The sequence below is a fragment of the Carica papaya genome, chromosome 2 (genome assembly GCF_054855325.1).
Source record: "Carica papaya isolate Zhongbai chromosome 2, ASM5485532v1, whole genome shotgun sequence".
NCBI classification, from domain to species: domain Eukaryota; kingdom Viridiplantae; phylum Streptophyta; class Magnoliopsida; order Brassicales; family Caricaceae; genus Carica; species Carica papaya.
This window is the reverse complement of record NC_142310.1, coordinates 9,353,291-9,425,379: the sequence shown is the minus strand read 5'-3', so window position 1 is coordinate 9,425,379 and position 72,089 is coordinate 9,353,291. Positions and strand designations below refer to the sequence as shown.

At 37.0% G+C, this 72,089-nt stretch overlaps 5 protein-coding genes across 12 annotated transcripts in view; 2 read left to right on the top strand and 3 right to left on the bottom strand.

Annotated features, from left to right (window-relative positions):
* Positions 1-12,280: 12,280 nt before the first annotated feature.
* Positions 12,281-22,499, bottom strand: LOC110823972 (Prefoldin chaperone subunit family protein). 3 transcript variants are annotated; one of them, XM_088213225.1, is made up of 7 exons: positions 22,278-22,489; positions 18,290-18,424; positions 17,887-17,916; positions 17,401-17,502; positions 17,094-17,201; positions 13,007-13,061; positions 12,281-12,815 (listed from the first exon to the last, which is right to left on the bottom strand). In XM_088213225.1, the coding sequence occupies exons 2-7, from the start codon at positions 18,379-18,381 to the stop codon at positions 12,747-12,749; spliced, it is 456 nt and encodes a 151-aa protein (XP_088069351.1). In that variant the 5' UTR covers positions 18,382-18,424; positions 22,278-22,489; the 3' UTR covers positions 12,281-12,746. The 3 variants fall into 3 exon arrangements, with proteins under 3 accessions (XP_088069351.1, XP_088069350.1, XP_088069349.1); XM_088213224.1 differs by lacking the exons at positions 12,281-12,815; positions 13,007-13,061 and adding an exon at positions 14,522-14,937 and having other exon boundaries at positions 18,290-18,383; positions 22,278-22,499; XM_088213223.1 differs by lacking the exons at positions 12,281-12,815; positions 13,007-13,061 and adding an exon at positions 14,522-14,937 and having other exon boundaries at positions 22,278-22,495.
* A 7,866-nt stretch (positions 22,500-30,365) lies between these two features.
* Positions 30,366-32,465, bottom strand: LOC110824267 (uncharacterized). The gene has a single exon (XM_022054846.2). It carries the CDS (start codon positions 31,985-31,987, stop codon positions 30,926-30,928), a length of 1,062 nt encoding a protein of 353 aa, XP_021910538.1. The 5' UTR covers positions 31,988-32,465; the 3' UTR covers positions 30,366-30,925.
* A 674-nt stretch (positions 32,466-33,139) lies between these two features.
* Positions 33,140-35,665, top strand: LOC110824251 (uncharacterized). 2 transcript variants are annotated; one of them, XM_022054828.2, is made up of 2 exons: positions 33,140-34,212; positions 35,055-35,665. In XM_022054828.2, exons 1-2 carry the CDS (start codon positions 33,246-33,248, stop codon positions 35,192-35,194), a joined length of 1,107 nt encoding a protein of 368 aa, XP_021910520.1. In that variant the 5' UTR covers positions 33,140-33,245; the 3' UTR covers positions 35,195-35,665. The 2 variants fall into 2 exon arrangements, with proteins under 2 accessions (XP_021910520.1, XP_021910521.1); XM_022054829.2 differs by having other exon boundaries at positions 34,832-35,197.
* A 310-nt stretch (positions 35,666-35,975) lies between these two features.
* Positions 35,976-44,392, bottom strand: LOC110824001 (DHHC-type zinc finger family protein). Its single transcript, XM_022054508.2, has 9 exons — positions 43,777-44,392; positions 43,553-43,666; positions 41,911-42,315; positions 41,439-41,507; positions 41,276-41,347; positions 40,483-40,611; positions 37,966-38,046; positions 37,502-37,690; positions 35,976-37,234 (listed from the first exon to the last, which is right to left on the bottom strand). The coding sequence occupies exons 1-9, from the start codon at positions 43,816-43,818 to the stop codon at positions 36,446-36,448; spliced, it is 1,890 nt and encodes a 629-aa protein (XP_021910200.1). The 5' UTR covers positions 43,819-44,392; the 3' UTR covers positions 35,976-36,445.
* A 27,086-nt stretch (positions 44,393-71,478) lies between these two features.
* The window catches only part of LOC110823924 (beta-hexosaminidase (DUF1336)), a 5,196-nt gene continuing 4,585 nt past the window's right edge, over positions 71,479-72,089 (top strand). For 4 of the 5 annotated variants that reach the window (XM_022054425.2, XM_022054424.2, XM_088213221.1 and 1 more), the window contains exon 1: positions 71,479-71,678. The gene's annotated coding sequence lies outside the window, so the exon portion shown is untranslated. The remainder of the gene's footprint in view (positions 71,679-72,089) is intronic. The other variant, XM_088213222.1, reaches the window with a different exon arrangement.

The following is a 72,089-nucleotide window of genomic DNA, read 5'->3' as shown; positions in this document are numbered from 1 at the left end:
GTAGATAGCAAGTATGACCCTCTGTTCAGGAATTATCCCAAAAGTCGTGAAGGCTTTCTCTGTCTCAGCTAACTAGTACTCGGCCTCTTCAAAGGAAGATCTCCCTATAAAAATAGATAGGTTTAGTCTTTTATACCTCTCAATGTAGCATAGGTCCATCATAGGAGGAACTGGGTTCCATGGAAGAGGGACTAGATTGTGCTGAAGATGGACTGGATGGCCCGATGGTGGCACTAGATGATACGGCGAAGGTACCAGATTGTACTGTGATGGTGCCAAGTGATGTGGTTGGGGCACCGAGCTATACTGTAGTGATGCCGGATGGTACTGTGGCTGGGGCACCGGATCATACTGTGGTGGTGCGGGATGGTGCGGTGGAGGAGTAAGGTCGTACTAGGGCAGCTCAGAATCCTATCGCTACAGGGGTGGCTCAACCTGTGGCAGTGGAGAAGAGTCAGGTAGCTCTCTTCTTTCCTTCCGAGCCTGCTGGGCAGCAATGAGTCTTTCTATCATTTCAAATAGCTGGTCAACATTCTCTCGAAGTGAACCCTCATGGGCTACTCAGTTTAGTGGGAGTCTTCCTCTCCTCATCTATCTGTACCTGCATTTCACAAGAAACAGTTGCGTGATAATTCATGGTTTTTGGTGTTTCCTAAGGATTTTGTGCAAGGAATAATTTCAAGAAACACAGCTCTGATACCAACTATAACGGACAACCGAGTACGTACTGAGCTCGAACACATATAGTTGATGTCTGATCTCAGAACGGTGACCCCATTTGAACCTTCTCGTCTTTCTGCCTTCATCCATCATGCTCTCAGGGGAATACTGACCCAACTCTAAGAACTTTCGAGCAAATTCCGATACAGTCATGTCACCCTAGGCTAGATGTGCAAACTCTATTTCCTTCAAATGTCGTACATGCTCTGGAAGGTACTCTGCATTGAAGGCCGTTAAAAATTATTTCCAAGTGAATGGAATGGGCAGGGTGGCCTATTTGAGTTGTCACCAGCGTCCTGTCTCTCCCACCAGCTTATAGATGGCAAGTATGACCCTCTGTTTAGGAATCATCCCAAGAGTCGTGAAGGTTTTCTCTGTCTCAGCTAACTAGTACTCAGCCTCTTTAAAGGAAGATCCCCCTATAAAAATAGATGAGTTTAGTCTTTTATACCTCTCAATGTAGCCTGGGTCCATCATAGGAGGAACTGGGTCCCGTGGAAGAGGGCTAGACTGTGCTGATGATGGACTGGATGGCCTGGTGGTGGCACTGGATGATACGAAGAAGGTACCAGATTATACTGTGGTGGTGCCGAGTGATGTGGTTGGGGCACCGGGCTATACTGTGGTGGTGCCGGGTGGTACTGTGGCTGGGGCACCGGATCATATTGTGGTGGTGCGGGATGGTACAGTGGAGGAGCAGGGTCGTACTAGGGCAGCTCAGGATCTTTTCATTGCAGGGGTGGCTCAACCTGTGGCAGCGGGGAAGGGTCAAGTAGCTCCCTCCTTTCCTCCCGGTCCTGCTGGGCAGCAATGAGTCTCTTTGTCATTTCAAATAGCTGGTCAACATCCTCTCAAAGTGAACCCTCCTGGGCTGCTCAGTTTAGTGGGAGTCTTCCTCTCCTCATCTATTTGTACCTGCATTTCACAAGAAACAATTGCATGATAATTCATGATTTTTGGTGTTTCCTAATAATTTTGTGTAAGGAATATTTCCGAGAAACGCAGCTCTGATACCAACTGTAACGGACCGTGTACTAGAAAGAAAATAAATTATGAATTAAATGCAGAAGTGAAATAAATAGTTTAAGGTTTACATTCCTTACACAATAATTCAGATTACCCAATAGGATTACGGGAATAATCTTTTCAAAAGAAATAATAAAAAATCAAGGAAATAAATGAAAAATAAATGACTGGGCATCCTACTCGTAACCCTCTTGTGGATCGGACTCTGGATCTTGGTCCTCTTGATCTAAAATGGTTAATAAAAGAATGAGTTACACTAGCCAAGTAAGAATATCACGCTACTCACCGACACAGAAATGAAGGTTGGTAAAAATTATAAAAATAACTAATAGAGCTCTTAATTCAAATAAATTCATTTATCATGAATAAAAACTATTTATCGCATGCTTACTGTAGTGAGATTGCCAAAACTAACCTATATAGTCAAGAACATAAACAATACCATAAATCTCATATGCAATCATTTGAAACAACAACCTTTCTCTTTTATCAGCCTAATAGTATCCATAGGAGTCCATAGGTATAACCGTACTATACGTGAACTTTTATTCAACATTTTTAAATAACGAGCCGTCTCCATACCCCATCCAGTATGAGCGCTAAAAGATACCATCCCTCAATACCCCGTCCGGTATGAGGGTGAAACGAGTCGTCCCCATACTCCGTCCGGTATGAGTGCCAAATTACCAATACTCGATACCCCATCCAGTATGAGGCAACATTCACGATAGGGTTCCCTATGTACCCGATCTATCCACCATCTCTCAAGATATCCAATAAGGCTGTCGTTCATCCATCCACTTAATCAAATAATTTCTGTTTATCTTTAATTTTCAGTTATCCAATTTAACCGTAATCATATAAAACTAGTAATCCATGCATCAAGGAAACACAATTGCATCATCATACTAACTTCAGTGTATTATCATACATTCAAAAACTATAAAATCAGGCAATTACTTAAACATAGCAATAGTAATAAGTAACCGATTCCGGCTCCATTAATAACCTGTAATTAATTATGAATATTTTTTAAATTACACAAAATACCGTATTATTATTAATTAAACTTCAATTCTATAATAAGGAATAAGGTGAGAGATTCTTATCCGAATTGGTATCCGAACGCTAACTTTTTGACTGCGCCTACTAGCAATCTCTGGGTTACCTGAATTTTTCTTCGAGAATTAAAACATTTCAAGTACCTAAAAATACCCCAAAAAATTCAAAATCAGTGTTAGAAACCCTTTTTCACCAATTCTGGAATTCCAGCACGACGGCTCCACCATGCTCTGACGACGGCAACGTCACCCGGGGCAAGAGTTTATCTCGGGTTAGCTATTTTTGACTATTTTCGGTCGATTTTGGCCAGTTTTGTACCAATTCCTGTGAGAAAATACGTTAAGGAGACTCGGTTGGTAAAACAAATCAAAAAATCGAAAATTACTTGCGGCAGGGTTCCCTAGTGCGGCGGCTCCATCGGCTCATCTTTGCAGTTGGGTGTTTTACTTCAGTCAACCTGTATAGAAAGGAATGGTGATTACAATAGTAAAAAAATTACATGAAATAAGAATCAGGAAGGGCCTCATCGGAGGTGATTTTTGCCTTTTCCTACGGCGACGCTGCCAGGCTTTGCCCGCGGTTTTCAACTCATCTACTTCTTCTTTTGCTCTGATTTGGCCATGGGGGTGTTCAAAATTTAATTTCGAGCAATTAAAATTGTTTTTACCTCTTTTGGCAATCGGAATTGGCTCCAACGCGACGGCAGACGGCGATCGGATCTCCTCCCGGCGACTAGCTCTTCTTCTCTAGTGGGAGGGTCTGGCGGTTAGGGTTAGGGTTTGGTGTGAAGAGGGTTATTTATATCTGTCTCCTTTTAATCTAGGTCATCCATCGCATTTGATTTGGACTATCCGATCGTATTAAATAGGGAGTGAATCTGGACCATTCATCACGATTTGATCTAGACCGTCTGATCCTGTTTAAGGAAAAAACGGATCTGGACCGTCCGTACGCGTGAGAACAAATAAGGATCGTCCGATCGTGGGCATGCGGATCGCCAGCGTGGCCTCCTATGTGGCACCACGACTGCGTGCCTTGCCACGCAACGCGCTCCGATTCGTCGGCCCTGCTGACGTGGCATCCTACATGGCACAATTTTCTTAAATTATATTTTGACTATCGGTTTCTGATTTTTCTTTCAAAAACACCCCCAGAACCTAAATTTTCAACCTTTTTTTCCCAAAATTATTTTCAATTTCATCCTCCAATTAATTTTTTTTCATTTTTACATTAAAATAAAATTCAAAAACTAAAAAATTATATTTATATATAAATTTTATTACATTAAAATTAATTAATTAAGGGTATTACAGGCAGAGTCAATGCTGGAGCATGGCAACGCTGCTATGTCGGAACTCCAAAATTGGCCGGAATGAGTTTCAGACACCAATTTTAGATTTTTAGAATATTTTTAGTTATGTGACAAATGTTTTGGATTTTGCATAAAAATTTCAGAAAATCTAGTACCCGTTAGAAGGCGTAGTAGGCAGTGCGATGTCTCAAAATACCGATCCGGGTAAGAATCCCTCACTCTATTCTCTGTTATGGTAAATTTAGGTTTAATGATGTATAATTTCATATTTTTATAAAGAAATTAGAAAATTCTAAAAATAATTATAGGTTACTATTGGAGTCGAAATCGGTTAGTTCACATTGGTTCTAATTCTCTATTTATTTTTATGTACTGCCTAAATTGCTTACCATTATATTTTGCATGCTTACATTGATAGTTTTTATAGTCTTCTTGATTATCTGGGTTAATTGGTTCCTTCCTACATGATTTATCTAGTTATCTGATTACTCGGTTATTGGTTGTGATAAGTTTAATCGCTTGCTTAAATGACATTTTATTGATTTGTGAATATAAAATGAGATATTGGTATTGCATGGTTGATTGTTATGTTGATGGAAATCTGTATGTGAAAGATTTACTAGGTAACCGAGAAAGGGTGGACGAGTCCGGTACATAGAGAACTCTATCGTGAACGTTACCTTAGTCGGACGGGGCTGGGAAGTCCCTTATCAGTAAGGTTTTGGAGATATGGTTCACCCTCATATCGGACAGGGTATCGAGGTGGTGGAATGTTTGGCGCCCATTATCGAATGGAGTATGGGGACAACCGGTTAATTGTTTAATTGGATATTAGGTTCACAGGTAGGGTGACATCCCTATAGACCCCTATGGGTACCAGTAAGTGGGTAAAAATAAAAAGTGATCGTCTCTTGTTATTTTATATGTGAAAATAAAAAGTGTATGAATATAAGTTTTCATAGGTTATTTTTGGAAAAACTCGTTACATGAATACGGAATAAATGACTTTCTTTATATTAAATAAATTTACATTAAATTAAGGGCTCCATTAGTTATTTTTCTGATTTTTACCAATCTTCAGTTTTTCGTATATGTAATTAGTGTAATATTTTTATTGGACTAGTGTAGCTCACTTTTTCATTAACTATTTTAGATCAAGAGGACTAGGATCTAGATCCCAATCAACAAGAGAGTTGTGAGTACTTCACTACCCAGACTCCCCGTTCAAGTGCTAATGAAGGTCGTCTTAGGATATTTATTTATTCGTTTTTTCTTTAATTACCGTTTGTCTTTTAAAATAGACATTCACGTAGACATATTGGGTATTCTAAATTATTGTGCAAGGAATATAAACTCTGACTCTATTAATTGCTTCTGCATTTAATTTATGAATTTTATTTCCAATTAAGTTCTGGGCCTTTACAATTTCAATCCACCAAATAAAAGAAAAAAGAGAAGAAATGAAGAATAGGGAGGAGAGGGAGAGACAAGAGGAGAAAAAGAGAGAGAAAGTATTGGGACGATTGGCACGACGGAGGGAAGAAAAAGGTTGAGTGGGGACATTGCAGGTGGCCTAACCACCGTGAGACTACGCCTCTCCGTATATTCTTCTTCCGAACATCCAAACGTAAGTTTTTTTTCTTCCTTTTTTGTGATTCTCTTCCTTACTAATTTAGAATGACATGCATGATGTTTAAAATAATTACATTTTAGGTTTGTTTGATTTTAAATGAAAAACTTAAACTTTAATAGAGAGATGCTAAGAGTAGTTTGGTGTAGTGAGAGGGTGATAAAAATTAAGTTATTGTAACTACCCCGAAATTTTAAAGGGAAATGTATATATAAGAAAAATTCTGAGTGCGGAAGTGGAATAAAAATTTTGATTAAGATCCCTTACACAATAATCCAAACGTACTAAACGTATGAAAAAATAAACTAAATAAAGTAAATACTAGAGATGAATGTTATAAATAAAATTATGAAATCTTTAGACATCTACTTGCCGTCTTCCTGCGGGACGAGCTCGGGAACTAAGTCTTCCTGATCTGAAATGGTTAAGGAATGAGCTATACTAGCCCAGTAAAGACATCACACTATCTCACTGTCACAGAAGTAAAGGTTGGTAGAAAACAAAAATGACCAATGGAGCATAATTTATAACAAACTCATTTATCAATAATAAAAACATTTACTGACCACTTACCTCGGTGAGATTCATGAAAATAACTTATGAGAAACAATAACATCATAAACACCATAAGATCATGCACACTCTGTAACATAACACATATTATGCTTTTGTATTTCAATCATCAGGCAACAAATTTCCTCTTTTATCAGCCTACCAGTATCCATGGGGATCCATAGGGGGTCCCCGCTACACGTGAACTATTCACATTAATAACTTAATTCCAAGATCGTCCCCATACCCCGTCCGGTGTGGGCGCCAAAACACATAAAGTCTCCATACCCCGTCCGATATGAGAAACTACGTTCCTGGTAGGGTTCCCTATGGATCTGGTCCGTCCACCATCTCCTAGGATATCTAGTTAGGCTATCGACATTATCCATTTATCAATTCACATACATTTTTTTATTTTTTTTAATCTTAATTATCCAATCAAATATAAATACGTAAACCAATAATGGACACCAAATAAGGCAACACAACATCGGGTTCACAATAATTCAAACCATAATAAATGAAACTGTGATTCATGCATACAAAACCATAGAATAAACAAATTAGACACCATACTGCATTCAAAACTGTAAAATAAATCAAACAACACCTGACCGAAAAATACATCAGATTCGGGCTCCATTAGCAGTCTTAATTAATTATACATATCAATTAATTCATAAAATACTGTTTTATCATTTATTAAGCTTTAATGCCGTGATAGGAAATAGAGTGAGGGATCCTTACTTGTTTCGAAGTCTGAAATTCGGTTCTCACTGTGCCTAAAGACAATCCCTAGATTCCCCGAATTTTTCTTCAGAAACTGAAACACACTTCCAGTACCTGCACATGTCCCCAAAAAACCCCAAATCAGACCCAGGGCCTTTTCGGCCAATTTCGGAATTCCAGCACGGCAGCTCCACCGTGCTCCGGCGATGGCGCTGCCGCCTGCGATGGCGATCCGACTCGGGTTGGCCGTTTCTAGCCGTTTTCAGCCGAATTTGGCCAAACTCGCATTGGTTCCTGTGATAAAACACCCCTAGGGCCCTCGGCGGGCCAAAAAATTACAGAAAACTGAGACTTACCGGCGGCGGGGCTCTCGGGTGTGGCGGCTCCTCCGGCGCGAGTTGCGATTTGGTGTTTTGCTCCGGTCAACCTGTAGAGAAAAGGACGGTGGTCACGATGGTATAAAAATTATATCGAACAAGAACCAGGAAGGGCCTCATCGGAGGCAAAAACTGAGGAAACCCGCGGCAGCGCCGCTGGGCTTCGGCGGTATTTTCCTGCAATTGGCCGGTGGTTTGGCTCTGATTTGGCCACAAGTGGATTCAGCATCGAAAACCGAGACAAGGGGAGAAATTTTACCTCGTTTGGCAGCCGGAAAGTGCTCCAATGCATTGGCATGTGGCGACGGCCGGTTCCTCCGGTGGCTGGGTCGTCTTCTCCGATGAGGACTCTGGCGGCTAGGGTTTGGGGTTGGGTGTGAGTGAGGTTATTTATAACCTTCTCCTTTTATTCTGAGCTGTCCATCATGATTTAATATGGATCGTCCGATCACGATTAAATTGAGAATGAATCTGGACCGTCCATCGCGATGCGATCTGGGCCGTCCGTGCGTGATTCAATCTGGGCCATCCACACGCGTGAGATCTGGGCCGTCTGCACACGCTCTTGATCTGGGTCGTCCGTGCGCGCGGGAACAGATCTAGGCCGTCCGATCGCGCGCACAGATTGCCCATGTGGCTCTGTCCTGCGTGGCTCCCTGCGTCAGCATCCCTGCCACGCGGCGTGTCTTGGTTGGCCGGGGCTGCTGACGTGGTGTTATTTTTCTAAATTACGTTTTGACCCCCGGTTTTCGATTTTCTTTTCAAAAATACCCCCATAATCTAAATTTTCACCCCTTTTTCCCAAAATCAATTTCAATTAAATCTAAAAAATAATTTTACCCTATTTTATTATTATTTTTATTTTTATTTCTATTAAATTAAATTAAATTAAATTAAAACCTTATAAATTAATTATTAAAATAAAATAAAATTAAACAAAATTCTAATAAAAATAAAAAAAAAAGTTTTGGGTGATACAATTATATCCATATATATGTATATATATTTATCTAGGATATATATATATATATGATATATATATATATATGTACATAGATAAAACGAAGAAAAGTTAAATTGAATTATTGTTTTAGTAATTAGAATAGTTATAGAAACGAGATAGGCATGCAATCTAATTGCATGAAACTCTTGGGTTCATCGCTGACCCAAGAAGACTTAATTGTTGTGTAGGTTTTTATTAATATTTGGATAGTATTTAGAACTCAAATCAGAATCTTTTACCTCCAAAGTCTGTAAGTATATCTAGTAGCTATCCTGAAGCCATATTCGCATGTTTTCAAAAATATTTTCAAACAAAAACCTAATTAAGTTTTGAATAACGTTTATAAAATTAAGGAATCGACAATAATCAAGTAAGTGGAAGAAATTAGAAAATAGTAATACTAAATATTTTAATTTGTCATTTGCTTGTTGCTTAATTGTTGAATGAAGATTGCATGTTTTAAATATTGTATAATGGTTGATGGTATGATGAGTTAAATAATCTAAACAGAATATTAATAATAGTGCATATTTACCAATAAGATCATGAACACATAAAATAACTCTCATAAATAAAATAAGATCAACAAAAAAATACACATTCTTAAATAAAATTAGAAATTCTAAGTAAAACTAATAAAAATAAAAACTAAAAATAATAAAAGTATTAAAACGTAAATAATAAACAAAATAATAATTAAATAAATTGTAATAAAAGTGTATGACTAAGGGGAGTTAGTGAATAGTTCCATAATGATGGAAAAGAGACAAATTGTGATAATTAGAATAGTGTGAGATATAGAGTAAGGTTAACTTAGAAATTGTACAAAGTCTGTAGGGAATATAATTAATCTATTAGGAAAAATAAAAATATCAATCTTAACTAGAATGGAAAGAAAAAAAAAACAAAATAAAAACTTGGAAGGAATAGAAATTTAGAGTTAACCCATTTAAAATTGGTATGGATGAAATTTAGTAATGTGGTGAACCCTATCTTTAGTTGGATGGAAACCCTTCTAGACGTGGTTGGCGTGTATGTTGTATTCTAGGTCACCTGGAAATGGACTGTTGCGACCATTGTGTGTGTTTTGGCTGTGTGCATTTTTTTGTGATAGTGGCAATCCTTATCCCATAATGGTACCAATTGGATCCTGGATTCACCGTACATTCTCAAAAAAAAAACTCTAAAACTTTAATAACTTTAAATTGATGATTGTGTTGGAGCAAATCGAAAATCAGGAATACTCTTTGAGGGGTTACGGATGTCTCAATTTGACCAGAAACTTATAGAAAATTATGGTATGTGAATTTGTGAGATAACTATGGATTAACAGGAAACTAGTGGATAAGTATGATTTTGAAACCATTATGTGACATGATAATAGTGTTCGATATATGTGATTACCATTAGGGAATTAAGAAATGAAAAAAATTAAGGATAATGAGAAAATAATGAGAAAGAAGAATTTTGAGAGATAACTAGTAAAAGAGAATAGTGATAAGAAAAGACTAGATAGAAGGAAGCTATGATAAATAATGAGAGATGAGATAAGAAATGGAATATCTTTGCATTTCATGGTTTTCAAACATAAAGGGAAAGAAAAGTTTTACATTTTTTATTGACTGTATGTTGGTATGTTACATGCCTAGGGTGTACTCTATTCGATATACTTGTTGAGCTTGTTGTTTTCCTCACTCTTTTCAAATTCTAATTATTTTCATATCAGACCGAGGAAGATAGTTTACAGAGCCAAAAAAGAAATTTTATGATTTAGTTTTTATCTGGTGAGTTTTAGTTCAGTTATGAACTCTACAGAATTTTATAACCTCACGATATAAATTATGTTACATGTTATATAAGAGATAAATAGCTTCTGTTGTGCTTTTATTTTTAAATTTTATGTTGTATTTTTTGGTTCAGTTGTGTTTGGCGGCGTGGTTTCTTGTTGGAGAACTGCGGGTCATCACAATAATTGGTGTGGATTGTTTCAATGAAGAAGGCAAGGCACTTGGGTCACTGTAATTTGTGATAAAGGAAAAACTCTAGAATGTTTTAGAGCAAAAGAGAGATGCCATATACTTTTTGTAATGAAATCGATTTTTAACATCAATCCGAGTGTGTTCTATAACCATTTAGGTTATTTACATGGTTATGTAATCATGTTGAATAAAGATCCCACGAAAAGGTCATTGTATATTAAAATTTTTGTTTTCTGCTGTATATGCATGAAGATTTTTGTCAACTTTCTAAGCAATTAGAAGATTGGTGCACATATCAAAGTGAGCTTTTACATTAAGTTGTTAATTTATTAGATCTTTCCCAAGAATCTTCTTTTTATGTTTGTTTTTTCTTGAAGCCTCCATTTTCTTGAATTTCTTTACTCATTTGAAATAATTTATATCCCATGACTGCTCATTAGATAACAAAAAAGCTTACTTAACATCTTTCTAAATACATAATTCTTTTAATTTGGTCAAATGTTGTACTTTCCTACCATCTCAAGGAACTAATTTTATGTAGTTAGCATATTTTTTTCCTCTAACTTCACCATCATGTCTGCAACATGGACTTCTACCTCTTTATGGATCTTGTCATGGAACAAGGTCATCATCATTTTTACTATGTTAACCTTGTGCTCTTCAACCCAAAAGACATTTTATAGCAAAAGGTTACCACTCCATAGTGAATATTAACTTAAATTTGTCGATTTTGACACTATAATCTATTTTTATCATGAAAATAATCCATAAAAGAATACGCTACACAAAATATGAAATTGTTAACTAATATGTTACATAAAATAGCAAAGAGTCACCTTTTAAATTGTTTAATTCCTTGTCGTCCATAAATGTATGTACCTGTCTATCATTGAGATTTAACTTAATTAGTGTATAACTCTATAAATATATTAATTAATATTTTAATTACATTAAATCAAACATTACATTTTAATTGATGTTTAAACCAGTGAACTTCAATAATTTTATTTGTTTGTAATTAAATGCATGATGTTAAAAGGAAATAATTTTAAACAAAGTTGATGTAAAATAGGATAACAAAAAAAAAAAAAAAAAAAAAAAAAGACTGCGTGTAGTGAATTTGCACAAACAAAATCCACGTGTGCTGAAAATAGAAACAGGCAAACCACAATTTTTTTTTTGTGTTTGTGTTTAGTGGTAGAAAGTAAAATAATTTTGAAAGTGGAAGGGTAAATTTTTTCGACGTTGTCTTTTACTATTTATAACAGAGGAAAAAGTAAAATAGAGATTAAAAATAGGTAAAACTTTCGTTACGTAAAGGGAGGAGGCATGCAGATGGATGTCATAGATTCGCAAGCTAACGACGTGGCCCTACCTGTCAATGCTTTTTAGTAATAGAAGGAAAAACCAGTCTAAATAAATAAAATCACAATTTGAACCCAAAAAACAAAAAAAAACAAAAAAAAAATTAAAATAACTAAAGAAGGAATATAATTTGACTTTAGTACCATCTAAGAACCATTTATTCGCAGTTTATAACCCATCTTATTTTTTGTCACAATCTAGTAACTTAAATATATGTTCAATTCATTATATTTCTAAACAACTTAAAATTTTTTCATAAACAATTCATCTCATTGTATTCATAGTTATAACTAAAGATGGGATTTATTTTGTTTTAAGTAATATAAATAATAATAACAAATATTAATGTCTACAATCAATTTTCTATGTGCAAATTCAAGTAGAATTTTTTTCAAATTATACTTAAGTAATTCATGAAATTGTTTTATTTTCTAAAACATTTAAGAAAAATATCCCTTTTAAAAAAAAAAATTAGAAGCTCGAAAGTTAAACTATAAGGAAAATAAAATTAAATTACAACATTCGAAAACTGAAAACTTACCTTTAATATATATATATATATATATATGAATAGTGTTTGCACAAGTATCAAGGAAATGCAAGTAGGTTGAGGGGATTCCTTTTGTCGGCGATGGAATTGATATTCCCAACTCGTTTTCAATCGATACGGCCCGTTTAAGTACGACAAGCAGCCCATCAAGAAACAAGACGACTTGTGTTGTATTGTGGGTCCCCTCAATCCAATCCAATTCCCCATCTCATCCCACCCTCATAAATAAACCATCAGATTCTTGTTTGTACTGTCACATTCTCAGGCTGCTAGACGTGACTACACCCCACCACCGTTTGCAGCTTCAAGAAGGATTAAGACTAATTATAGTAAATTAAAACCCTACTTTCGTTATTTTTGTTCCCAAAAATAAATATATAGATATTTTAGACCCGCTAGTTATATAAATAACTGTGTGCACATGCTTCAAATGATCAAACTTCAAAATATGCGTTCTGGCAGAGGTTTCTCTGCTGGAAGCTCAAGCAACTCTCGGATTCCTTCGCAAACCTGCATGCAACCAATCAAGCGATAGTTTTCAGATAACAAAGATCTTATCAAAACTTCAATTTGACAAAAAATAAAAAATAAAGATCTTCAGGTTGCAAATATATATTTGTTATAACTAACACTTAAACATTCATTTGCCCAGTTCTTTTTTTCTTTTTCATTGTGGTAATTAAGATTTGAGACATACGTACCAGCTTGATCTGGGCTTTGATTGATGCAATAAGACGAGTATACTCCTCTATTTGCCTGCACGTTTTGTAACCCATTAATTCTTTAATTTCTATGTCACCTCCAAGAGGAGGAAACAGAAATGCAGGAACAATTAGATGCCTGGTACACCACTAAACCCACGTTATCTAAAGACTAAAATCTGTTCTTGACCACTTTTTAACAAAAGAAAAAAAGCTGGATCAATTCACCCATGCGCACTAACGCATGATTAGGATAACCATCTAGGACTAGGTACTCCTTTTTCTGCTCCACAAGCTGTTACATCTGCTTTAAAGAAAGGTATATACGATCCGTTCACATGACAGATACAGCAGCATGGCACTCAGGGACAGAAGACGAGGATGGCGTTCATAATAATGGACTATGCAGAAGTTTGGATTAGGCATGTGTTTTAGGCAGAGGATGATCAGGGAAAAATCTGATCCTAGAATTGTGGGAGACTAGAGATTTCTTGGGAGAGAGAAGTGGAATTTAAAGATTCACTCGTTGAAGTTCAGATTTGCAGATTTACTCAGGACAAGCACAAGCTATAATCATGTCTGAATTTTAATGGATGTTTTCTTGAATCAATTAACCATTCTCTGATCTATGATCAGAGAGTCTTCCTTTAGGTTAACCAGTGGTTTCAAAATATCTCATTACATTTAGTTTCATGACCTTCGCACTGTCATGAGAGGTTCTAGGAAAATTGTTCTCAAAGCCAGAACCTTCATAGTTTCTGTCTGAGGGAGAAAACTTATACATAGAGCATCTCCAAATCTGTTAGAGGGTTCAGGATTCAACTTTTCATGGGAGAGATTCATGTAGGTGGTTTAAGGAAATTCTCAAGCACTATGGCAGCAAGAAGGCAAATTACTTTTAAGAATCTAATAATTATATATAATAATGTAAGTTACAAATATATGTAATAAATTTAGATTTTTATTATTTTTTTTACAAAAAATAACTGCTTATTTTTCGCAATCAACATGTTATCCAATAGTGTGGTTGTTTATTTTTTAAATAAGAATTTATCCACTTCAAGTGATTTAAAGCTCTGGCTTAAATAAACACATTTCTTTCAGCAATCCCAAACACCCTCTTGATATTCAGCTTTTATATAAGCACAACTTCTCCTGAAAATAATAACTTCCCTCATTGAAAATAACTACTCCAAAATTTTAGAAATTACCTTCACACTTATTATTAGGTCCCAGTCAGAACCACAAATTAAGAACATTTTCCTAAGGAAAAAAACCACACTTGGTGTACTGATTTTCCCATCCCTTTTCTGCAATCGCTTACACACTTAAATAGGGAAATCTAGGATAACTGCTTGGAACTGCTCTGGTTGTGGAAGAACTGATCTGGTTGTGGGACTTTGTGGAATAACTGCTCTGGTTGTGGGAAAATGATTTAACTGTCAACCTGTCCCCACATCTTCCGGTCTTATCACTTATCATCATAACAAATCATATCATTTAGACAAAGCTGTATAACTAAATAAACCAACAGCCATGTCCCTTTTTTTTTTAAATACCAACAGCCATGTGATATAACCAATCCAGCAGCCATATGTTAACATTCACAAGATTCATGTGGCGTATAACACAGACCTCCCCTCCAACAATCAAGTTGCATAGAAACACCTACACATCACAGGATCCCAAAATAACACAACCTAATGATTACCCTAAGGGAATGCCTAGATAGGTAACAGCCCAAGAGAACACACCACACCACAATCAATTCAGCAAGCCTTCTAATAGCATTATCCTCAACATCAGTTCTCACAAAGCCACTCTTTGCAAGGTTGATGTGCAGACTAGAAATACTTTCGACAACCTTAAGCACGGACTTCATTGAATACCCAATCATCATCCCAGAGAAAGAGAATAACATCATCTGCAAACTGCAAATGAAAAATCTCAACACTCTCCCATCCCAAGAAATAAGCTAGTAATCACACATAACACTAAACAAATATGAGGCGATGAAACCGCCAAATACAAACACCTACAATCACATACCACATAGAACAGACCTACAGATGCGCAGACTTACCTTTGTCTAACCTTATTCTTTTTTTGTCTTCTTGTTTTGTCTAACCTTATTCCTTTTTCATCTTCTTGTTTGACATACCTTGCCAATGCACCATCTCAGCAGCTACTGGTCTTGAATTTATTTGGAATTATGACATCACTCCTTGCCTCCAAATTGTGCTCTTTTTCAACTGTAAACCGTGGAAGATCTAGCCAACACGTGAGAAACCAGTTCCACGGAGGCATTTTGGAGAAACCTTCCCAGTGTATGAAAACCTCACTTTGGCCATACCTAGTAGGAAGGTCCAATACTGCCAATGGAATGGAACAAAGGAGACCACTTTGAATTAAGGGCAAAGCAGGCTGGACCTTTGCCACTGAAATCCTTCAAGAGGAGACATCAAAAAATGGATTCAACTTGGATTCTAAAAGCAAGGCCAAGTCATAAGCCACATATCCTACCTTCTTTAAAACTATAAGAAGGCCATGCAACTTGGGAGCAGGTTTTGAAGTGCATTTTATGTCCCAAGCAGGGCCCTGCAACTTCAGCAAAACCAAATCCCTGATCTCAACTAACTTCACAATGAGTTGAGTCATAATGGGATCCTGTAAGAGCTTAGGCATGTAATAAAAAATCTCTTAAATGATGGATATTATGACTAATTGTCTACTTAAAAGATTTGAAGATAAAAACCTAAACATCATACTTATAGTTTCTTGAACATAATATCTAAAAAGTCTTAAACATCAAATTTGAAGATTCATCACACATCCAGAAAATTGAGAAAATGCTCAAAGCATTTTATTGAGTAACTGAACTAAAGTGTCTCAAAAGTGAGGTTAAGAAAGATATTTTTAGTGTTTGCTAAATAACTTTGCGTAAATAGCATTGACTACGAAATATTAATCCTAACAAAGATAGAAAAACTAAGTATTAAACGAATGAAATTCTAAAGTTACTAGCATTGTAATAATAGACTCCCCAAATCAATAGTTTATAGTTGAAAGAATTATAGTTTCTAATCTATTAAGCCAATCTAGACTTAACCCACTTTGAATCATCCTCCCCTAGTTGGATAGAACTCCAACTCTTTCATCAGTTAGGTTCCTAGCTTGTGCCCCAAACTAGTAGGTATGTGAGAGCACTTCTAGCAATGGCATTTTGGGAGCATTTTCTAGCATAAGGAGGTATTTAGTTCCTTTGTTTTGGAAGCTGAGACCTTTTTTCTTCTTAATCTAATAACATTTCCTTTTTCACTAAAAAAAATTGTGAAAGGTTAGTTATCGTGGCATTGCCTGTGCATGTATCCTTTGGAGTCAATGAAGTATCTGAATGAACTCTCCCTGGTTCTAGAGAACTTAACCCTAAGAGACCATAGGATATCTCGAGCAAGTTAACCACTTTTTAATAATGATTTGTAAAGGTAGGAAACCAGGCAAGCATTAACCTGCTTGATTCAGGATTTCAGCCTCACCTGACCCGTAGTTAGATAACACATACATCACGCTAACTAGAATACAACTACTAACTGGTATCCAGTCAAAATAACAATCTTACCACAGCATGCAAAGTATCTAAAAATCAAAATCAACTAACAGATAATGTCAAGATGGTTAAATATCATGTGTTTATCTTACATTCTCTGGCCAACTAACAAACACAAAGAAAGGATAATAATCTGGACATGCATAATCACACTCTCAAGGTCAGTAGTCACAAACCCCAGGAATAAATGATAGATGTTGGCTTTTTTCCACTTCTCAAGATCTTTGCATATAGCAACTAGTAGACCATATCCTGGTGCAAATTTTTTAACGAGGAAGGTGTTTAATTTCATGGACAAATACCTCAGACCTTTCCTTAACCTCAGCCCAATGAAGTAGAAGAGCTCCGTATCTTAAGTTACTTATAAACAGTGTCAAATTTCCTTCATTGTTGGAGCTAACTTATGTTTATTCTATAACTACAAATTTATCTTTTTACTCGGAGATTGATAGAAGACACAATCGAAGACACGATAAATACCTGGCTAACTTTTCCTCCCTTTGTGATATGTAATTTAGTGCCTCTGACCAGGTGAACTCCACATGAAACCCTAGACCAATATCCACAAATATGCATTGTGTATCTGGACTGTAGTGATAAGAACACCCATAGAGAAAGAAAAAAAAAACAGAGAAAGAAAAGTAGCAAGGTAAGAAAATTGTGAACAAGCCAATAACATGCAGTATCATTAAATAGAAATATTGAACATTTAAACTGACCATAACATTAATTTAACCTGTATTAGCCATAAAAGAGCAAGAAACAAGGTCATGTGTCACACACTTACACATCGGCTTGCAGGTACACCTCTGAGCCAATGTTGACCAATGTCCTCAGACTAGTGACACTATTTTTCTCCAGATTTTCTATGTTCCTTCGAAGATCCAAGCTATCATTTGAAAAAGAATCAAGGCACACACAAAAAGGATCATAACAGATCTGCAAATTTTAATTAGAGGAAGCTCGGTAAAGCTGAACAACTCTGCCCCTTGGTGGGTTAAGAAAAGTTCAAAAGTATTAGCCTCCATGCTTCTTCTGGCAGTGTCTGCAATATCTTCAGCTGTATGGAATTAGTTTTACAACAGAAGGGAAAGAACAAATGAAAAAGACAACAAAAATAAAATATTGAAAATACTTATTTTTTTCTGAAATATAAACTATGGTATAAAAGCATCAAGGGGGTGCAACACAGACACTGATAAATTAGCAATCATATTAAGGGCCCATAACCATAATAGACATACAGACATATGAATCCAAAGAAAAAGGATACAAAGTTTTTTGCTGTTCAAATACTTTGTCCCTGCAAAATGAGAAAATAAAACTAATGAACATGCATACATCACCGCTTAAAAGATAAGTGCTTCTTATTTTTCTAAGCCTCATTAAACAATTGAAATCTTTATTCTCCATATCAGCATTACCCTGAAATAGCTGTACCAAAATACAACTATCTTCAAAGTAGTCTAGAATTTGAGAGCCATATTAAACATATCAAAACTTTTCAAACAATTAACAGAAACAAAAGTAAGCAAAATAGTGAATTTAGGCAACATGCACCAGATATATGCATGAAGTCCAAGATAGAATCAATTCTATGAGATTTGTAATGGCATTATGTACTTTTTTTTCGGAAATTCAAAATCTAAACTACAAACGAAAGTCATCTCAAATACCTTTCAGCAATAGCCCGAACAAGGTCTGGTTTCAAGCGGTGATCAACGAATTCCTCAAATTTGTGCACTTTCTCCAGGCGAAAATTTTCCATTGCTGTCCAGGTTACAAGATTAAAAGCTTTGAATCTTCGCCACCTATCATTGTTATTGCATAACAAAACATTTAACAGAAGCAAGATTCAGAAGCAGGATCCAATTCAACATGTTCTTAGCACACAATTGGCAAGTTTACCCATATGATTGTAACATTTAACCCTATAAGAAGCAAGAATTAGGTTAATTTCTTAAACAATAGCTTAAGCACACAAGCTTTAATTTGGACGTTTCATCAAACAGTTGGTCTCATAGACCCATCCATGGGATCTGGTCAAGGGCCTAACACCAAGAAGTCCTTAAGAAAGTTGACCGCTTGCTTCCCTGATTGTTAGCCTCGCCAGCCAATGTTGAGGATTGATGAAGAGAACCTCCAATTTTTGGAGTTAAACTATGACTTCAGTCTTAACGATTCATAAGTTAAGTTCAATTGATGATAAATACATTTATAGAAAAGCTCCTAAAACTAGATCCTTACTCAACTATCAGAATTCATAAATCAGGTAAAATCCAAATCCAAACCCTAAATTAGAGATAAATGTAGTTGCAACCTAATATAAAGTCCAAATCCATCACATAAAATTGGTCCTAATAAGAACCTTAATTTTTGCTAGGTGATCCCAAAAAGTCTGAGAAGGACAACCTAGCATCCTTCCTATGTAGTGAGTCCCTCATACAGATTCTTCCAGAAAACCTACCTTTGTTTGATCTTTCTCCCTCTAAAATGGTGCTTCCTCACAAGCACCAATGTTGGATAATATGCCAAGATTTCATCAACAACTTCCTGGGACTGCATCTGCCTATGAGAGGCCCTCCCAATGTATTAGCAATATGCGAGAATCAGCCTTGGTTCTCTGCTCCATAATAGCTTTTGTTGTCCTTCATCTCCTCTCCCAACTGAGTTTCTTTATAAAAGTTGGCTTGCTTGTCCCAGCAACAGGATGTGTGTTTGACCCACTTTCTAGTCTCTTCTTCTCCCTGCGCCGTCCATAGAGGCAAGGCCTGCTTTGAGCATACAGAGACGCACAAGGCTCCTAGTGGTTCTCATATTCGGAGTTCCACCTCCACTACTATGTAGTCCTGCAAACAAATACTAAGTACCTCTAACTCTTGGATTGGTGTGAATGTAGATGAGTGTTGACGTGCAGGTGGAAAGTTCTTGAAACACATTTGATAATATGTTATTGATCTCTCCTTTTATAACTTGAGTAATTCGCCCAACCTATTACTAACAGGGTGTGCCAAATGTAAGATACAGTGAATTTGAAATGTTCTTAAGTCAATTTTGGCCAGTTGTGCTCTAGATTGAGGAAATATAGATGGGAATTATCCCCCAGTTGAAAAGCAGCCAGCCCTACATTCTTCCTTTGCAATGCACTGGCACTGAAAGAAGTGCTTTGATCAGTTGAGCCATCCTAACAGATCCATCATGCCATCAAAATGAGGGAAATGAAGCTTGGTGAATCAGGGAATGGTTCTTCCCCTGTTGGTGATGTCACTATTTCCTGCAAGCCTTGTCCTGTCACCTAGCACAGCTTACTTCAAGTGTATCTGCAGCTTCGGTGATGGTCAAGGACAACTCGCTCAATAGGTTCTCAATCTACACCATCAGTTCCCTTGAAATCTCCATTTTAATTTTAGGCCTTTTTAATTTTATTTAGCCAAATCTCCATTTACATGTTTGGGGTGAAAAGTTTTTTATTAACTTGAATAGGTGTTTCTTTTCCTAATTCATGGAACTGCTATTTCATTCCATTTAAAACTGTTAACATATTACAACTACACTTTAAATATATTTGTAACAAAAAGTAATTCAAAAAATTAATTAGGAAGCATAGTAACATAAATATAAAGTATTTGAAAAGAAATCAAATAAAGTTCATTCTATGCAAAGTGGATTAATAAGATATAAAATCCATAAAATAATTGAAAATATTTTGAAATTCAAATCCACAACACCTCACCTATTTATTTAATAGCAACATGGCATACAAGTAGACCAGCCAGTATTTGGTAACACCTAAAAACCATGTCTACCAGAGAGATACAATAAGGTAAGAGGGCCTTTGTAAGGTAATCTTTGATATACTTTCTATCCTCAATTAAGGAAACAATCCCCACCGCCACCCCATTAGTTGGTTGCAATAAACTGGTCTCCAACCCCATTCTCCAAAAGTTTTAAACATTGAAGAGTTTTATTATTTAAAAAATTAAAAAGAAAATAAATATTCAATTGAATGTAAATGTGGAAAATCTGTCGTTAAACATTTAAATACTAACACCCCAATTTAAATACAGAAATACTTTCCTATCCTAGTTTGTTTTAATATTGAAATTGGGCTATTAACCCTCCTGTACCCATTATCTGGTATTTAAAAGTTGATTAACTACCCTATCCTAACCTGGTAGTGCAGTACTAACTAATCTAAGAAATTGCCTTAATACCCTTGGCTAATCTCACCATTTTCACCATAACATAAAATTCATGACTACACCACCAGAAAACTATCAAATTAATCGCTGCCGGCTATCATTAACATGGAAATTGTGGACGCTTAAAAGTTTTGAGAAGAATTCTTGAGTCACAAAATACACATTGTTCAGAGATATTCAGAAAATACTATAAGATAAAAAAGTGTGAGGCACCCATCCTTTTTTTGAAATTGAGTAGGAAAAGGGCCCAAAGGTCACATTAGTTAGACCATGGCAATACATAAGTTTCTAAGTATTAAACATGTATGAATTTAGCAAATATAAACTCAAAGCAATTGAGTTGTAATAACAGAATCTAAATGCAGTAAGTTTTTCCATCATTTCCATTAAAATGTTAACAACATTTAAAACTATTTGAAGGCCATGGAGAATATTGAAGTTTGATTTTCAAGGATTTGTAAGCAATCATCTGCTTGAAACAGTTACAAGGAGAAAAAAAAAAGAACTATAGGCTTATTGATAACCAGACTAACCAATATCCAAAGATTATTTAGTCTGTAAGGTAGTAACCTCTAGCTGAGAATATCTAGCTGTGGACGTGAAATCCTATGATGATATTGAACCCAAAATTAAACCAAGTGCAATACAAATATGAATACCATTTTTTTTTTAAATAGTTATTCAGAAAGCTGAATCACACAAGTATAAAAAAGAATATACTTCAAAATTGGTTCTCTTTACTCCCTGTTGATAATCCAGAAACTTTATTACATTTTTGATATCACTATCAGTCATTATACACGCCAATTATACCTAAGATTCAAACTATTCAAGACTCACTTACAGGACTTTAGCCACACCTTTAGCAAACAAATAAATATAACCAACACCTCAAACAAGTTTATCCTCTCAATTTTTGTAGGAGAAGAGAACATGCAAAGAGCGTCTCAAGATCATCTTATTTCAACACAAAACACCCTTAGCAAACTAAGAGAAGATGTTCTTCAAGACATTTCACCAAACACATAGTGTTCAATCTCTGTAATCACAGTATGTCTACAATGCCTCATTTCAATCAAGAACTCCATGAAATAAAAGTAACCAATCACAGAAGAAAGCAGGAAGAAAATCACAGTAGGTATAGGGAAAAAAACCGTTATCATCAGCCAAACCATAAGAATCAACAATATATAATTGGAATTAAAGAGAAAAGATTCAGTAACACGGCATTAAAGAATATAATGGTCCGCCGTCGAGTAGGACAGCAGGATACCTTTTCAAGCCAGGTCACAAAAGAAATATAACGTGAGAAAACTTAGTCAAATAGAAACTCTAGGCAAGTGAATAAACAAATTGAAGAAGATAGCCTAATCAAGCAAACCAAAATATCTAATTCCATAACACTACAAACTCATTGCATTCGAAGAACATAAAAATTTTTGCAAAAGAAAATCTTACTTACACGAGTTATCATAGAAATCGGGGCTACGGTGTTTGAGTTATGGATGTTATGCTGCCACTGGTTCTCCAGGTTGAAGAATCGCAACCAGATAGATAGAGGAAGCTCGAAGAGAGCCACTGCTTGAGGCTACGGAGGCCAAGAGTCAGACGACAACATTTCACCCGCTTGAAGAGAATAGAAAGGGTGTACGGCTCTTTGCTTTTCTTTTCTGGGTTAAAATTTAAACGTGCTATAAATTTTTTATAATAAAATAAGTATGATAAAAATAATATACTTTTATTAAAGAGTTATAAAAAATAATCTTTTATTTATTTTTATATATTATATTAATTAAAATATAAACCAAATATGAGATAATACTTTTGTTCCATATTTTTCATTAAATTATAAATTAACAATTTATGGTAAAATTTTTAAAATATATTTAGAAGTAATTTATTCTTTGACCTGGCAAACAATGGTATTTTAAAAGAGCTCTTTTTAAAAAAAAAATCTCAAAATGTTGTTACAAGAATTTATTTTTTGTTTGATTTCTAAAGTTTTAATTTAAATATCTTACCTTAGTTATATTAGTTCTTTTATCACCAAATTATACTTTACTTAATGAAAAAATAATATCTTTATAACTTTATTTTATCACATAATATATATTTCTAAAATTATTATTAACATAGTAATTAAATTAAATATCAACGTAATTTCAAAATTAATATTTTCTTTTTATTTTATATTAATTTATCTAAAAAGGGATAATTGAATTTTTGGAAAAAGAAAACTACACTATGGTTGTTTTATTTTTCCAAAGTAATTAAATTATTTTTTCTATTTTAACATTAATTGAAAACTTATAAGTTTTTCATCTACCAATACATAAATGAGTTAATAATCTATACTCAAATACTTCAAAGATTTATTTTTAATAAATTTTACCAATTTATCTGTTGTTAGAGAATTTTTGAACTCTACACTTCATAAATTCTTATAAAATAATGAGTCAAACACACAAATACATTGTTAAATTAAGTTTAAGACATTATATACACTATGGTGAGTAATATTATTCATTCACCAAGTGAATAAACACTATTTATTTAGGTAATATCAAAAAAAGATTAAAATGATCTTTTATAATTTTCTTTCCTTCAACATTTATTACTTAACAAGAAAATTATAACAATCATTATGTTTTTATTGTCATTATTGTTATCACTATTAATACTAATAAATATTATTTTTTTATTTTTATTTTTTTGTATACAATGGAGAAAAAAACAACATATACAACTAAATAGCACACATTCTAGGTCAGGAGACCCCAATAAAGTCCTCCCAAAGAATACCCAGAACATCAGCGGGCGACCGTTGCAGGTAGTAAGATACGAGAGAAGAAGAAAAAATCAGGTTGGCCAAGAAGTTCGCACAATGATTCCCTTCACGATAAACATGTTAGATTTTGACATTCCAATCTTTCATCAGCCAAGACTGAATAGTCAATACCAGGTGAGAATTAGCGTTGGTGGGGACATGCTCCTTGTTGAAGGCACAATTCAATAATTGAATAGTTAGGGCTTATTCATTTCTAAGATCACATGACACGACTCTAAATTCCAAGCCAGCTCAAGACCATCGAAAGCACCCCAGAGTTTAGCCTGAAGGACAGTGCAGGTGCTAATATTCCTGATGCGGCTCCCTAGCCACTTACCGTTACTGTCCCGGCCAATGACACCCGCACAAGCCATCTCAGTGCTACCCCAAGAAGTGCCATCAGTGTTGATCTTGATCCAGTTTTTAAGAGGTGCGGTCCAGTTGATAAGCTTTTCCACCCTACTCGAGCAATTGCCATAAATGGTCGTCCCAATGGTGAAGACCTGAAAGGTGTACTCAATCATCTTGAAGATCTCGTGTCTCAGTTCCTCCAAACTGGAAGAACTACCGCCAAACATGAGTGCCTTCTTTTGTTTCCAAATGAGTCAACTGAATGCCAAACACAGTCTTCCAATCCCTGAAGGACGAGCACCAGCTGAACTTATTCTGCAGGTTGGCGGCGACCCAGGCATCAAAAGGAACACTAAAGAATGTGGGGGCAGCCATCTGAGGAATGATCTTGCTCCACAGAATATGCGTCTGAAGACAACCCCTCAGGACGTGGTTGAGGCCCTCAATACTAGTACCGCAGACCAAATAGTTAGGATCATCAGCCATGTGCCGGCGAACCTGCTCCTTGCTCGTGAGGAAGCCTTTCCGCAAGACCAACTAAAGAAAATGATGAATGCACTGGGCTCCCGACCACTTCTACGCCAAGTCCCACCTGTTATCTACAAAAAGAAAAGAGATGTCAGCAAGCATATAATAAGCATATTTAATAGAAAAATTCTCGTCAGATGAAAGGCTCCAATAAGGGGCATCAGCACCCTTATCCTCCCGTGGAGGACTAACAGCAGCCAACTGAAGAAAAACGCTGCAAGGGAGTAAGTTTTGCAAAAGGTCCCACTTCCACTTGCCGGTCGGGATCACCAGATCCTTAACATGCATGGAAACCTATGTCTCCGTGAGAGGTTGAAAAGCGAGTAGCTTGAGGGGGCCACAATTCATTAACCAGTTACCATCCCAGAACTTCACAGTATTCTCATCACCAACGTGTCAGGCCAGTCCATGGTAAAATTATCCCAAAGATTGTTCAGTTTCCTCCAGAGGTGGAAGCACGTATTCAACTTGGGTAGGGATCTGTAGGGATAGTCCCACTTGTATTTGTGACGCGGAGTTTGAACCCAAAGAAGCTGCAACTTGGTCAGGATAGAGAAGTCCACTTTCATGAGGAAGGCCTTATTAAGCGCTCTAAGGCTAGGGAGGTTGCCCCTACTATGAGAGATGGGGCGACACATCTCCTGCCAACTAACCAAGCTGGCCCTCGTCCCTTCTCTAAAAGAAGCCCAAATAAAGTCCTACACCAGGCGATCGATCTGATCACAAAATGAGGTGGGAAGAGCAGTGGTCTGTATAGCATAAGTAGAAATAGCCATGAGTACGGACTTGGCCAGAGTGAGGCGACCGGCCATAGAGAGGTAGCTGGCGCTCCACCCGGAGAGTTTCAGCCGCACCTTCTCAAGAATATACCTATAGGTGTCCTTTGTGATTATGTCATGTAGCAGGGGGACCCTAAGATACATACCCAGATCTGTAGGGACCTTAAAACCAAAATCCTTGTTAATCCTAATAGCTTTATTAACCGCAACATTGAGAGAAAAACAGATATAAGTCTTGGGAGTGTTGATCTTATATCTAAAGCTCTTGCAGAACTTAGCCAGCACAGTCTTAATAAGCTGAACTTGCCTAGCCGAAGTGCGGCTAAAGAGAACCAAATCATCAGCGAAAATAAAATGAGAAAGTTTGGGACCAATCTTGCTCAGAGAAATTGGAAGTCACGCCTCATGGTGAACCAACTAATCAATGTAATATGATAGGCGCTCCATGCGTAACATAAAAATATAGGGAGACAGGGGGTCACCCTGACGAGTGCCACGTAAGGGAACAAATTCATCAGTAGCCTCCCCATTCCACAACAACTGGATGGAGCTCGAGTTAACACATTTCATAATAACTCTAATGAAGGGTTATGGGAAGTCAACGTCACTGAGGGTCTCCACAATAAAATTCCAATGGAGTCTATTGTAGGCTTTCTCGAGGTCCACTTTGATTGTCATCCAACTGACCTTACCAGTTTTGCGCCTCATGGAGTGAATGACCTCCTAGGCCACAATAATATTGTCTGAGATACTCTGGCCCTCTATAAAGCTAGTGTGTGTCACTAATGAGACTAGGCATGATGCTATTGAGGCTGTTAGCAATCAGTTTTGTGATAATCTTATAGGAGACATTGAGGAGACTAATAGGATGGAAGTCCTTGATCGAAATGGGTCTGGCCACCTTAGAGATCACCGTAATTAAGGTCCTATTAATCCCCCTTCTCTAGATCAGTTCTCTGAAAAATTTTTGACACCATCTCATAAATTGAGTCCCCTACAAACTCCCAGCGGTGTTGGAAGAATGTCACATGGAGGTCGTCTGAACTAGGGGCCTTGAGTGGTTTCATGGCAAACAAGGCCAGACAAACCTCATCTTTCGTAATAGAGACACTAAGCATATTAAGTGTGGTCGTTGTAAGGGGCAAAAATTTATCCCTTATCCGATAGGTCAGAGCCTCCATCATGTCTTTAGAATAAAGTTCTTTGAAGAAGGTCACAGCCATGAGTCTAAGATGGTCGTCATCAGAGACCCAGTTCCCCTCAGCATCCTGAAGCATGATAATTTTATTACACCGACGTTGAGCCACAGTACAAGCGTATAAATACTTCGTGTTCTTATCACCCAAAAAAATAAACTCACATCACAATTTTTGCTGTCAAAACTATTCTTCCTACAACAACACATCCTCAAGCTCTTTGTGTAACTCCATCTCCAAGTTGATGAAGTACTCAGAATGGGCTTGTTCCAATTTCTTCTAGATGTCAGCAATATGAGCCAACAACGAATTCTTCTTTCTGAAAATATAACCAAAGACGGTGGTGTTCCAATCCTTGGCCTGCTTGGATAAACGTTTGATGTTGGCCTAAAAAGAGCTATCTGTTTGTCAGCTATTATGGACAAGTGTAGGGAAATCGGGATGCGTAAGCCATGCTGCAAAAAATTGAAAAGGCTGGGGTTTTTGGTTATGTGTATGACTCACCCTCATAATAATCAAGAGAGGTCGATGGTCCGACTGAAGCTTAGGCAGGTGTTATACTAAAGTTTAGGGGAAGGTACTCAGCCAAGCCATGTTGGCAAAAGCCCTGTCGAGACGTTGAAAGAGAGTGCCCCTGCGCCAGGTAAAAGCAAGGCCTACATAGTCAACTTGGGAGAGGGTGTTGTGGTTAAAAAACTATGAAAAATACGGATACCCTTTGCAACTCTTCCTAGCCCCATCCTTCTTGTCCGAGCTATCCAAAATCGCATTAGAGTCACCAGCAAGTAACTAAGGACCATCAATAATAGTACTAAGTTGTTTGAGAAATTCCCATAAGTAGCAGCGTCTCTGTCCTTGAGGGCTCCCGTAGACCGCCATGAATAAAATCTTACAGCCAACCTCGTTCCAGAGAATTTCAGTGTGAATGAACTGACTATTATTAACCAAGATATTAACATGATAGGGGTCATTCCAGAGTAGTCAAATACCATTAAAGAACCCTAGATCTTCCACCCAGTGAGAGGAACCAAAGTCCAGGCTGCGAATAATCTTGTCAACTTTATCCCCCGCAATACGTGGCTCCATAAAGGTTGCAATTCTCGGCCGGTAATGATGGGAAAAAGTCCAAAAAATCCAGTTGAAACTGGGGCTCATCGCACCCTTACAATTCCATGTGAGAATTTTGTGTTCCATGGACAAAAAAAGAAGAGGAAACAGGCAGCCGAGAAAGAGCACCAAGGGGATCGGGAAGGATGCACAATATGGCTTGGCAATATCAAATTGCGAAGCTTACAGGTTCGTCGAGCGGACCAGTGCCCGACTTCATCTCTAAATCCTCTTATGCCCCGCCCAGAAGAGACGCAGCAGCGAGCTTCGACTTCTCTATAACATCCTCATAGCATTTCTTTAGTTTCAGGTCGCAACGGAAAGCTTTATTAATCCTGATGCCCGACATACGCTTGTCTGCTGGCTGAGAGGCTTTTTGGAAGGTGTTGCTCAAGAGCTTAGCATCGGAGCTAGAAACGGCAGTCGATGCAACGCCGCTGCCTTGCCCGACCTGGTTCTTTTCGATTCGGATCGCAAAGTTCTTCTGTCTGTCAAGAATGGAGCTGATGTGTTAGATCGTCACATGCGGGCTAGGGCTAAAATGCATGCCCATATTAATCTCATTAATCCAGCTTGCCCTAGTCGAGAGGCCTAGGGTAGCCACTTGTTGAGGGGAATTTTGAGTCAAACCCGAGATAACCACTAGCCCACTAGTTTTGACTAGATTAGTAGTTGAGGGGGTATGTTTTGTTATGCCTATTTTAGGATTACTTGGCTCATCACCGAGGGGCCCATCTCCTCTTTTCTCTGTCTGTAATTAATGCGCTTCTCCTTCTCTCCTATCCCACCGGCTTCTAATTCCTAATATCCCACCCTAGCAAAATTCGCCTGCATGCCGTTGGATTCAAGATTTGCATTGCCCATTTTGACAATCAGATCAAATCTCGATCCAGAGTCGTTTTTTTCCTGAGTCACGGGAATCTCCTTATTCCCAGGTAAGTTTCTTTTTTTGGTATCTTTCCTTCCCGGTCGTGTCGACTACATCCATGAGCTAAACTTTTCCTCCAACTCCACCGTGGATGTTGTGGGTCCGCTGGCTGCTTCCTTACCCCCTTACCCTTCCATTGCGGCGCCCTTGGCCATCCTAGGGCAGTGTTCTCGAAGATGGCCATAACACTCACATTTAAAACGGATACAGGGAGGCCCTCATACTCAACCCGTTGCAAGTACCCTTCAATCATAATTTTGGAAATCAACGGTTTCGTGAGATCCACGAAACAGCGAGCCTGGCAAACTTCCCTCTTTCAGTGGATTCTGTGTTGTAATCGATGCGCACAACTGTCCTAATTACCTTAACAATTGCCCACAAAACACTTTTGTGGTAATATTGGATATGGAGTCCAGGGAAACGGACCCAGGCAATCACTGAGGCCATATGATCCTCACTCATTGAGAATGACGACGTCCAAGGCTGCATAGTCAGATAGTGTCCATAGATGACCCAAGGACCCCCAGTTAGAGTGTGTGTGAAGTCATCCACATCACTGAACTTGACTAAGTATTAGCCATTTTTCAGATCCACCAATTGGAAAGTCCCTATTGATCACTAGAGGATTTGAAGTCAACCAAGCAAGGGCCTATAGCCGATTGTTCTGCCCAAAAGTCTGATAATCACAGAGTTCTTCATGGACTGAAACAGGTAGTTGTGAACTTTGTCTGAGAACAAAAAAGTGGGGAAGTCTCCATCCACCACGACCACCACATCTTCCTCCTGAATTTCAAAGTCTTCTTTATTCTGTTCCTGGGCTTTGGTGTTGGTGAGCTTATCCCCGAATGAAACCCTGTCTCTCCCCAAGCTTGGGACTGCCCTACTTTATTTGGAGTGATGTCCAATTGGTCACCCTCCTCAGATGCTGTCAAGTCCATCTCGCTTCCCTCATCCATGTTCACATCCGTCATCTGTTCCACCCTCTCCTCTCCCTCAAGAGTCAATTCGACGGGTTCTTTTCTTGTCCTGACCTTTTTGGTCGACCGATTGTTATCTGGGCATGGCGGAGCCTCACCTTTTTCATTGAAAGAAATATCATCAAGAGAAATCATTCTTTTTTTTTTATAAAATTAATTTAATTAGTAATAAATAAATAGTATTGTAAATACTATTTATATTATTGTCATTATTATTCTTATTATTATTATTATTATTGTTATTGTTGTTGTTGCTTCATCACTAATAGATCTCAGTCGGGTGAGTTTGAGTCACGCATAGTACTGTCCGTACCATCACCTTCAATTGACACCAGAAAATGAGTTGAAAAAGATATGGAAACATGTCAAGTTTCACATGTAGAAATGCTTTGTCAGAAAAAGATGGAATCAAATGCAAATATAAACGAACATTTCAAGGTTAAATGGAAGCACTCCCTGAATTTACAGTTAATGCAATAATTATCTTCCCTCTCATGGAGGCTGTCTATACGTGGGTAACAACTTTTTAAAAGCAACATGCTGCGAAAATAACTTACACTGCAAATATAATAAGAACGATTTTTGCATAGTTTGATAAAACCTTTCAAGGCCAAGAACCCTTTGAAGGTGGAACCCAACAAAATACAACTATGAACAAGATAATTTCTACCAATTCAATCTATCTAGGGCCAAAAAAGTTCTTAAATAAGAACATCACTATATGATTTCTTAACATTTACACAAAATCTTCTCACCATTATCAACAGGTTGTTCCTGTTGACCAGGAGGGAAGTGCTGTTTGTGTTCTATGATTATACAAAAATCAGAGCTGTTGGTATCTTATGATTACACAAAAATCAACTCAACAGACAGAATTAGGACTTGAAGGTATGATTATACAAAAATCAGGAGGGAAGTGCTGTTTGTGTTTTATGATTATACAAAAATCAGAGCTGTTCATATCTTATGATTACACAAAAATCAACTCAACAGACAGAATTAAGACTTGAAGGTATAAGTTTGTATTATAAAAAGATTGATGAGATTATTCATTTTTTATGATTAGAGCTATAATAACTATAATTTTCAGCTAAAAGAAACAGAAAAATCCATTATAATCTCTCAAGTCTTCCTCCCAAGGAATACTGCTTTTACCCGTTTAAGTTTCAAGTAATCAGTTTTGACAAGCCTTCTTTCCACCTCTTGGATCACTGGAAAAACAAAACATGATCATATGATGAAAACAACTACTTTCAAACCCGTGCAACAAGATCTGCTGATATTCTGACAAGCCATTGCCTGGAAGGAAGCAAAAGAATATGAAAACCGACAACAGAATCCACATTGATCTCATGGCCACTTCCAGTCTTCTGAACTCAAACTTTTGTACGGACTGAACAAATATTACAAGACTATATCATTGACTCTCTGTCGATCCAGGGGAAGAAGCCACAGTTTCTAATATTGATTGACATTCCCCTTCCAAAGCTTCCATACTATAAGATCTGCAACTGAAGTAAAAGACTGCACTCATCATCGAATCAATAAGCACCACAAATGAGTACATAATCACCAAAAAAGGCCCTTCCCAGATCCTGGATGACCCATCTCCATAACTCATTGTCTTTACTCTATGCTCAAATAATCCTTCCACAAATGCCATTCCAATGGTGGATCCAAGGAATATTAAAAGACCCACCTGAGTCTGCCCTCTAATCAAAACTACAGACCGGAACAATGCTTGTAGTCCTGAAACATCCTCCAAAACACATATGACAATTCCAGTATTGCAAATAATAATGGCATTTGCAAAAACAACAGAGAATACTAACTCCATCAAGATTGCTGCATAAAAATTCAAATCAGGGGGAAAGCCCATCACAGAAACAGTACTACATACCAAAATGAGAAGAACACAAAATGAGGTAAGGCAACTAACAATGACCATACACACCAACAAATATGTTGAAACAAGCCGCTTCCATATCTTCCCAACAATGACGAAAAATTTGTTAAGATTAACCTTTTTCCTTGAATAAGTACAATCCACAGAGTAAACCACAGCAGCTTTGGATAACAGAGACAAGGTGATGAAGAAAGGGAAACACATTGCGGATGAAACAACCGTCTCGGAAAAGCGCTGACATGACTGTCTGATATGAGGCCTCAATGGGAGTCCACTAGACTTAGCAACTAATAATAGCCTAACAGTTAGTTTATTCACAATGGATTGATCAACTAACGAATTCGTTAAATAGATAGCAGATACTGGGCAGATTAGCGAAGCAGCAGTGATCATGAAAGCCCAGGAATTATATCGAAGAATTCTAACTGTTTCTCTCAAGATCTCCAGCGCATTCATTGAATGAAAGTTATAATAATTATGCCTATCTGATGATTCTACCTTAAATAGATGCAAATGGGTATCTTTAGATCCCACCTCTTCTGCACGATCTAGCTTAGAGACCTCCATTTCCATCAATATTATACAAGAGCGAGCAATTTACTATACTATATACACATACCCAATTCACAACATAATAAACATCGAATTAATGGGATAGTTTGAGTGATTTCAGATCTGAAACAACTGCACCTACCTCTCTAACCTGATAATTAAGCATCATATACTCCGTCCAGACCTCGAAATGATGTGGAATTGAATGCAAATTCACGAGGTAGAGAGATGGGGAAGTGAGATCGGAGCTTGGTAGTAGAAGAAGAAAGGGAGATCAGCGTAAATGCAAAAAAATTGTTTCTCTAGGAGGAAGGTGTTCGTTCAACGAGAAATTTTGGTGGGGAGTTTTGCAATTCCTTAATGGAGTTAATTAAACGAAAATGGAAATTGTTGGAAGGGATTGATTCATATGATTGCTTGTGCGTTTAAAGCTGGCCTGCGAGTTGAATCTGATGTACGAGAAGAATGTGGTTTGTACAGCTTGGAAAAAGGGTTACTGTAACAATATCATTTATAAATTACATTTATTATTATTTCGGACAAATTATAAGTTCTAATATTTTTTAGTATTCGAATTATTTATCATTAGACATAAAATTAATATGAGCTTATAAATTTAGTTTATAATATTTTTATATAACTCTAGAACTTTCAACATAAAATGACAGAAATTTTTCTCTTTTTTACTTATTTTATTTTCTAGAAATTTTTAAATTTTATAACAACTAAATATTAATTTTACTAAAATTAAAAAATATATGATAATAATTTTTTTGTGTTTATTCAAAAGAGGTAGCAAAATTTATGTGGTAAAAAAATTCCTAAAAAAAATATATTAAAATAATCTTATGATTAAAAATATTAATTTATAATTTAAAAGAATTTAGAATGAAATTGCACTATAATCAACAATTTTTTACTTTAAATAAGTTTAAAATATATTTGAAAATTATAAATTACTAAATTTAAACTTTATTAATATTTTAATATTTAAAAATAAATAATTTACTTTGATAAAAAAAAAAATCATATGACTTAATTGTACATTTTATTCACATTGGTCGTATACGTCGCCGTTTCTGCTTCTTATTTGAGTTTCCGCGGATACGCACAGCATCGATATTCAATTTAAAAAGTAATATATACATATATCGAAGTCTTGGGTAAAAAGTTCCGGCATTATTAAAAAATATATAAAAATTATTATCATCTTTATCTTTCATCTCTGCTTCCTTCTTCCTCTTCGCATCCAAATTCGTTCCTTCCTTTCTCGCTCACCATGGCAACAACACCCATCCACTTCTGCTCGGTCCTCTCTGAATCAAAGCGTATTATCAATGCACACTCTCGTCACTTCCTGGCCCTCTCCGTCCTCTTCCTCCTTCCTCTTTCCTTTTCTCTCACCGTCTACCCCGCCCTTCACCGCCTATTCGACCAATCAACCATGAACAACACGCTTGCACTACTCGTTTACGTTCCTCCTCATCCTCTTCGAGACCCACCCGCGATATCCACAGAGACGATTGTCTTTCCGCTCCTTTACATTCTCTCTGTCCTTTTCTTCTGTTTATGGGCTGTTGGCTCCATCACTTACAGCGTTTTCCAGGGATTTTATGGTAGACCCGTCAAGCTTGTATCCGCAATCAAATCGGGATTCGCTTCTTTTCTACCTCTCTGGATCACTACGATCGTTTCTGGGGTTATTGTATCTGGGATCTTTCTTATTTTTGGGCTCTTCCTTTTTCTGGTGAATAAAGGGGCTGAACTTGTGGGGTTTCAAATTATTTACTCTTCTCCTTACTTCATTGGGTTTTCTATGGTCCTATTATGTGCTTTGGTGCTAGTTTTAGTGTGTTTGCAACTGAATTGGTGTCTGGTCTCTGTGGTTACTGTGGTGGAATCTACCTGGGGTTTTCAGCCATTAAAGAGGAGTACGAGTTTGATCAAGGGAATGAGAAAGGTAGCCTTGTCTTTGTTTTTATTTTTCGGGTTCGCTTCTGGGCTTCTGTTGTGGAGCAGCTCTGTTTCTGCTGTAAACTTGGGCGTTGCTGATGATCGCTGGTGGACAAGCTGGGCATTTGTTGTGCATATTGTGGTTACTTCAGCTTTTCTCATGTTGCTCATGCTTTACAACATCGCTGCAAATACTGTATTGTATATGCATTGCAAAGCTATTCACGGGGAGCTAGCTGGGGAAATTGCAGAGGAATTTGCTAGGGAGTATGTCCACTTGCCCTTTGAGGATGGTAAAGTCCCTTATGTTGTTTCTGTTGCTTATACTGCTTAAGTTGCTGACAGTGCTTAAGCATAGTCACCTTCTTGAAATCTTGTTGTGTCTGTTTCCTTGTTGGTAATTAGTTAAGACCCTTTTTCTTTTTTGTATATAAAAGAAATTTACTGAATATCAAATAAAATATAACCTCTGTGCATACTAAATAATGTTATTTATGTTTGAGCTTGCTGATGCTTCGGAAGACACTGGGTGTGTCTTAATATCATATTTATTGGATATAATGGTGTACATGAGATTCTTCCTATCAAAAAAAGAATTGTGTACTTGAGTTACCATGGATAATTTGAGTTGCCATGGATACTATGATATTTGTTGGATATAATGTTTTACTGCCTATTGTGCTTGTTTGGAACCAGTGTCTCATAGATAGTTATAAGATATTTTAATTGTTAAGTTTAAATGGACGTTTAATTTTATATTAACCTTACTCTAATACACCGAGACATGCATGTTTTAGCGTAGGAAGGCCATGAGTTTTCTCTTGTTTATCAAGTGTTCCCCAATATTTACATGTAAAGAAATAGACTGAAAATCCATTTCAACAGACAAGTTTAAGTTTTTAATTTTGTCAGATTGCTTAAGGATTTTACACAAATATCAGTTACAGAAAGTTCAGTCAATTTTCACTTGAAGCTTGTTGAAATGAAAACTGGAATAAATCAGATGGTGTTGGTTCATTTCTGGACTTCTTGGCATTTTATTTTCCATAGATATTTCTTGGTGTGCGTATATATGTATGCACAAGTGCAGAAGTTGGTCTCCAAATTGAAGCTAATCCAATATGGTATGTACCAGTACAAAAATTGCCTCTCAATGAGCAAGGAGAGCAAGGTCATACAATAGTTCATATATCTGAGGACTCAGTTCACACAGGACCAGTGCATAAACAGCTTGTTTGTTCACTAGAGTCCACCTGCTGTTATTTCTTTTCATAAACGAATTTAACAATGGATCTTCTAGAGGTCTTTGTAGATAAATGGGAAATCAGTTGTTATGCGGAAGAGAGGTTTTATGGGTGATCATAGATGTCCAATATGCACATGGAAGTCGTTGTCTATATGGCTTTGCTCTTACAGGAACAGGAAATATTCATTCATGTAAAGTCTTGTAAATCTGATTTCCTTCTATTAGTGATCTTGACTTAATCGGCTACAATTTGAACATTTTACTTAATTGCTTAAGCAAGTTGATTGAAGCCTTGGGTTGTGGCAAAATTTGGAATTCAAACACTTGTGTTTGGTGTAACTTCAGTCTTCAACTGACGCAGGGTTGTGTTATGAGGCACATGAGTTCAAACTTGTATTATATAAACTATAACTTAGTCAAGACATGGCTTTATCTGGATATATGATCCCATTTCAACTGCGAAGTTCAAAGCTTAATAAGAATACAGCATTGGTTTTTAACCCCCTCCAGGCGGATCCGAATGGGAAATTCAATTTAAGGTTGCATTTATCTTTCAAATTCTAATCAACCATATACTACTAGTAATTCCTTATTTGAGAATAATTGTATTTTAAAATTATGTCAAATTATAAATTTAACAAAAGAAGTATGATCCAGACTTTTCAATTGAATGTAACCCAGAATAACCTCTGTTTTCTCATGATAATCTCTGTTTTAAGTACAAAGTGAAGAGAGACAAATCCTAGTTTTTTGTCTCCGTGAAGGAAAGGAAATGATTGATTTACGGAAGTTTAGTGTTGATAGTTGAGATCCAAGAACAGGACTGGACAAATGATATTGAAACAAAAATCTGAAAGGTACACATTTCTTAGGAAACAAAGATTCAGTGACTTTTTGAAGTGTAAATTTCACCAAAGCAAGAGTTGCCGAAATGTCAACAAGAAGCCATACAAGAGTAAAAAATCCATTTTAACAAAAATCCACCATGGGGAGTACAATTCGAGTATATTACAAACAATACACCGGCAAGCTAGTCTTCTTGTCAGTAGCGTAGGGTGAGGGCCAATGATCACAGGGGCTGCAGTCACAATAACGCTTAGCTCGACCAAAACACCTTTCATCCCACAAAGCGCTGATTCAGGAATCTCAAACCATATACAAATTCAATTTGGCACACCTGAGCATTCCCAGTTTGATCCTTGAAATACTTCCAAGTGCATGAGTGAAAGAATGTTGAAACTTTCCCTTCAATCAAATCAAAGTGAACCAAACTTCAGTGGTCAAAGTATTCTGTTGTTAGCTTGGTTGGATGATGAAGGCACTTTTAGTTTAACAACCCTCTCGACATGATCAGTGCTAAATAGAATATTACTCCAGTTTGTTGATCTATGCACAAACCTGGTAGGAACCTGGTCACTATCTTCTCCACCAGATGCCTCGTAGCCGTCACTGGTAGACCTTGATAATGGAGGAATACCCTTATGAGCTATGCCACCAGATGAAGCTAAACCTGTTAACTGTCTTGCCTCTTCAGCTCCAGATGAGGATACGCGGAATGGGTGAATGTCTGGTGAATCCAAGCTGCTTTCAGGAGAAGAAGCAACAATTCCAGCTGAGCTAGACATTGCTCGGCTTGTTTGAAAAGCACTTCGTGCTTCGAGTTGAAGAGGCGCCAAACTACTTGATGTTTCAGCAAAACCTTTTTCAGCAGCTTTAGCTGAAATATTCATCAGTGGATCCAGTGGTAGGTTTGCTGGGAGGCGCGCCCGTTTATTAGAAGCTCGCCTTTTACTATTGTCAAACCTTGGGAACATCCTTCGACCATTGCTACCATAGCTGCTTTCCCTGTCTAATCCAAAATGGGCTTCCTGTCTAACCACAGGCTGCAGGATTCTTGATTTTTTTCTTGCCTCTGCTGCTGCTTTTGAAACATCTTCTGCATTAAGTCGTGCCAACGTCCAGGGACTAATCTTCACTGCTCCCGGATTCTTCTTCTTAGTTGCTTCTTCCCTCACCATCTTTTTTCCATACGAACTAACAGATCCGGTCTCTGGGGGCACTACATCAAACTGTGAGGAAAACAGAAATTGTACAGTATGAGCAAAAGATAACAGGGTTTTCATGTAGGCTGATTGTTAATTAGGTAATTACATAGAAATTAACAGGTTTAAAAACTAAATCACAAACAATAAACGAATGCAAAGGAACCAAGGTAAAAAATACCATCAATTGGGGTATGTGGTAAGTTTCAGTCAGTAGACAACATAATCATGGCAGAATAACTAGCTTGATACAGTACTAATTTGCTGTAGGAAAGAGTGGATTAGTTAAATTACCTGGTCTTCAAGAAACAACCTAGGGGGTGTACACCATGCACCACGGTGGAAAGTAGAAAAGGAGCTCGCACTGCTTAATCCAGTAAGTGAGCTGGCAGGAGACATCTGGGCAGATTGCTGACATTCGGCTTCTTGCAGTTCTTGCTCCTGTTCCCTTAAAGCAATTATGTAATCATATGTGCTTATTCCCTGCATAAAACAGATGATTCTCCAATAAGAACCATAGCCTTCATGAAGAAAATACATCTCAAATATAACAGAAACAAGTTCACGAAACCTTGTCCACAATGGAAACAACGTTTCAACTTAAGGGGAAGCTTTCTACTCAATTCACTTAATTGAGCCCAAAAATCAACATTAGGGAGCAAACAAAGGTATGTAATTGCTAAGTTGCCAAAAAGTGAAAGAAATGCCGAGAAAATATAACCAAAAGCAAAATTCACATAATTGGAGTAGTAAACTACCTTTTTTATGAGAAGAATGTGAAAGAAGAAAAGCTGAGCAAGTGGTAAAGTCGCTATCAAGGCCAAAATAGTGCACGCTGCCTGTAATCATGTAAAACTGCATTCATCAATTTGACATTGAAATATGGAGCTCATAGCAACTGATGAATCTAAATATAGATTACTAAGAAGCTCATGGATTTACACAACATAAGAAAACTAGTGGTTCAATCAACTCATTTTTCCTTTAAAAGAAAAAAAGAAGTGGAAAACAGATCCCCTTACCGAACAGATATGATTTGATATTCAGAGGTGATTTTATTCATCATATGTACATACTACTTATAATGATACAGGAGCTAAGGATGTAGAGTTCTAATCTAATATATTATGGAATCCTAGTAACACCAAAAACATAATATGAAAAATTCATGATACAATCTAAAAATAAGATACACATAAAAACTGACAAAAATATCATAGTTCTGAGATTTTCTTTGCATGGGGACTACTCATATGAAGCGAGAATATTCATTCAGGAATAAAACATAATAACGACAACCAGAAAATGGAAGGGTAGGAGAGGTCCAAACATCTGAATGTATTATGGAAAATAACTCAGTAACATGGACAAAAGACTCAGGAAAGGACAGTAATGCTTTTGCCTTTCAAATAATACTCAAACTTAAAAGAATTAACTTTAGAAACTAATGAAGGATTTACGAGGTCATTTTTTAAGTCTAAATAAGACAGGAGAATTGCAATGTCCTAAAAGATAATCCCAAAGCTCAAAACTTGACAAAGCAGCAATATAGGATGGATAAATGGAAGAGGACAAAACCAAAGTTGATGATGGGAAGAAATATAAATCACCGGGGCAATTGCACTAGAGAATAGGTGTCTGAATCTTGAGGTCCTTAACACAAAAACCAAAGGGATCAAATTCTATTGAAGAAGAATTATCTTTAATGAAACTTTTAGCTGAGATGAGATCAGCAATAAGAGAGGGCATAACCAAAACATTGTTCAGGTGAACTCTTTACCAGAACAATTTAAAACAGAAGAACCAATATGAGACATATTATGAATGGACTCATCTCCAAACATAACTTTTGAGGCATTTGTGGGAGAGGAAAAGTTGAGAATATCTGGTGTGGCTGTCACATGAGAGGCCGTCACATGAGAGGCTGTCCCAATATCAGGCAACCAGGAAGTTCATGTGGCTCCTTGAGTTGAAGAGCCGCAATTATTTTGGATCAAGTGCTGCATGGATACTTGCCTCATCAACAAAGGAAATTCTCAGGCAGCATGATTACATCCCAAACAAAATTGACACTTAAGTCCTGTAGAGGAGTGATTGGGATGTTGTGTTTCAGGAGTTGGACAAGAATTCCAAGTGAAAAGTGTCGATAAGAACTAGCATACTGGTGGATAGGTGGATTATCATCTCTACCACGTCCCTGTAATTAGAAGCTATCTATGGCCAATTTGAGAAAAACGATTCATGGAAAACATGATTGCTGATAAGTGTTTGTGGCAACAAAGGCAGAGGAATTGATTGCCAAAGAAGGTCCTTTCTGATGTTGTGAAATCATAACATTGTAACCCTGAAAAACTGGAATGAAAAGAGATTTCCAAACTAGATAATTAGTGAATCATGATGTTCGCTAACACAATTATTGATATTGGAAACTCCAAAAGAAGGATGAGAAGTTCGAAGAAAGTTGAGACAAAGAGGAAGAAGAATCAGCCATAGTCGAGGAAGAAGAATGACTCATGTTTGCAGGAGTATGAGATGAGCTCGGTTAGTCTAAAAAATGGTAGATGAAGAGAGCAGATGTGAAAGAAGGAGAGAACTAATAATAGAGGCAGCAGAGAGATCCAACGTAGCAGGAAATAGAGGCACCAGTCCAAGAGAACAGAGGCAGCAACAGAGAAACAATAGCTGCAGAGGCAGAAAGTAAAGATCTTACTGTGAGTGATGGGACCGTGAAACACAGCTGTTGCGATAAGAGATCTGAAGATAAAAAGTGTGGCAAAGAAACAGGAGCACTGATGAACAGATCAAAATAATGCTGGTGCAGAAGATAAAAACTGATCTTGCTATGAGGGGAGAAAGAAAGTAACGGGACTGTGAAACGAGCCTGGTGCATTGATCAGATTTGCATAGCAGTAAACCGACGATGAATACTGCAGCAGAGAATAAAGGCGCTGATGACGGAGATCTATGATTTTTTTTATGTTTTATCGTGAAACTGAAAATCAGAAGCTAGAATGTTTTTTTTTTGGGTGCTCTGCTCTGATACCATGACAGATATGATTTGATATTGAAAGGTGATTTTATTCATCATATATACATGCTATTTATAATGTTAAAAGAGAAGGATTTAGAGTTCTAATCTAATATGTTTTGGAATACCTTTTTTTTTTAAATAAGATATTTTTGGAATACTTATAACACCAAAAATATAATGTTAGAGATATACACAAATTGTAATACAATTTATATAAAAGATAAATACTTTCAACTCTACTTACCACCACAATAACAAATGGAACCAAAGAGAAACTGCTTCCTAGCTTAGAGGAGATATCCACAGAGAATCTTTTCCGTTCAAGAAAACAGCAGATAAGCACCAGTATTCCAGTTGACCATTGTACAACAAGCTGCAATTCCAAGCCCAAGGGGGACAAACCATGTATATACCTGTCAATAACCAATTAAAATAAATTGAAAATAAAGGGCTTACTCTGAGTTTTCTTCCCTTCCGGCTTGTTGCTTGTGGAGTAACGAAGACAAAATTAGCATAAAGATTATTTCACAGAGGAAAGATTTCAAAATTTTGATTATTTGTATAGGAAATGAGTGTTAATCATTATGGAACCAACGATCAAGCCAAAAGTAGATAAAGTTAAGCATAAGCAATGATGTAAAAATTGCAATATATCAAGTGTTTCCAGATAATAGCTGAGAGTGCTACAGACCAACTCTAGCAAATTGGTTGATACCTTCTCAACTCACTTAGAGGTCAGGCATACAAGTGCTACAATAGAAGGCTTTTCATGTAGAGAAATTAAAAAATAAAAATAATAACTAAGGATGCTGGTCGCAAATTAGATATCTCCTATTTGAACAATGGAATCTGTAGATACCCTAATGAGTCCTGGAAGAATTAAGGTAGACAGGTGACTGAAAAACATTTACTGGTCATGGTATGTTGGTAATTGCAGTCTGACTCTTGAAGATTCTAATATTGGTCAAGATGCATAGATAATTATGGCCTGATTAGTAAAGATTTTCATTAATGCAAAAGATGGAGTCCATGCTTACCAAGAGAAGGGCAGAAACCATGAGGGTGAAAAATTGTCGATAGTTCCTTTTGCCTATACAGTTGTTGAGCCACTACACACCCCAATGAAGGAAGAAAAAGAAAACATTAGAGGAATCATCGAGGAAGATTTAATTTTTTTCAAACAAATAAGATCCTGCTTACCCTGCAGTGATGATCAAAGCGATCAACACATTTATCACAAACTCGGCAGTGCTTGCTGTACTTGAAAACCTGCCAAAAATTATAATGTTTTTTTTAAAATAAAATATGAATTATATTCAAGATCATCAAGGGGATGCAGCCCGTATAGAGAATATTTACAGACCTATCAAAATATCAAGACCCCTGCTTTATTCTAGCCAAAAAGTATAATCTTAACATCATGATTATAAAATCATTAAAGGAAAGTAGAATAATAACTTCAAAAAACCAATTATCAGATGGCTGCAAGCCAGTAACTTTGCACGAACAGCACAGCTTCAAAATCATGAAAACTAAGAAAATTCTCAACATGTAACCAAATAGGGCATATTAATCCAATCATTTGAGCTTCCATAATGGTAGTGATTAACTACTACAAGAACATATCCCGATTAACTTAGAACTAATTCTGATCTTAAGTTGATTTTATTACCTCAACTTCACACAAACTGCAATAGAACATGCCATCTTCACTCATCTGAAGCTCAGAAGATTCCTCCCTTGCACTAGAACAATTACAAATAAAAGCACATGGGGAGAAAAGCAACGACACACAAGATGAATGCTCTGGCGAGGAATGTTTCTTCTCTATTTCACGAGTTAGATCCTTCAAAGTTGCATCTGTACCTAACACATCCTTCTCCACAGATTTCTCACCAATCGTAACTACACTACCATCATGCAATGATGGAGTTGATCCCCCACCTTGTTTTGAATCCTTTGGCCGGGCATGTTTTCCATTTTCAGGAATTTTGAGATACTTTTTAGACCTGAAAACTCCAATATCTGCAGGATCGGCTGCAGCACACCATATATATAGGCCAAAGACACATGTAATCTGGAAAGAACATGTAACGATATTTTAGCGGGGTGAAAGCAATTAATTACAGAATAAAAGGATCGAATAACTGATGAGAACTTGGGGAGTTTGAAAACTATATAATATTAACTTACTAATTGGCTAAACTACTATTTCATTTATTTCTGAAAAGAGCCCAAACCACTTAATATTGCTCCATAACTGCCATGCACACAACTCATAACTTGCATTCAAGGCTAGCTTAACTTTGACAAGAAAGTTTCTTTCATTAATCAGCAGGCAACATACAGTTTCTTGAAAATCCAATTGCAAAGTATGTAGAATGGAATATCAATCAAGTGATCCAGCCTGATGTAATATCCACTGGCTGGATAACCAGAGGGTTAAGTTATTCAGTTTGCAAGAACCTGCTAAAGAGAGCATATTCAGGGACAAGCAAACCAAATGAAGTCACCTTCAGAAGGCAGAATTACACAAATAGGAGGGCATTGGTACTCAAAATTTGAATTCCACTTTATAAGTAATGAGTAATAATGCCATAAATCAAAGGACATAAGATTCAAATTCTAATGAGAGAAAGACAGCCTGCATTGCTCCCCTCTGATCCCAATTGAAAGATTAAACCATGAAAGCACATTGAAACTTAAATACTGCACCACCAAAACCCAGAAATTCTCTCAAGGGAACGCCTCTTAAGACTAAGTTCACAAACACGTAGCAGAGGAAGAAATTCAGCAATAAGGTGGGCTGCATTGATATCTTCAAAGGGCAAGATCACAGTTCTCGCAGCAGATTAAGCAACCTGATGAAATCTACTTCACCTAACATTTTAATGTACGACATCAAGAAGGACCTAGGGAAAAACCAGCCAATGAGCTTGCTCCGAACAAGTGAAAATCTCTCCTCTTTTTGTGGCTCAAAATTCAAGTTCAAGTAGCATACGCCACAGATTCAAAATCCAAAGTTACTAAAAGACAGGCAAAGATTTACCTCCTACGAGCAAAATCAAATATGAAGGATACTGATATACATTAAATCATCGGTGGATAATGTTACCAAAAGATAGAAATGAACCAGAAAGGAAAAGGACATCAAGTTGCAGCCAAATACCTTGTTGCGTGGTGGGGGTAAAAATGGGAAATGCGTGAAAATGGAAATCAAACAAACGGAGAAGAACAGATCTCAGTTCCTCAGCCCACTAAAATTACTAAAAGAACACAAGGGAAAGTAATGAGAGAGTGTTAAAATAACTTACAAGTGGAGTATAGATACCCATCACAATGTACTGAAATATCTTCTTCCCGACAAAAGGAGCAAAGAATACATAGAAAGCAAACCCCAATGCCAAAAACACCGCAACAGCCACCACCTTCATAACACCAAAAACAGCAGCCAAAGTTTGAACTCGAAACGATAAAAGTATTTAGTATCTAAAATTTACAAAGGAAAAGTAGGAAAAAAATCGCAAAGAAAAAATACCTGGAGTGGGTGGTAAGGAAGCTGCCATCCATGTTTTCTCATAGGAAACTAAAATACTGCAATCCACAAAGAAAATGAAAAAATAGGAAAGGAAAATAAAAGAGAAGAGACAAGAAAAATGTATTGGAGAAGAAAAAGAATGAGTTTGTTCTCTCTCTTCTTCTCTGCTTCACTTATTCTTCCTCACTTTCCCTCATTTTCCGGGAAGAAAGAAAGATAATTTGTTCCACTACCCTACCAACTATTATAAATTGCAAGACCATTGTTTTTAATCACGGGTCCAAATGGAAGAGAGAAAAAGAGATTTGTTTTCTAACATGTTGAAGGGAGAAAAAGAAAAACAAAAGGAAATCAACAACGAATGGTGAAGAAGAGATAGGAGAGGTCTGGAGAGGAAATGGACAATAAGGAGAAAGCTTTGTCTGGTTCACCCAAATCCAAGCCCCTGCTGGAGGAAAGGCAGAAGAAAGAAAAGGAAAAGCCAGTCTGGGTCTGGGTTTTCCTTTGTTTCTATCCCAAGCTTTTTACTTGAGATGTTGGACAAAGATCTTTCATCATCTATCACTGAGAGAGAGAGAGAGAGAGAGAGAGAGAGAGATTTTTTTTCTTCGTTTCTTTTCAAGCTTATAATTACCTTGCAACTACACATTTACTTTTTTTCTTTTCTTGTTTCTAGCGTTACCCTTTTTCCCTGGCTAAATCATGTGTCACAGACCAGTGCCAACAGACAGTTGTTTGGTTGAACTTTTTGTAATTGCAATCACCAACTCCTTCCAATCTTTAAAGCTTAAACCTTTGTTTATTTTTCACTCCCAAAATTATTTTATTTAAACTGTTATTCATATTTTGCACTCCAGAAGAAAGAGACCCCACATGAATTTGGATTATGCTCTGTAATTAAACAGAGTGTCCTGTACAGAGGAAAAGAATATGAATCCCACCATATTTTTTATAATGGGAATTTTTCTTTTGAAGCTCCTGTTTCAATCTATCATTACCTGCCGGGCATGCTTTTTAAGCTGAACAAAACATGTACATGTTTGTGTACTAGCATTTAGACAAATACCCACTACTCTTAAAATGCTTTCAACTTTCCATCTCTTTTTGTTTTTAGCTAATTGGAAGAGTAGTTGATTCACATACCCAGAAGAAGATTAGACATTGGTCAGCAAAGCCAATCCAATCTTACTTCTTACACTCACTACATCTTTGCAACATTCTCCCTTTCAACTTCTTTCTTCATCCTCTCCTAGTTTAGGGTACAAATGGGGTAAAATTTTTCAAACCTCAATTGAATAGAAATCATATATTTCAAGAATTAGGTTATATTTTTAGACTGCAATACTAAAAAAGACCAATTTTTGTAATAATTTTTTTGGGGGAAGGGGGAAATAATTGTAGTAACTGTAATTAAAAAATTGAATTGACTGACCCTAAATTTAGATTGGATTATAAGACGCATTAGTGGAAGTCTATATCACAACCTAACACAATGCTACTACTCATCGGAAAGTTTTTAAGAAAAATTAACATGTTTTTAAAAGTTTTTAATAATCCAGTATATATTTTTTCAGGGACAAGTAATAATGTTTTCCATACAATAATGCAGTGAAAGGAGAAGTCAAGTTTCTTTCTTTATATGCGTATCTTTTTTAAAGTTTGATTTATAATTATAAATAATTGAAAATAGAATATTTGATATTATTATTATTATATTCAATAATTTTAGATTGTAATGTAAATAAAATTTTACTGTATTGGTAGTGTGGGGCAGTTGACAAAGGGGAGAGAGAGTGACGCTGAGATAGGATGATAATTAAGGCCCTGTTTGGGTTGTTTTCTAAACAGCATTTTTATTTTGGCATTTTCTTGTCTGTTTTAAATCAATTTTTTTAAATATATTTAGTCAGTAGCCACCCTAGATTCCATCTTCTTTCTTTGCTTCTCTCAATGAATTTTTACACGGGAGAATGTTATCATTTTCCTTTTTTCAAAAAAAAAAAAACTATTATTATTATTTTATTTTATTCACCACAATTATAAAGTTCATAACAAGCAAAATAAACATGTTTAAATTAATTTATAAACTAAATTTTGTAAATTAATTTGAAGAAATTAACATAAAATTTACCAACTTATTATAATCTCTTTCAACCCTTATTATATAAAACTTTTTACCCATTATTTTTTACCAGAAAAAACCAATATTGGATTGCCAATTTTAAAATTAAACACCGAATTCTTTAACTGAAATTTTTAGTACCCAAATAGCTTGAAATTAAAAGTATGAATATTCAAATGGTTATTTTTGTTTCTTTTTATTATGTAAAATTTTTTTATCCATTATTTTTTACTAGAAAAATATAATTAACCAAAATAGGATACGAGGAGGACGAGCTCCGCAATTGCGTGGAATCCTACCCAACTCACATCACAGTAAATTGTGCTTTTTTTTCCCTAAAATAATAATAATGATGATTAAAAAAGAAAACGGCGTTAGGTGAAATAATGATGATGACAATTTAAAAAAAAAAAAAAAGAAAAAAAAAAAAACGGCGTTAACGGGGACCGTGTACAATCTGACAAGTCTGTGCAGCTGAATTCGCATTAATTTCTATGGATCTCTCTCAGTCACGCTTCTCCAAAAACCCTCCATCTCTTCCATATTTACATTTTACTCCCCAAAATCAAAATACCATTCAATCTAATACCCCAACAAAAGACAAAGGGTAAAAGAAAAAGTGTCGGGAAAACTGCATCGTATGATCAAATGATCGGACGGTTCAAATTAACCGCAGTGAGCATTTGAAAAAGGTCATCTGGATCTGGCGTACGGCGTTGACTGTTGGACATTGAGACAAATAAAATCCAGTCAATTCTGATTTTTTTAAAAAAAATAATAAATTTTATTTATTAACCAATCATAAAACACTTAATTTATTTAAAATTATCTAATTGTAAAATTACACGTAAATGATTTTATATTAATATTAATTAATCAACTATAGTAATTAATTCAATATTGAGCCCTTGAAGGTTGAAATTTCTTTTTTATGAAAGAGGGAGTCATGGGTTGATTAAAACGTGTATCACTCATTCAATGCTTTATCTCATACTTAAAACGTTTTTTTTTTTTTTGTACAATACATTTTAGTTTAGTTTTTTTTAATACAATATAATAAAGTCAAAAATTAATATATAACTCAAAAATCAAATATAATCCATACTCTAATTAATATGATCAGATTTTGACGCCATTTTAATTAGATAATTGAAAAAAAAAATTACCTGTATTAAATAATATGTTAACTTGAATAAATTAATAATTATATTATGATATCATAAAATTATTCTAATATCAACAAATAAATATAATAATCAACTATCAAAATATAAATGATATAGCGCATAAATGAGAGTTTGTAAGTTTATATTGAGATACTTCAATACGTTTTTATCAAAGTAGATGAGTAATTATCATCACTCAATTAACCCGTGCATATTTTATTTTTCATTTGAGGTTATGTCTGCTTCATATTTTCAACTTATTAAGAATTTTATCAATATAATATTTTACTATTATGCTATTTCCAATCATTAGTGAAATTAATATTTTTTTAATGTAAAAATATTATCTCTTATCATCTTACTAATGAACTTTTCTTACGAACTATGTTTATATCTTTAATGTAAAGTCGGCTCCTCCTTCATGAATAGGATTTTTTTGTATACTCGTAATACTTTGAAATTTTATTGTATTATCATCATAATTTTTAGGTTTAGACGTTGAAATTACTATTAAAATTGCTTTTACTGAGCATCTCTACGTGACATTTAAATAAATATTTATAACGTTATTTATTTATTTATTTTTAATCAAATATAAAAAAATCATATATGTTTCTTAAAAAATATAAATAACTATCTAAAAATGTGATAGCTCTAAATTTAATATAGATGAACCTGTCAATTTTATAATATTTGAAATTTTTCTTAAGACCCTACACACATTTATTACATAATTTCTTACTATAAGTTTTTTTGTCTCTACCACTATGAAAAGCCCTTACTTGTCCAATATTAATACGTTTTTGCACACTATATTATACTCGATCCCAAAATTTAGTTCGGGATTAATTTTAGTATTTTAAAAATAAATAAATAATAATTATTATAAATTAATTTTATTAAATTATTTTAAAAAAATAGGTAGGGATGTAATTGAAAGCAATTTTGAGGAAAAATTAGTGAAATTTTGAATTCGGATGTATTTTTGAAAGAAAAATTAGAAACAGAAAGCTAAAGTGCAAATATAAAAAGTTCTGACATGTAGGACTGCCCAGTCACTAGTCCCCACGAACCAAAGCACATCGCGTGACAAGGCATGCTGACATCGGTGCCATACAGGAGGCCACGCAGGCGATCCGCATGCCTCGTGATTGGACGAGCCAGGACCAATCATACGCGCCTGGACGACCCAGATTCATTTCTCTATTAGGCGTGATCAGACGAGCGAGATTAATCACAATGGACGATTAAGATTCGTTTTCTCATTAGGCACGATCGGACGGACGAGATTAATCGCGATAGACGGTCCAAATTAACGCGGGATATGTATAAATATTTCGTGTCGCATGGGAACCCAAACCCTATCCACTAGGCCCCGCCGGAGAAGAAGAACCAAACAATTGAGAAGGAAGCCAACCGCCTATCGCTGCCGCACTAGAGCCACTATCGGCCGTCAAAAAGGTAAAAATTTCTCATACCCGTTAGGAATTCGATTTCTAGCATCTATGTGGCCAAATCGGAGCAAAAGAGTCTTTGAGTGAGTCGAAAACTATAGGTAAAACCCGGCAAAGCCATTACGATCAAAATCGTAAAATCCCTCTCATGAGCTCCTTTCCGATTCTCATTTCACGCAGTTTTTTGATCATCGTGTTCACCGTCCTTTTCTATGCAGATTAGCTGAAAAAGGAACCCCAGCCGTGAAGAATGACCGGCAAAGCCGCCGTATCTGGTGACCCCCCGGCCGGTAGATTTAGTGTTTTTAGTGATTTTTCAGCTAACTGAGGCTCCCTAACATGTTTGTCCATAGGGATACGTGTAAAACCAGTTAAAATCAGCCAAAATCGATCAAAACCAGCCTGGCTGAGGCAGACCGTCGCCGTGGGCGGCAGAGCTGACGCGGGCACTAGAGCATGGTACCGCCGTTGTGCCGGAACTCAAATTTGGCCGAAAAGAGTTTTAGACACTAATTTTAGATTTTTAGGGTATTTTCAGATACGTGACGAGTGTTTTGAATTTTACAGAAAAAATTCAGGAAACCCGGTACCTGTTAGGAGGTGTGGTAGACAGCGCGATATCTCGAAACACCAATCCGAGTAAAGATCTCTTACTTTATTTTCTGTTATAGTAAATTGGGGTTTAACGATGTATAATTTTGTATTTTTTATGAAAATTTAGAATATTCTAAAAATAATTACAGATTATTAGTGGAGCTTGAGCTGGTTAGTTCACAATTATCTTGATTTCTTGTTTATTTTTCTGTACTGTCCTACTTACTTGATTTTCGTATAGTACATATTCTTAATTTATAATTCAATGGTCTGATTAATTTATCTAATTATTTTGATTATGCATTATTAGCATCAATATAGTTTAATTGACATGTGAATGTAATATGAGATATTAGTATGCGTTTATTGGTTGTGTGTTGATGAAAATATGTATGTGACAAACTTGCTAGTTACCCAAAGAAAGAGTGGACGAGTCCGGTACATAATGAACCCTACCGTGAACTTTACCTCAGTCGGACAGGACTGGTAAGTCCCTTACTAGAAAGGTTTATGTGATATAATTCACTTTTATATCAGACGGAATATCGAGACGATAGTATATTTGGCGCTCATTACGGAAGAGAGTATGGGGACGGTCGGTCAATTGTAAAATTGGATATTTGGTTTATGAGTAGGGGAGACATCCCTATGGACCTCCAAGAGTACCAGTAAGCAGGTAAGAAATGAAATTTATTCTCTTATTTTCTTATGCGTTAAAGTAAAAAGTGGTATGGATTAGGTTTTCATATATTTTTTTTGGAAAATTCGTCACGGTAAGTATCAAACAAACGTCTTCAAGTTTAAAGGTATTTAAATAAAACAATGACTCAATTAATTATTTTTATGATTTTTACCAATTTTCAGTTTTCTATATCTGTTATTAGTGTGATATTCTTACTGGATTAGTATAGCTAACTCTTTCATTAACTATTTCAGATCAAGAGTATCAGAATCTAGATCCCGATCAGTAAGAGAATTGTGAGTAGTTTATCACCAGGACTCTCTTTAAGTGTTAGTGAATGTTGTTCTAGGGTATTTTTACATTTGTTAGTTTTTTCATTTCTTTAATTACCATTTTTATTTTAGAATATATATTTTCGTAATCCTATTAGGTATTCTGAATTATTGTGTAAGAAATATAAACTTTAACTCTATTAATTGCTTCTCTATTTAATTTTATGAATTTATCTACATTTAAGTTGTGGGCTTCTACACATTAACTAAGAGCTCAATAACGTTCATAAGAGACTAGAGGATAAAAAAAAATTATAATTTATTACTTGTATTAATCATAATGACTATTTTTTTCATTCAATTTATCAATGACTGATAGTTTTTTTTATATCGTATTAATATATTTCATAAAACTTTTTATTTTTTTTTTAGTAAATGTTAAATAGACTAATACAATATCCTATTATTAATGGAATGTGTTAGAAATTAGCTTTCTCTTTGCTTAAAATTGTGCCAAATCCTAGGCTTGAGGGTTATAATGATCAATATTTTTAGGTGAGTAATAATTTTATATATTTTATTATCGTTATCATTCGTCAAAATTCCATAGTATTCTAGTTGCAATTTTAATAATTGACGTAATTCTCCATCAAATCAATAATTATTCAATTATTATTTGGTACATGGTAGGTAGGTGTTTAATTTCTTCTCAAAATAAATAGTTCACTAATATATATTATTAAATTAATTTTGTTTCTATATTTAAAAATATTAAAATTTAAAAATGAAAGAAATATCATGTAATACCTGAGCCCAAAATTTGGTTCAGGATTAATTTTAAAATTAAAAAAATACAAAAATATAAATTTTAAATTTATAAATATTTATTTAATATAAAATTAGGAAAAAAAAAAATAGGTGGAGGATGAAATTGAAAATAATTTTGGAAAAAATAGGTAAAAATTTGGGTTCGGATGATATTTTTAAAAGAAAAATTAGAAACTGGAGGTCAAAATATAATTTATAAAAATTACACCACGTAGGACCGCCCAATCAGCAGCCCCGACAAACGGAAGCGCGCCACGTGGTAAGGCACGCTGACTAGGTGCCACGCTGGCAATTCGCGTGCTCGTGATCGTCTAACCCGGATGCATTCCCACGCGCGTGCGCGATCGGATGGTCGCAATTAAATACGATGAATGATCTATATTTATTTTTTCTTTAAATGTGATCGTACGGTCGAGATTAAATTACGATGAACGATCCAGATTCATTTTTTTTAAACGCAATCGGACAGTCGATATCAAAAGCGATAAACGGCCTAGATTTAAAGAAGATAGGTATAAATATCTCACTTCATATCGAACTCAAACTCTAGCTGCCAACCCCCCCGCCAGATAAGAAGAATCAGTCGCCGGAGAAGAGAGCCGACCGTCGCCGTGCCGAGCCACCTCCGATCGCTAAAAAAGGTAAAAATTCTCATATTTACTTGAAATTTGATTTTGAACACCCCATGGCCAAATCAGAGCAAAAGAAATGGCAGATGAGCCGAAAACCACAGGTAAAGCCCAACGGCGCCCCAAAAATCGCCTCCGATAAGTCTCTTCCCATTTCCTATTTCGTGAGATTTTTCTATAATTATGTTCACAATTCTTTTTTCCACAGGTTGACTGAAGAAAAACACTTAGCCGCGAAGGTGAGCCGGTTGAGCCGCCGCACCAAAAAATTTTGCTGCCGGTAAGTTTTTATTTTTTAATTTTTTTTGGGTCAATCGAGGCCATTTAACATATTTCTCATAGGGATAAGTATAAAATCAGCCGAAATTGGCTAAAAACTTGCCAAAAAGGGCCAAACTATCACGGACGATGTTGCCATCGTCAGAGCACGGTAGTACAGCTGTCGAAATTCTAAAATTGACCAAAAAAGATTTTTAACACCGATTTTAGATTTTTTGGGGATATTTCTAAGTACATATAACGTGTTTTAATCTTCGCAGAAAAATTCAAGAAACCCCGGGGATCGCCAGTAGACGCTGTAGCACCCGGAAAGGAGGAGAAAAAAAAAAAAAAAAAAAAAAAAAAAAAAAAAAAGGGGCGGCCACGTCAGCAGCCACGTCAGCAGGCCCGGTCAGCAGTCCCGGCCAACCAGGGCCTGCCACGTGGCAAGACCGCGTCACTCCAAAAGGAGCCACGCTGGCGATCCGCGTGGGTGCGATCCGACGGCCCAGATCAATCACGCGATCGGACGGCCCAGATTCAATCGCACGGACGGCCCAGATTCAATCAAAAACGAACGGCCCAGATTAAAAGAAAATGAACGGCTGTGATCAAAAGGCAAGGGGTTATAAATAGAACCTCCACACCAGACCACAAACCCTAGCCGCCAGCCGCTCGCCGGAGAAGACGAACCAGAGGCCGACCGCCGCCACCCGCCGCCACTCGCCGCCGCACCGGGGAAATTTCCGACCGCCGATCGAGGTAAATTTCATACCCCCGACTCGTTTTTCCCCACTGATTCCTCCTATGGCCAAATCGAAGCCGAAATCCCGGCCAAACGGCCGGAATACGCGGCCGAAGCCCAGCGGCACCGCCGCGCCCCCTCTCGGTTTTTGCCTCCGACGAGGCCCTTCCCGGCCTCCGTTCGATGCAATTTTTATATCACCGTGATCACCATTCTTTTCTCTACAGGTTGACCGAAGCCAAATCACCAAAACACAAACTTCGCCGGAGAGTCGCCGTACCCGAGAGCGCCGCCGCCGGTAAGCTCCGTTTTTCCGTGATTTTTTGGCCCCCCGAGGGCCCTAGGGTTGTTTTCTGACAAGGACCAATGCGAGTGTGGCCGAATTCGGCCAAAAACGGCCGAAAACAGTCAACCCGAGGCGACTCGCCGCTGCCAGCGGCGGCGCCGTCGCCGGAGCACGGCGGAGCCGCCGTGCCGGAGTTGCGATTTGGGCCGAAAGAGGCCCTGGGCCTAATTTGGATTTTTTTTTGGAACCCGTGCAGGTACTGTGAGCGTGTTTCAGTTCCCCGGGAAAAATTCAGGGGAAAATTAGGGACAGCCTGCAGGCGCACTGTGAATCGTATTCGGATCCCGAAAACAAGTAAGGACCCCTCACCTTATTTCCTATCACGGTATTAAAGTTCAAAATGATAAAACGGTATTTCTTGAATTAATGCATGTGTGAAATTGCTTAAGGTAGCTAATGGAGCCCGAGTCTAGTGTGATTGGTGGTTTACTGTTATTTGGCCTGTTTACAGCTTTAAATGCAAAATGAGGTTTGATGTGTTCATTTTACAGATTTGTGTGCATGCACTACGTTTTTATTAATTATGGGTTGAATGACTGAAAAACTGATACTGTATGTTGTCTGTTTGGTATGAATTACGATTTGCTTGTTTAAATGTGAATTGATGATGCTGATTGGGGAAAAGGAAAAATGAAAGATTGTGTAAACTGATAATTGTATTATGGGGGTCAGCCTGACTAGATATCCTGGGAGATGGTGGACGGACCGGGTCCGTAGGGAACCCTACCGGGATTGTGGTCTCACATGCCGGACGGGGTATGGAGATCTTATGGTTTTGGCGCCCATACCGGACGGGGTATGGGGACGGCCCGTTTCACCCTCATACCGGACGGGGTATTGAGGTTTATGGTTTTGGCGCCCATACCGGACGGGGTATGGGGACGGCCCGTTTCACCCTCATACCGGACGGGGTATTGAGGTTCATGGTTTTGGCGCCCATACCGGACGGGGTATGGGGACGGCCCTGGAAACTGATTATGAATGTTAAAGGTTAACGGGTAGCGGAACCCCTATGGACCCCCACGGATACTAGTAGGCTGGTAAATGAGAAAAAGATATGTTGTAAAATGATTGAATTACAAGAGGCGTGATAAGTGTTATGTTTTACAGCTTAGATTATTCAATTATTATGATAATGTTATTGTTTTTCTCATATTGTTTTCATAAATTCCACCAAGGTAAGTGGATGGTCAAAGTTTTATTATTGATAAAAGGTTTTGTTGTTAATAAACGAGTTTATTGTAAATTATGCTCCATTGGTCTTTTTGTGGTTTTTTACCCACCTTTATCTCCGTGACGGTGAGATATCGTGATGTTCTTACTGGGCTAGTGTAGCTCACTCCTTAATTAACCATTTCAGATCAGGAAGACATGGTTCCCGAGCCCGTTCCGCAGGAGGACGACGAAGGGGATGCCTAGAGACTCTGTAGTCATACGCATAGTTTTATTTTCGAGTTTCTTTCTTAGTTAGTTTAATCTTTTATATTTTAAGTACGTTTTTGGTTTTTCGTGTAAGGGATGTTAAATGAAATTTTGATCTCGCTTCCGCATTCGATATATTTAAATACTCATTTCATTTTAATATTTTCCGGGGCCGTTACAGTTGGTATCAGAGCCGCATTTCCTCGGACCCATCCCTTACACTATAGTCCTTTAAAGAAATACTCACCGATTGGTCGTTACTCAACCATTCCTTGTAAATGCAGGTACACAGAAATGAGGGGAGGAAGGCCCCCACTAAACCGAGCGGCCCAAGATAATTCGCTTCGGGAGGATTTGGACAGATTATATGAGATGGTGGAAGCTCTCGTAGCTGCTCAGCGAAGGCAAGAGGAGAGAAGGGAGTTACCCGGACCTCCTCCGCTAGCGCAGGTTGAGCCCCCGTTACAGCAGGCTGATCCCGAGCCACCCCGGCAGGAGCCTGTTCCTCCACAGTACCACCCGGCACCACAGCCGCGGTACGACCCGGTACCACAGCCACGGTACCAACAGGTACCGCCACAGCACATTCCAGTGCCCCCACCCCATCAGCAGGCGCCACCACAGGGTCCCCCAGTTCACCCTCAGCCGGCCCCAGTTCCTTTACCTCGGGACCCTGCTCCCTCCTTGATCGACCCTGGCTTCATAGAGAGGTACAGGAGACTGAACCCTTCTACTTTTTCGGGGGAATCCTCTTTTGAAGAGGCCCAATACTGGTTGGCGGAGACTGAGCGAGCCTTTGAGACCTTGGGAGTAATTCCTGAGCAGAGGGCTGCCATTGCCTCCTACATGCTGGTAGGGGAAGCAGTACGCTGGTGGGAGCTCAAGCGGGCCACCCTGCCTGTACCAGTTACTTGGGAGCAGTTCCTAGCGGCTTTCCATGCGGAGTATCTCCCTAAGCACATCCAACATTTAAAGGAAATTGAATTTGCTCAGTTGGTCCAGGGTAATATGACAGTGTCGGAGTATGCCCGCAAGTTCCTGGAGCTGGGCCGACATGCCCCGGAGACATTGTTGGATGAGGGCCGAAAGGCCAGGAAATTCCAGTGGGGTCTCCGCCCGGCGATCAGACAGCACTTGTTGGTGATGGAGCTCGAGACATATTCGGCAGTCCTGGCAAAGGCGCAGATCATAGAAAGGAGCTTCGACACCCGCCCTCAGCTAGCGGGAAGTTCCCGACCTTCAGCCCCGCTCCGCAGGCCAGCGCCTACCATGCCGGTCCAACCCAGCAAGAGACCCAGGCCTGCCGCTCAGGGCCCTCCTCAGGCTATGGGGGCAGCTCGTGGGAAGATCTGCCAGTACTGCGGCAGGGATCATGGGGACCGACCCTGCTACCGCCTCAACAACACCTGTCGCATATGCGGCAGTACCCAGCACTATGCGAGGGAGTGTCCTAGGAACCAGAATCAATGGAGGCCTCCAATCCAGGGCAGAGTTTACAACCTTACCCAGAAGGATGCCGATGCAGACCCGGACGTGGTACATGGTATGTATACTATCTCTGGCCACATTGCTCATATTTTGTTTGATACTGGTGCATCACATTCTTTTATTTCACATGTTCTTGCTTCCAAAATTTGTGTACCACCTGATAGACTTGATTCATTATTGTTTGTATCTACCGCTGGGGGGGAGACATTATTAGGAGAGGTTGTCTACAGGGCATGTGCCGTGGAGATAGCAGATAGGAAATTGAGGGTAGACCTGATAGGGTTAGACACAGGGGATTTTGATGTAATCCTAGGAATGGATTGGCTGGCGGCGTATCACGCCACCATAGACTGCTTTAATAAAAAGATTGTATTTAATCCTCCCAACGAGGAACCATTCACAAGTTAATAAAATTATTCGGTACTGATTCTCCCTAATGACAAATTCTTTTCTTCTTAATTCCCAGTGCGTTGATATTGTATTTTCCCTAACTAGGTAAACCCAAGAAGGAAGTTTGTATCCAAGAGATTCCAGTAGTCCGAGACTTTCCAGACGTATTTCCGGATGAACTGCCCGGTCTACCAGGGGACAGAGAGGTCGAGTTCACCATAGACTTACAGCCAGGAACCCAACCCATCTCGGTAGCTCCTTACCGAATGAGCCGCATCGAGATGGAAGAGCTAAGGAAACAAATCACTGAGCTACAAAACAGTGGCTTCATTAGACACAGCATTTCCCCATGGGGTGCCGGGGTTACTTTTGCAAAGAAAGGAGATGGAACGTTGAGACTGTGTATTGATTATAGAAGGATAAACAAGGTAACAATTAAAAACAAGTACCCTCTCCCCCGGATTGATGACCTTTTCGATCAGTTGCAGGGTGCACAGGTCTTTTCTAAAATAGATCTACGATCAGGTTACCATCAGGTAAAAGTGAGAGCAGAAGACATCCCCAAGACGGCATTCCGAACCAGGTACGGACACTATGGGTTCCTGGTTATGCCGTTTGGGCTAACCAACGCCCCGGCCATCTTTATGGATCTAATGAACAGAATCTTCAGAGAGTTCTTGGATAAATTTGTCATCGTGTTCATCGATGATATCTTAGTCTACTCAAAAAGTAGAGAAGAACATGCTCATCATCTTGCCCAAGTCCTCCAGGTACTCAGGGAAAAGAAGTTGTATGCAAAGTTGAGCAAGTGTGGATTTTGGCTCGAGCAAACCGCCTTCCTAGGACATGTTATATCGAAGGAAGGGGTGTCGGTGAACCCCGAAAAGGTTGAAGCGGTACTTGGTTGGGAAAGGCTGACAACAGTTAAGGAAATTCGCAGTTTCCTAGGGATGGCGGGTTATTACCGCCGGTTTGTCGAAGGGTTCTCCAGTCTAGCGGCCCCTCTAACCCGACTCACAAAGAAGAATGCAAAGTTTGATTGGAATGAGAACTGCGAAAGGAGTTTTTCAGAGTTGAAGAAGCGACTGACTACTGCACCCGTGCTGGCTCTACCGAGTGGATCAGGAGGGTATACAGTTTATAGTGATGCCTCCTATCTGGGCCTGGGTTGTGTCCTGATGCAGCATGGAAAGGTTATAGCATATGGGTCTAGACAGCTAAAGAATCATGAGAAGAACTATCCTACCCATGATTTGGAGCTTGCCGCAATCATACACGCCTTGAAAATCTGGCGCCATTATTTGTATGGAGAGACCTTTCAGATCTACACCGATCATAAGAGCTTGAAGCACATCTTCACTCAGAAGGATCTCAACATGCGTCAGAGAAGGTGGATGGAACTCCTCAAGGACTATGATTGTGACATCCTATACCATCCAGGTAAGGGCAACGTAGTAGCCGATGCCCTCAGTAGGAAGAGTGCAGACACCCTAGCCCATCTGATGGTTTCGGAATGCAGGTCCATTGGGGCTACGCAGCAGGTTCGACTGCAAGATCTGAAGAGGGCCACATGTTTGAGCCACCTAGCAGTCCAACCCGAGCTAATCCAAAGAATAAAGGAAGCCCAGTCAATCGACTCCGCCCTAGTAAACCGCAAGAAGGATGCAGAACAGGGAGTGAACTCAGAATTTCAGATCTCTGCCGACGGATTGATTCGTTTCAAGGACAGAATGTGTGTCCCAGACGACAATGAATTAAAAAGAGACATCATGACAGAGTCCCATAGTTCAAGGTTCGCCATGCATCCAGGAAGTACAAAAATGTACCAAACTATGCGACCCCGATTCTGGTGGAATGGGATGAAGAGAGATATAGCCGACTTTGTATCTAAGTGCTTGGTATGTCAGCAGGTCAAAGCAGAACATCAACGCCCAGGGGGGTTGCTTCAGCCTTTACCGATTCCAGAATGGAAGTGGGAACACATCACCATGGACTTCGTATCGGGACTACCCAAGGCACGATCGGGACACGATGCCATATGGGTAATTGTTGACCGACTCACTAAGTCTTCCCACTTCCTGGCCATCAGAATGACTGATTCGTTGGACAAGTTGGCAAGAATGTATGTCCGGGAAATAGTCAGACTGCATGGGGTCCCAGTAACAGTGGTATCCGACAGGGATCCCAGATTCACTTCTCGGTTTTGGAATAGTTTCCAGCAAGCTATGGGAACAAAGCTGTCCCTCAGTACTGCCTTCCACCCCCAAACCCCCAAACCGATGGACAATCAGAGAGGACAATCCGTACGTTGGAGGATATGCTCCGAGCTTGTGTCCTTGACTCCGGAGGCCATTGGGACGACCATCTACCCCTGATAGAGTTTGCCTACAACAACAGTTACCAAGCAAGCATCGGCATGGCCCCATACGAGGCGCTTTACGGGCGTCCGTGCAGGTCACCGATTTGTTGGGAGGAAGTGGGCGATAGAAGATTGTTTGGCCCGGATTTAGTGGAAGAAACCACGTCCAAGATAGTTAAGATCAAGAAGAACATCCAGACAGCTCAGAGTAGGCAAAAGAGCTATGCTGATACCCAAAGGAGGGACCTGGCCTTTGAGAAAGGTGACCGGGTGTTTCTTAAAGTCACCCCCTTCAAGGGAATTAGTAGGTTCGGCAGAAGGGGAAAATTAAACCCCAGATACATTGGACCCTTTGAAATCTTAGACAAGATTGGTACCACCGCCTACAGACTTGCACTGCCCCCTGAGCTCTCCCGGGTTCACAATGTGTTTCATGTATCTATGCTGCGCAAGTACAATCCGGACCCTTCTCATGTCGTGGCTCATGAACCGCTCTCACTCCGAGAGGACTTGTCTTATGAAGAAGTACCGGTCAGTATCACGGACCGAGAAAGCAGAATACTCCGTAACCGGGAAATATCATTTGTAAAAGTCTTGTGGCAGAACCACACGCCTAGGGAGGCGACTTGGGAGCTGGAATCAGAATTTAGGGCCCAATATCCTCATCTGTTTGATCAAGAGTAATGAGGCAAATTTGGGGACCAAATTTCTTTATGGGGGGGAGAGTTGTAGCACCCGGAAAGGAGGAGAAAAAAAAAAAAAAAAAAAAAAAAAAAAAAAAAAAAGGGGCGGCCACGTCAGCAGCCACGTCAGCAGGCCCGGTCAGCAGTCCCGGCCAACCAGGGCCTGCCACGTGGCAAGACCGCGTCACTCCAAAAGGAGCCACGCTGGCGATCCGCGTGGGTGCGATCCGACGGCCCAGATCAATCACGCGATCGGACGGCCCAGATTCAATCGCACGGACGGCCCAGATTCAATCAAAAACGAACGGCCCAGATTAAAAGAAAATGAACGGCTGTGATCAAAAGGCAAGGGGTTATAAATAGAACCTCCACACCAGACCACAAACCCTAGCCGCCAGCCGCTCGCCGGAGAAGACGAACCAGAGGCCGACCGCCGCCACCCGCCGCCACTCGCCGCCGCACCGGGGAAATTTCCGACCGCCGATCGAGGTAAATTTCATACCCCCGACTCGTTTTTCCCCACTGATTCCTCCTATGGCCAAATCGAAGCCGAAATCCCGGCCAAACGGCCGGAATACGCGGCCGAAGCCCAGCGGCACCGCCGCGCCCCCTCTCGGTTTTTGCCTCCGACGAGGCCCTTCCCGGCCTCCGTTCGATGCAATTTTTATATCACCGTGATCACCATTCTTTTCTCTACAGGTTGACCGAAGCCAAATCACCAAAACACAAACTTCGCCGGAGAGTCGCCGTACCCGAGAGCGCCGCCGCCGGTAAGCTCCGTTTTTCCGTGATTTTTTGGCCCCCCGAGGGCCCTAGGGTTGTTTTCTGACAAGGACCAATGCGAGTGTGGCCGAATTCGGCCAAAAACGGCCGAAAACAGTCAACCCGAGGCGACTCGCCGCTGCCAGCGGCGGCGCCGTCGCCGGAGCACGGCGGAGCCGCCGTGCCGGAGTTGCGATTTGGGCCGAAAGAGGCCCTGGGCCTAATTTGGATTTTTTTTTGGAACCCGTGCAGGTACTGTGAGCGTGTTTCAGTTCCCCGGGAAAAATTCAGGGGAAAATTAGGGACAGCCTGCAGGCGCACTGTGAATCGTATTCGGATCCCGAAAACAAGTAAGGACCCCTCACCTTATTTCCTATCACGGTATTAAAGTTCAAAATGATAAAACGGTATTTCTTGAATTAATGCATGTGTGAAATTGCTTAAGGTAGCTAATGGAGCCCGAGTCTAGTGTGATTGGTGGTTTACTGTTATTTGGCCTGTTTACAGCTTTAAATGCAAAATGAGGTTTGATGTGTTCATTTTACAGATTTGTGTGCATGCACTACGTTTTTATTAATTATGGGTTGAATGACTGAAAAACTGATACTGTATGTTGTCTGTTTGGTATGAATTACGATTTGCTTGTTTAAATGTGAATTGATGATGCTGATTGGGGAAAAGGAAAAATGAAAGATTGTGTAAACTGATAATTGTATTATGGGGGTCAGCCTGACTAGATATCCTGGGAGATGGTGGACGGACCGGGTCCGTAGGGAACCCTACCGGGATTGTGGTCTCACATGCCGGACGGGGTATGGAGATCTTATGGTTTTGGCGCCCATACCGGACGGGGTATGGGGACGGCCCGTTTCACCCTCATACCGGACGGGGTATTGAGGTTTATGGTTTTGGCGCCCATACCGGACGGGGTATGGGGACGGCCCGTTTCACCCTCATACCGGACGGGGTATTGAGGTTCATGGTTTTGGCGCCCATACCGGACGGGGTATGGGGACGGCCCTGGAAACTGATTATGAATGTTAAAGGTTAACGGGTAGCGGAACCCCTATGGACCCCCACGGATACTAGTAGGCTGGTAAATGAGAAAAAGATATGTTGTAAAATGATTGAATTACAAGAGGCGTGATAAGTGTTATGTTTTACAGCTTAGATTATTCAATTATTATGATAATGTTATTGTTTTTCTCATATTGTTTTCATAAATTCCACCAAGGTAAGTGGATGGTCAAAGTTTTATTATTGATAAAAGGTTTTGTTGTTAATAAACGAGTTTATTGTAAATTATGCTCCATTGGTCTTTTTGTGGTTTTTTACCCACCTTTATCTCCGTGACGGTGAGATATCGTGATGTTCTTACTGGGCTAGTGTAGCTCACTCCTTAATTAACCATTTCAGATCAGGAAGACATGGTTCCCGAGCCCGTTCCGCAGGAGGACGACGAAGGGGATGCCTAGAGACTCTGTAGTCATACGCATAGTTTTATTTTCGAGTTTCTTTCTTAGTTAGTTTAATCTTTTATATTTTAAGTACGTTTTTGGTTTTTCGTGTAAGGGATGTTAAATGAAATTTTGATCTCGCTTCCGCATTCGATATATTTAAATACTCATTTCATTTTAATATTTTCCGGGGCCGTTACAGACGCAATAGAAAATTCAGTATTTCAGACACCAATTCAGGTAAGAATCTTTCACCTTATTCTTGGTTATGGAATTGAAGTCTAATTATCAATAATACAGTATTTTGCGTAATTTAGAAAGTTTTGAAAATTAATTACATGTTACTAATGGAGTCAGAACCGGTTATTTATTATTGTTATTCTGTTTAACAACTTATTTGATTTTACAGCTCTAAATGCATGATAATATACTGGAATTGGTAAAATAATTCAGTTGTGTTTTCTTGATGCATGTATTGTTTGTCTTGCGTGATTTACAGTTAAATTGTAAAACTGAAAATTAAATGTAAATAGGAAATTGTTTGGTTAAATGAATTAATGAAACAATTGTCTTACTAGATATCCTGAGAGATGGTGGACAGACCGGGTACATAGATAACCTTACCGTGAACGTTACCTTTTACCGGACGGGATATCGAAGAATAATATTCTTGGTGCTCATATCGGATTGGGTATGGGGACGGCCCGATTCACCCTCATACCGAACGATGTATTGAGGGATGGTACCTTTGCCGCTCGTACTGGATGTGGTATGAGGACGACTCGATTCACCCTCATATCGGACGTGGTATTGAGGGATGATACTTTTGACGTATGGGGACGATCAGTTAGTTGACAAGTTTTGTTATGGGTTCAAGCGTAGTGGTACATCTCTAGGGACCCCTAGGGATGCCAGTAACTAAATAAAAAGAGAAAGTTATTATTCTTACTTACTTGAATATGAGATTATAATGTTGTTGAGTTATTGTCTTTATATGTCGGTTTTGAAAATCTCGCAAATGGTAAATATATGCAATAAACGGTTTTCTTTATGATAAATGAATTTACTTAAATTAAGAGTTATATTAGTTCTTTTTATGATTTTTATCAACATTCATTTTCTGTATCGGTGAGTAGTGTGATATTTTTAATGCGCTAGTGTAGCTTCACTTTTCATTATTTCGTTTCCGCATCCAATTTATGTCTTTATTTTCTTTTAAGTTCTAAATTATCATAAATCATATGATACTTTATAGGTTATATATGAAATTTGTTTAGAAACAAAAAAATAATAATAATTTGAACATATAAAAATATATGCAACCACGTAAGCGGTTGGTTGTTGAATTTAAACATTTATAATTGTGAGTCTGAATTTTTTTTTTTTTAAATTTAAACTCTTAACGTATTTATTAATCTATTGTGAATTTGTAAAATATGAAGAAAAGTCAAAGATGGTAGTGTGTGTAAATTTATTTCTAAAGGAATAATAAATATATAATTTGGTGGGTTGCCATTCTTGTTTTATTTTCTTGTGTTCTTTTGCAACACGTGATTGATTTCTTATTCCCGTGACAAACCATCCAATCATCACCACCGCACTTTCTTCTTTTTCTTTGGGTTAATGGTTAAGAAATAATTATCATTATCCAAGTCACTAAAATGTAAAGTGAAGAATGTAATAAATAGGTGGTGGGATATATATATATATATACACACATACGAAGATAAAGAAGAAAGGTTGATTTATTGTCTAGTCCAGGGGGGTATCCTTCATTATTTAACTTTGAACAAACATGTGATGCATTTAATTATATCCCCTCCTTCTCTTCACCATTTTATCTCATGGTGTGAGTTCCAAGTTTGTACTGTTAAGAGATAAAAGTTTATAATTAACATGATATACAATAATATTATTTTATATTCATTATTAAGTTTATTATGTTTAAATAAGTAAAATTCAACTAGTCCCCCATCCCCCCCCCAAAAAAAAAAAAAAAAAAAAAAATTAAACCCACCATAAATTTGAATCAAATCTTTTATATGGGTAGATCAAGTTTGAATTTAGTATACATTTTTGCTCCATACTCACTTTGTACTTTCTCTACCCCATTGTTATATGATATTGGTTATACAAAAGTTTGTAATTAATGTCAGAAAATAATTGTATAGTCCCAAAAGGGAAAGCAAAATAAATTAAAAGGGCTGACTTACTTGTTACAATTGGGGCTAAATTTAAATGTTAATTCCTTTTCTCCTAATGGGCTGACTTGGGTTTCAGCCTTATTGTTCTTTTGGGCTCAACTCATTATAACAATTGAATTTGTAATTATGTGTTGTGAAATTCTTCGAAAAATTTTAATATTTTATTTGTATTTCAATTTTTATGTTAATTTGTAATCACCAGGAGTGGTTTTGAACATAAAGTTTTTGCATTTGAAGAACTTACTCAGTTTTACTCTTCTTTGAATTCCTAAAATGAGAGTTCAATTTCAACTTTTAAATTCAAAATGGGTGTGTCAATAACTCAAAAGAGAGAAAAAAAAAAAAAAAGGATGTACGTTTTGCATGTTTATTCGTAATTAAAAAAACTATGTAGTTGGTATTTTATAAGAAATCGTATTATAATTAATATGTGTATCTTATATAATTAATGAAATTTATAAAAAAAATAATAATAATAATATCAAAGGTTCTACCTTTTTCTGATGTTGTTGTTGAAGTAGGTGTTGGTTAAAATTAATTTAATTAATTTATAGACACTCCAATAATGCAATTATATCATAAATTACTAATTAAAAATTGGTAATCAGATTAATGTAGTTCGTGCCTCCATTTACTCAACTAAATAGGGACGATATTAAAAGGGAGATAAATTAAATTAAATTAATAGAGGAGATTATTCTGTTGATGCTCTTTTAATATTATTGTTGGGTGTTTGTCTGCTCCATATTCTGCATTGTATAAGCACTCGTATATATAGATATATACATATATATATATATATATAGAGAGAGAGAGAGAGAGAGAGAGAGAGAGAGAGAGAGAGGATATTATTTATTTACGAATTTTAAAAAAGAAAATGCTCGACATAACCTGCCAAAAATGAAACAATAAATTTTTGTAACTTGATATTTATTTATTTTTGTAATTTGAAGCGTGTTGAATAGGTATATGATATTGGCTTTTACTTCACACTGACCTGCATCACGCAGCTTTGAATTGATTTTTTGTACTTAAAAAAATCTTTTTATATATTGAATAAAAACATCAAATTTAAGTTGTTAAAGAGAACCAAACATTTTGATTTCTTTGAAATGACCAATCAACTAATGAAGTTCTGCTACTTTAATTTGTTTGGCTCACAATAAAAATCTTATATATATATATATATATGATTCTCTCTCTATAAGCAGTTGGTGAGAAGGAATTAGCAAACCCTTGACTTGAAACAAAATCTATTATACATCCCAACAACTTCCAGATTCCTGTTTCTACCATTCTTGATTTAAGCCACAGTTGTATTATCATTAATTTCAATCTAACGCTTGCTTCTTCTTTTTTTCTTTTTTTGAAAAGAAAGAAAAGATTCACCCCTTAGTTCATATTCAATCTATTTAGATTAAATTAAACGATATATATTATGATATAAACTACTCTTCAGGTTTGAGAATAACCTCGTGACTTGATGATGCATCTATAAGATTGTCGTAATTCATATTTATCAAATAATCACAAAAAATATTATATTTTTAGTAGATACAGATAATCTAGATTTTTTTAATTAAAAATAATTAAAATAATAAAATATTATAAATTATTGTATCTATGTATAATTTGTAGGTTTAGTCAACTTCATCAATAGGCTTTTTAATGTCGCATTCTATAACCAACTTGAGATCTTCTAAGATATTTTATGTCTGAAAATTCGTATAAATAATTATATTAATATAGTTATAAAATCAAAAATTTATGCACCCAAAAACGAGTTCTTAATAATAGCATTTTCTGTAATATGGCATCGATTCCCATATTAAGAACCATCATTTTTTAGAGGCTTAGCAGTCAATTCAATAGAAACCAAGTTATTATATGAAGATGATATTTATGACATGAAAAACAATAAAGATGATAGAATTAGCAATGTGCTGCTTCAATTTCAAATGAAATTTCATATCATATCATATCATATTTTTTGTCATTTCAATGAAACTTGTATAATCTCTAAGTTAATAAATTTGAATTTGTAAGCAAACTTCATATATTGTTTTTATAAATATAGTCTCAAGATTCTTTTAAAAAATAGTTAATTGTATTATATAACACAAGTTATAAGAACAATAAATTTTGAAGTTTTATGTTTGCCACACTAGATTTAAATAAAAGATGCATAAATTCAATCAAATGAGTTCATTATTTCACGAACTCAAAAAATTAGACCAAACAGGTGTATTTAGTCTGTATCGCCCTAAAATAAATAAAAATCTATTTGATATTCAATTTAGGAGGATAAAAATCTAAAGGATTGGTCTGGAGCAGTTAAAAATTAAAAAAATGATATATATATATCTACATATGTAAAACAAAGCAAAGAAAACCCTAATTTTGATCTCCATCTTTATAGTTGTCATTGCATTTGTTATGTTTCTTTTTGCTTTTTCTAACTTTTGGCACTCCCTCCATTTGTTGTTTGTTTAAATTTTTATTGCTTCCTCCATTTACCACATGGGTGAGTCTTGGCTTTACTATGCATTCATAGTTCCTGTATGGCGTGCCAATTACAATCTTTTACATATTCTACATTTTCATGTATCTTCTAAGAAGAATAAGAGTTTCTCCATTTTGGTCATATTTCGACTCCTTTAATTCCTACACATTTTTTTTTGTTTCTTTCTCTTTCTCTTTTTTCTCATGGCTAATTTAGTTTTGGACTTCACTTGTTTTTTTATTTATTTTACTTTTAGTATCAAATTTGAAGGTTACACCATCATGCTTTTTTTTTTTTAAATTTTACGAGAGATATTGTAGTCTATTAGTTTGGTTAATATAAATTTTAAAAAAAAATATACAATTAATTTATTTAATGTTGACCAAAAATCAAAATAAAAATTTTCAATTTATACCAGTTTGATCCAATTTTTTTTTTTTTTTTTTTTTTTATAGTTTTAATTCTCATTAAGTAAGCCTTGCTAGATTAAATATAGTTTCAAGCAAAAAAGTACCATAGAATTCAATAGTTATCACCTTTTTTTAATAACCTAAACCAAGCATCTCATTTATGGACCCCTCACTTTTGAACTTTAATCGCATTTTTTTCTTGTTTGGTTTTTGTTTTTTAATGCCTCATAAAGTGAGAGCAATCATTGACCACTTCTTTATAGAATAATATGCATGCTTATAATGTTTTTTAAGTTTTGGGGCAAAATTTTTTATCTTTAAAATTATTGTTCATGTTATATTTTTCGATAAAACACAATTCTCAAATTTATAATGTATAATTTAGAATGTTTTCTTACAATTATAAAATTCTGATTTTCTTTTAATTTTGTGTAACGACCTTGGAATTTTAAAATGAAACATGTGTATTAAAAAGGTCAAATGCGGAAGCGTAATAAAATTTTTGATTAACATCCCTTACACTAAAACAAAAAACGTGCTCAAAGTATAAAAGAACAAACTAACTAAAAGAGAAACTCGAAAATAAAAGCTATAAATATGACTACGGAGTCTTCAGGCGTCCCCTTCGCCGTCTTCCTGCGGAACGGGCTCAGGAACAATGTCTTCCTGATCTGAAATGGTTAAATAAGGAATGAGCTACACTAACCCAGTAAAGACATCACACTATCTCACCGTCACGGAGGTAAAGGTGGGTAGAAAACACAAAAGACCAATAGAACATAATTTACAACAAATTCTTTTATCAATAATAAAATTCTTTACTGTCTACTTACCTCGGTGAAGTTCATAAAACAACATACGAAAGCAATAACATTATCATCATCATGAAATCATATGAACTGTATAACATAATACTTACCACGCATTTGCATTTCAATCATTACACAACATATTTTCCTCATTTATCAGCCTACTAGTATCCATGGGGATCCATAGGGGTCCCGCTACCCATGAACCCTTAACACTTGTAATCAGATTCCGAGGCCGTCCCCATACCCCGTCCGGTATGGGTGCAAAAACCGTAAACCTCAATACCCCGTCCGGTATAAGAGTGAAACAGACCGTCCCCATACCCTGTCCGGTATGGGTGCCAAAACACATAAGGTCTCCATACCCCGTCCGGTATGAGAGACCACAATCCCGGTAGGGTTTCCTACGGACCCGGTCCGTCCACCATCTCCTAGGATATCTAGTCAAGCTGACTACATTATCCAATTATCAATTTACGTAACATTTTATTCCTTTTTTTCTCAGTCAGCATCATCAAATCACACACAAACAGGCAAACCAGTAATTTATGCCAAACAAGACAACACACAACATCGGGTTCTCAGTCATTCAATCCATAATCAATAAAACAGTGAAATATACACACGAAACTATGCAATGAAAATATCAGACCTCATACCGCATTTAAAACTGTAAAATAGGACAAACAACAGCTGACCGACAAACACACCAGACTCGGGTTCCATTAGCGATCTTAAATAATTTCACACATCTATTGATTCATGGAATACCGTTTTATCATTTATTGAACTTTAATACCGTGATAGGAAATAGGGTGAGGGGTCCTTACTTGTTTCGGGGTCTGAATGCGGTGGCGATTCACCTCGGGTTGGCCGTTTTCGGCCGTTTCCGGCCGAATTCGGCCACACTTGCATCAGTCCCTGTGATAAAACAACCCTAGGGCCCTCGGAAGGCCAAAAAATTACGAAAAATCGAAGCTTACTGGCGGCGGTGCTCTCGGGTGCGGCGACTCTCCGGCGAGGTTCCTGTTTTGGTGATTTGACTCCGATCAACCTATAGAGAAAAGAATGATGATCACAGTGATATAAAAATTGTATCAAACGGAGGCCAGGAAGGGCCTCATCGAAGGCAAAAACCGAGGAGGGGCGCAGCGGCGCCGTTGGGTTTCGGCCATGTTTTCGGTCGTTTGGCCGGGAGTTTGGCTCCGATTTGGCCACATGGGAACTCAGCATTGAAAAACGAGTCAGGGGTATGAAATTTACCTCGATCGGCGGTCGGAAAACTCCCCGGTGCGGCGGCGGGTGGCGGCGGCCAGCTCCTCCGGTGTCTGGTTCGTCTTCTCCGGCGAGGGCTGGCGGCTAGGGTTTTTGTGGTCAGGTGTGGAGGGTTTATTTATACCCTTTGCCTTTTAATCATAGCTGTCCATCTTGATTTAATCTGGACCGTTCGATCACGATTTAATTTGGATTAAATCTGTGCCGTCCATCGCGATTAAATCTGGGCCATCCGTACTTGATTGAATCTGGGGCCGTCCGTGCTCGTGCATCTGGGCCGTCCGTGCGCACGCTTGATCTGGGCCGTCCGTGCGCGCGGGGACGCATCTGGGCCGTCCGATCACGCGCACGCGGATCGCCCACGTGGCCCGTTCCCGGGTCGGCGTGGCCTTGCAAAGCGGCAGGTCCTGGTTGGCCAAGGCTGCTGACTAGGCCGCTGACGTGGCGTTGACGGGGCACAACTTTTTAAAATTACGTTTTGACCTCCGGTTTCCGATTTTCTTTTCAAACATACCCCCAGAATCCAAATTTTCACCTATTTTTCCTAAAATCAATTTCAATTAAATCCAAATAATATTTTTACCCAATTTTATCATTATTATTATTTTTATTTTTATTAAATTAAATTAAATTGAATTAAATAAATCAATTAAAATTAAATAATTACAAAATAAACTAAATAAAATAAATTAAAAATTAATAATAATAATAATAAAAATGAAAAATATTGATGGGTGTTACATTTTGTCTATGTTTTATTTACATCTATAACAATTGAACTTATAAATCTTAATAAACTTACTAAAAAAATTAATTAAGTTAAAAATAAGATAATAAAAGATAAGAAATAAATTATTTTATAAAGTATTTTGAACAATAAATATATAAATTTTAGTGCATAGCATGAATATAAAAAAGGAAGATAAGATCATGAATGCCCAAGTGAAAGCAAAATTAGATGTGGATTTATATGCACCCAATATTATTAAAAAAAATAAAAAATAAAAAGTGAATGTAATGATGAACTTGTCCATTTGATGTTGATGATGGAGATCAAAACCTACAATTGGAGTAAATCAATGATATGTTTTTGGCTTTAATTCATGGTGAGGGCCCTTATAGTTTGCAAGGCCATAACTTCTAATTAAATAATTTTGGTATGTCATGAATATTTAATATTAAAAACAAAGAAGAAAAAGAAAAGAAAGAGTGGTTGTGGTGGCTCTATGGAATTTTTTTTTTATTTTTTATTTTTGGTATGGATTTATTATCATTAGTTTTCTCAAAATTAATAAAATAATACTAGGTATAGCTAACATATTCTTAATCATTTTTTATTTTTATTTTTAAAAACTATGTAATATATTTAAGTAAATGGTTAAGTCCATTTTTAGAGTTAATCTAATACCAAACTTTTATACGAGTAAAATTGTAATGAGCTAAAGCTTGTTAATATTATTAATGTATGAAAAAATCGATTACAAAATAGTTATTAAAAATGTATGGAGTATAAAACGCTAAGTGTCACCTTAAATTTGAGATATCACATGTTTATCCTTGGTTAGGCACCTATGTTGAGTGATAAACTCAAATCTTTTAGAAAAAAAAAAAAAAACATTTAATTCACAATGATATTATTAATGTAAACATTCCAAATTACAATAAAATAATTTGTGTTTGTATTGAACTAGTGCAAGTCAAAAACCCTAAATAGAGATTACATACATATAACAAGATTATTAAAATCACAATATAAAATGAGAAATTACATACATTTTGTCACTTATACCCTTCTTGCATGTTATTCCATATGCTAAATAGAGATTTTATGAAATCAGGAGCAATCCATTTAATTATCCACCACCACTCTAAACACAAAGACTAATAATATACAATCGAAAAATATGATTGACAGAGTTTAACCCAATTCCTTAAGAAAACGTGTTTATTTTGAGTATTCAATTTCAGTTGGCCGTAAATGTTCTACCACTAACTAGAATTCTACAATTTAATAATTGCTACAAGACCATTACCAGCAACTTTATATTAGTTTTTCAAGATTTAATTAAGTATTTACCTTGGATACTAAACTTTTTCATAAGTGTATCCAAATAATATAATATGTCTATCTACATATTTTTTAGAAAATAAATTGTGACATATTTAGGTAACACATTAATTGAGTCAAGATTTTTCTTGATTTAAAAGATTAAATTTTCATTCACTTCATTGTTAATAATTTTTTAAAAGTTCATTGAAAATTTTTATGAAAATATATCATGGTTAAATATATAAATAAAATAAGTATAATAAAAAACACAATATCACTATCTATAATTTCTAATCCGTTATAATTAATTTAATATTTTTTTTAACAAAATTACTTAATTATACTGCATTTTTTAATTTACTTTACTTTCTTTCATTAAACAAGATAGGATTTAGGATTCTCATTTTTCCTATTATAATTAACTTTATTTACACTTTTTAAAAAGCACTCTTCTATTTTCTTCGAACAAATTATATAATAAACTTGATAAATGCATGTTAAAAAAAAAATCAATATCTTAACCAAACCCACCCCTTATATAGTCCATATTTATTTATTATATTCATAACAAAATGTTATTTCTTTTTTCAAATCAAAATTCAAAGCTATATTATTATAGAAATAGATAAAAAAATAATTTGTGTTAATTAACAAAAGGGCAGATAAACACATAGAAAGCGGGGCAATACCAGCTGTCCTGTAATAATAACCTTCTTTGCCCGCCAATTTCTGGGCTCTTCAACCAAAAAATAAAATCTTAGAAGAACAGAGATAGGGAGAGTTTAAAATAGGATCCGGATAAACCGTAACATTTGTGCTGTGTTTTTGATCCGTTACTTTCCTTTTATCTTTTTCTTGTTTTAACTTTGTAATCCATTCTCTAATCTTTGCTCAACTGGGTCTGGTCCCTGCCTCAGAGACACACACAGAGGAATCCAAGTTCCTGTCTCAAGGAACAAAGATTCCTCATTCATGCACTCCACTTTCCTCAAAGGTTTCCTTTCCTTTCCTTCCTTCCTTCTTTCTTTCATGTTTTTGGTTTCATGACAATTTATATGGGTTTGGTGGTAATGCTCTGCTTTTTCTTTTCCCCCTTTTTCCCATTTATGTATATTGTGAAAGTGCTTTTCTTTTAATAATAATTTTTGGTTGTTTGTGAATTATCACTTGCCTTTCAATATTTTTAAAATTGCATTGCAACAACTTACTTTCTGCTTATATCTTTAATCTCACATCACCCTCCTCTCTCTCTCTCTATATATATATATATATATGTTTATGTATACCCGCACCGTTGTCCTTTCTTATTGTCTTCTCTAATGGCTACTAATGGACCTGATTTTTTACAATGAAAACATTTTCTTCTGAGGTGGGTGCTTTTTAACTTTCTTGCTAATTTGGTTAG

What these genes read in the sequence shown, in the direction of transcription:
- LOC110824251 (XM_022054828.2), top strand. Translation starts at nt 33,246, where the DNA reads ATGGCAACAACACCCATCCACTTCTGCTCGGTCCTCTCTGAATCAAAG. An exon ending in CCACTTGCCCTTTGAGGATG is followed by an intron (nt 34,213 to 35,054) that starts GTAAAGTCCCTT and finishes GGTATGTACCAG; the next exon opens with TACAAAAATTGCCTCTCAAT.
- LOC110824001 (XM_022054508.2), bottom strand. Translation starts at nt 43,818, where the DNA reads ATGAGAAAACATGGATGGCAGCTTCCTTACCACCCACTCCAG. An exon ending in TTCCTTACCACCCACTCCAG is followed by an intron (nt 43,667 to 43,776) that starts GTATTTTTTCTT and finishes GGTGTTATGAAG; the next exon opens with GTGGTGGCTGTTGCGGTGTT. An exon ending in GCTTTGATCATCACTGCAGG is followed by an intron (nt 41,348 to 41,438) that starts GTAAGCAGGATC and finishes TGGGGTGTGTAG; the next exon opens with TGGCTCAACAACTGTATAGG.
- LOC110824267 (XM_022054846.2), bottom strand. Translation starts at nt 31,987, where the DNA reads ATGGAAATGGAGGTCTCTAAGCTAGATCGTGCAGAAGAGGTGGGATCT.
- LOC110823972 (XM_088213224.1), bottom strand. Translation starts at nt 18,381, where the DNA reads ATGGAAAATTTTCGCCTGGAGAAAGTGCACAAATTTGAGGAATTCGTT. An exon ending in GTTCGGGCTATTGCTGAAAG is followed by an intron (nt 17,917 to 18,289) that starts GTATTTGAGATG and finishes CTCATTTTGCAG; the next exon opens with GGACAAAGTATTTGAACAGC. An exon ending in TTTGAACAGCAAAAAACTTT is followed by an intron (nt 17,503 to 17,886) that starts GTATCCTTTTTC and finishes TTCAAATGATAG; the next exon opens with CTTGGATCTTCGAAGGAACA.